This window comes from Vanellus vanellus (assembly GCF_965231255.1).
Source record: "Vanellus vanellus genome assembly, chromosome: Z".
Lineage (NCBI taxonomy): Eukaryota > Metazoa > Chordata > Aves > Charadriiformes > Charadriidae > Vanellus > Vanellus vanellus.
This window is the reverse complement of record NC_138908.1, coordinates 88,653,558-88,724,232: the sequence shown is the minus strand read 5'-3', so window position 1 is coordinate 88,724,232 and position 70,675 is coordinate 88,653,558. Positions and strand designations below refer to the sequence as shown.

The following is a 70,675-nucleotide window of genomic DNA, read 5'->3' as shown; positions in this document are numbered from 1 at the left end:
GTCCTGCTCCCAACAGGAGGTTGGACTGTTGATTACCAGAGGTCTCTTCCAACCTGGACTTTTCTATTATTTTAAAGTCTTCTTATTCCCCGTTAGAGTGGGAAAAGAAAAATACGTTTTTCTGTGGAATTTTTTCACAGAAACTGCTTAGATAGCTTTGTAAATGTTTTTTAGTTCATATTGTCAGATAAGCTAGTTCTGGATTCCTTTAGAAACGTCTGTAATGATACGGGCTTCACCTAATGAGGTGAAATGTTAGTTTTTCTGAATGAGCAGTGTATTCCTCACTCAACCTTTAGTAATCTTAAAAGTGATAACTTACAACATCATGCAAAACGAGTATCTGTTTGTGTTTTGTTCTCTATGGGAGCTTTTAACAGTATCAGTTATTAAATATTGCTTTCAAAGAACCATTACTTCAAACTTAATGATTGCATTAGTAAAAGAGTGATGGTGAGAAGCTTCCCTTACCTAGAGCGAGCAGAGGGAAGGGGGTAAGGTTCCACTGGTGAGGACGAGCAGCCGGTGTAAGGTAGTCACCTGGGTCAGGAATGCTGCGTGTCCGTCCAAGCGCATGGCTTTGCCGGTGCTTCAAAGTAGGAGGTTGGTACCTATGGCGTATTGATTTGCTTAAGTTAATTGTGTTCAGGCTTCCTTCCTGTATCCATGTTTTTAGCAAAATGACCTTTTTATCCTTTCTTCTTAGAGAGACTAACTTGAAATTCAAAATGGCTCTTGAGGTAACACACAGATATCTTCAAGAGGAAAGTGCCATGGCAGACTTTAATGGTGTGTATAGTTATATTCTTACAACTATTCAAACATTGCTCAAACAGTTAACTGTACAAGTAAATAAAACGTGGGTGGGGATGGAAGTGTTGCCTACGGTGCTTGTGATTCTGGAGTTAGTGGCTTCCTGGCTTTTGTCACGAGGCAGCGTGAGCAAGTTGCACAAGGAAATTGTGCTGCTGAGCAAAATCATCTGTCTGAAGATGAGACCTTTGCCACGAATGAGCTATGGCACGCTAAGTAGAGAGGATGGAGCCCTTTATTAGTGTTTGCCTGCCTGTTTTCTTTGGAAAAAAGTCTGTTTGCTGTTGGGATTGGATCTGGAAAGTATCTTCTGTTGTCCTTTTCATATTTATCATTATGATGTAGCTGCTTTCTGTGCGTGTTGTGGAAACTTGAAGGGCAGGAATCCCTTCTCTTACTGAGATCTTACACAGTTTGATCTCAAGCTGAATTTTTTAGCAATCCTAAAACTGCAAATGCTTTAAAAAAAAGAAAAAAGAAAGACTTACAACAGAGTGACATGGAGAAGTAAGCAAGTAGGGACTGCTCCTGGTTTCCCCCAGGATGAGAGCTGAGGAACATGAAGTGAAACGAGCAACTGACAAATTCAAAATAAACAGAAGGGAGACGCTTTTTCACACAATATGTAGTTAAGCTAAAATTCACAGTTGCCAAAGGATGTTGTGGATGAAAAAAGTTTGTGCTTTCAAAGAATGTCTCTTGAGCAAATTTATATGCCCACAAAGACATGGGCATATAATGGGTTCAGGAAGTCTGTTTGCTGCAGTGTGCTGTGAGACTGAAACTGTGCCAGTGGCCTGCGCCTGTAATTTTACTCTTCCTTGCACATTCACCAGTCTTGATGAGAGACAGGGTTCAGGGCTAGAGACAGCAGTGTTTTGGCCTGAAACTGTCATTCTGTGTTCCTCTGTAGCAATCAGCAGTTAAGCTGACATTTACATTTAGTTATTTATTCCTGAAACACAGTTTTGATAATGGTAACTGTGGCATGAACCAAAATTCTAGGATGAGCTCAGTTTTGGGGATGGAAATGCAAATATATAGCATCAAGTGCCAATCACAAAGTAGGCAGTGGGAATAAGGCAAGTCCTAAGAGTCAAAGTGTCACTTTTTCAGCTATAGTATTCAGGTATGTGCACAGCGTAGCAGTACGCAGTGACAATGTGTATCTGTAGCAACGTTGTCTTCCCCTTGTGCGATCATTGCTAGTAAGTCTTTAATGGCAAAATGAACTGAACACGGTGTTCCTGCTAGAGTGTAAGATCGAGAGACATCCACTCTTGGAGGCAGGCCCGTGTTAAAACTTGAGATATATTGAAAGTAAAGGTGAACAAAAAGTGCCTTATTTGGCAATAAATGTTGTGTGTCCTGGTCTTGGTGCAGAAATGAATTCTTTCTGCTATTTCAGTCTGGAAACCAAAATACCACCTTAAGATACCATGTTTAAAATACCAGCAGTACAGCAGTGAATATTTGTACACTCTAAATGTCAAAGAAACTGTTTATTCAGAACACTTGTTTTCTCAAGAACAACCTCATGAAGAAAAATTACTTCTATGGTGGGTACAAATCAATGCATTTTTATTTAACTGTTGTATACTAAACATACTCTCCTCCAAATTTTTAGGTCTGATCGAATGTGAAGAACCTAATAACCGACTGGATAAGTTTGCAGGAACGTTATTCTGGAGAAACACAAGTTATTCACTGGATGCTGATAAGATCTTATTACGTGGATGTAAAATCAGGAATACAGACTTCTGCCATGGAATGGTCGTATTTGCAGGTATTTATGAATTGAACGTGTATAATATTTACCAACTAAAAGCATACCCTATAGAGTGAAATGACATCTTTATCTTATAAACATTGACTGTATTTTATGTCCCAGTTTTGTAAAACAGTAATACTAGCATTTGTTTGTGTATTATCTTTCCTTCTTTTTTTTTTAATTTTTAGGTGCTGATACAAAAATAATGAAAAATAGTGGAAAGGCAAAATTTAAAAGGACAAAAATTGACTCCCTTATGAATTACATGGTTTATACTGTAAGCCTTTTTGTTTAAAATTCAGATGTTCATTTTTAAGTGAATATAGTGAATGCAAAGTTAGGAAACTTTTTTTTTTTCTTCTGGTGTAATAAGTATGTTTCTACTTTGTTTTGACCTGATGAGTTGGGATGAAGTAGGAGGAAATCTAAAAAAGGTGCCTCGCTGTTGGTGGAATCTGCGACCCTAAGCTGCGAGTGTAGGGCAGCCCCGGTGATGCAGAAAAGTGCTTCAAACCCAGTGTTGCGGGTGCTTCTGCTTGTCTGCGCTAAACTGCTGGGCAGACCTGAGGGCCCAGGTCCCGGTCCAGAGGTCCGTTCAGCTGAAAAGTTCAATGCCCGTGGGTTTTGTCCTTGGTCGGCACCCGTGGGGTGTGTGTATGAGGAATGCCTGCTGCCCTACAACCCGCACTCTACTGAGTGTGATTCCCTGGGACGGGGGCGGAGGAGAGAGGGGCTGGCCTGTGGGCTGGCAGACACACTTACCTCAGCATGACTGTGGTTCTGCGCCTGCTCCGAGCACGTTCACGTACCCTATTTGCTGCCTGCTTAAATAAATGTAAAAACACAAAAATGGTGCTTGGGCAGTAGACTAAAATTAGAACGCAGATTATTTGAAGAGATTATGTTGTGGGAAAGGTTTGCTCCCCTTCTTCTTACTTACAAATACATGTAATATTCTATTTTGAACATGGAGATTTGGGATTTAAGTGGAGCAAATGTTTCCGAAGTGTCACGGGCCACTCTGTGTACACTGTAGATTTTTGTCGTCCTCATCCTGCTGTCGGCTGGCCTTGCCATTGGACACACTTACTGGGAGCAGCAGATTGGCAACGCGTCTTGGTACCTCTATGATGCACAAGACTTCAGTCCTCCGTATCGTGGCTTCCTTAACTTTTGGGGATATATCATTGTTCTGAACACCATGGTTCCCATTTCCCTCTATGTGAGGTAGGTAAATACCTTGGCCTTTAATAGCTGAGCTGGTGATAGGCTTGAATCACTTCATTTACAGATTGACGGTGAATGGACTTTATTTCCCATTGGTGGTAACAAATGCAGCTTCACGTTGGATGGGAAAGTATATAAATTCTCTGTCATGCTGCAAAGACATTGGATACACTCACCTTCTTCGCTGAGATTTTACAAGAACGCGATCTGTATTGCTTTAATATAAAGTCAACATTCAAGCTCTTTGACTCAGAATTTAAAAATTTAAACCGAGCTTTTCTTACGGTATTGAGCATATCTGCTCTATACTTCGACTAAGGAAAAATTCTCCCAAGCAACGATCTCTGGCAAAATGGGAGGCTTGATCCTGCTGGTATTTAACCTCACAGTCTAATTCTGCAGTCACAGTGCATGAAGGAAACTACCTGAAAAAAAAAATTAAAATAGAAAAAATCATATTTTCCAGATGTATTCCTCAAAAGAGAGGCCTTACTGCTCCATGAAGTATGAATAAATTTACCTTTGACAAACCTATCTGCAACATATTTGAAGTACTCCAACCTCCTGTCTGCTTTTCTCCAAATTGTAATTCAAACGCTATTCTGTTAGTTATGGGAGCAGCGCCATCGATACTTTTGGCTCGATAGGGCCAGAGGCTTTTCGCCTGTTGCTGCGGTGTTGTTGAAGCTGAGCTGTGTGGTCCGACATCAGTCAGAGAGGCCTGTGTAGGAGTGATGGTGCTCTGTAATGTGCTGGTAAACGTAATTGTTTTGTCTTAAGCTTGTGGCTCTCTGAGCAATTTGAGTCCTGGAAAATAGTCAGAGTCCCCTGGATCTGATAATATGTCATTATTTTGAAATACGAAACGCAGCTTGGAGTGAGAGCATTCATTTTATTTCATTTAGCGTTGAAGTGATTCGTTTGGGCCAAAGCTATTTTATAAACTGGGACCTGCAAATGTATTACCCTGAGAAGGACACGCCTGCGAAGGCCAGAACCACCACGCTGAACGAGCAGCTGGGGCAGATCCACTACGTCTTCTCTGATAAGACGGGAACGCTTACGCAGAACATAATGACGTTTAAAAAATGTTGCATAAACGGCCAGAGATACGGTAAGTGTGTGCCATGCTGCTGCACCCTGTAGTGAAAACCACGGCTAGCACAGGAGCTCTGATTTGTGACAGGAGCACTGAGGGAACACCCCACAAGTCCCTGTGTGGCACAGCTGGAAGCCCCTGAACAATCTGTACAAATGAGTAAGAATTTTAATGCTTGTTTGAAATCAGGTGCACACGAAACTTTTAGTTTGAACCGAACTTCCACAATTTAGCCCTGGTATTGAGTAAAGCCCCACTAAAATTGAATCATTGGGCTTTTCCCACTGTTTTCCCTTTAAAAAGAGGAAACCGATGGACTTGAGTGGAAACTTCCCAGCAGAAAAGTCAGAAGTGAGTAATTTACAGAATGCTTTACTTTTGGTAGAAATGCTCCAGGGACAAAATTAATCTAGAAACAAATAAGAAAATGTAGTAAGAGCAGCAGTTTTTCATGTTAGTGTTAGTTACTTCCATTTTCAATCTTGTCTGGATTTCAGGATTTCGAATATGCTCCAAAACTATTGTTGGGTGGGTTCAAATAGCGCAGACTGCAGTGTGCTAATGCCACGTGCTTTTTAAACATCCTACCTCTGGAGAGAGGTGAAGAATTCCTGACGGTGAAAGCTGTGTTAAGCCGACATGGATGTTTTATGACAATTCCACCGCATGTTTTTTTTCTTTTTTTCTTATATTTGCTTTGGTGTCACCAGTATACAAAAGTACTGCGGCTGTTCATGAATTTGCTTTATTTAAAAATCTGAGCTGTTCTAGTGTGGTAGCTGTTCTATATATTTTTTACTTTGTGAATAAGTTGTAAAAGCTTTGCTGTTCTGTCCTGTGTCTTCTAACTGATGGTGCTTGCGTTGCAGGAGACTGGCGGGATGGAGCAGGGCAGCTTCAGAGCCACCCAGAGGTAGGTCGGTCTGATCTGGCACTGAAGTCCCTACGGTCTGCAGAGCAGGCAACGCTCCCTTGCCAAAGTATGAAGAGATGCAGGTAGGCACAAAGCAATCGCACATGAGAGAACTCAAACTCTCCCTTCTTCTGTTTTCTGATCAGCAAGTGAATTTCAGCTGGAACATGTACGCAGATGGGAAGTTCTCATTCTATGATCACTATCTGATAGAGCAAATAAAATCTGGAAAGGAGCCAGAAATTCAAAAGTTCTTTTTCCTGCTTGCCATTTGTCACACAGTCATGGTTGACAGTTCTGATGGTGAGTATGTTTTTTGGGTGTTGTTTTTTTTTTTTCTTGTGTAAGGGGGAACAGTTATTCAAATCCAGTTGCACAAGGGAGAGGTCCAAAAGTAATGCCGATCCCGTAAGTGAGAAGGCGTGTTAGGTGGCTCTTCTAAATTAAACAAAAGCAAGAGCCGATGCTATTCCCTGTGCTGAATTTATAGAATCATAGAATAGAATTACAGAATGGTTTTGGTTGGAAGGGACCTTGAAGATCATCGAGTTCTCACCCCCCTGCTATAGGCAGGGAAGTCCTGACCCTTTATGGAAGGAGGACTGTCTTTATGATAGTTACAGTTGTGGCAAACGCGCATCTTAAATAACAGCAGAGTGAGGGAAAGGTGAGGGAACAGTTTGTATAGAGGTCTTGTGTTTTCGTGTTACGGGTCTTCTCTCTGTACGTCTTTAAAATCTCAAAAGCCCGAACCTCAAGTAAAATGATAATGACACCAGCGTAGTCTCTGGTTCCACATACATACGTGGAAGCACAAACACATTTGGAGACTTGTTTTCAGTGTAGAAAAACAAGTGTTTTCAGCATGAGGGTTTCCTGCTCTTACTCCTTGACTCACAGTCCCATAGACGTCTACAAATCATGTACGTCTGTCCTAAGAGTATTGGCAGTAAATAAGCAAAAATATTAACAAAAATGTGATGGAAACTAAATTTAGAGGTGAACCGCTATTGAAGAATTCATGAATGTGAAAAATAAGGTTGGAAGATTCAGTTAAAACACCGAAGAGTAATAATTGCTTTACTCTCTGCTTTGAGATCTCTGTGAAACAGGCAGTCTCCTCTCCTTTCTTGCTCTTCCTACTAATGTTTTCAGGGTTGTTTCCACTCCGTTATATTGGTGTCTGTGGCCAAGGATTTGTCTGTTGGAGCTCCCTTTGAAAATGTATTGAGAAATTAAGTTATATTTGTTTTGAGACAGAAGTTACAGTTTTTGCTTTTATACCTGGAGGGAGGAGGGTTCAGTGATGTATCCCATTTGGAAAGTACATGTAATGAAAGGCAGGGGGGTCCCTAGTCCGTCTCCTCTGTGTGCACTGCTCTCGGGTGCTGCAGCAGTGTATTAGACCCTGCTTCAGAAAGGGAGAGGACTTGGCATGCCCAGCTCTCGGTCACTCTAAAGAGTGGGTGTGAATTTTTTAGCTGCAGCGTCCAAGTGCCGCTGTAATGCTCAGGTGTATCCTGGCTTTCTCTTCTGTTCACTCTTTCAATGATACAGGTCAGCTCAATTATCAAGCAGCTTCCCCGGATGAAGGGGCCCTGGTTACAGCCGCCAGAAACTTTGGCTATGTTTTTCTTTCACGAACACAAAATACTATCACTATAAGTGAGATGGGAGTTGAAAGAACTTACGATGTCCTTGCTATCTTGGATTTCAACAGTGATAGAAAGCGGATGTCTGTCATTGGTAAGCTGATTACGAACGACCTGTATAGAAAAGCTCACTTGCATTTCATGGGTGAAAAAGTACATGCAAGGGAAGTTGAAGTCAACAATTATGGCTGTGTACGCACAGTCCTATGATAGATTTTAGTCCTGGTGTTCAGGTGTGTCCTCTGCTGAAGATAATCTTGGGTCCATTTAGTAGAAGCTTGAAGAAGTGCTGCAAAGATGATTTATTCCCCTTTTTCCCCAGAGAACAAACAAGTTGTATGCTCCTTTAGCTATTGGAATGCCAGGTATGCAGGTTGAGGTATATATAAATAGCTCTTCAGTTTTGATTTTAACTATCCTTCAAGTCATCAGTCCTGAATCAGTTAGACATCTGTTGTTTTAAAGGCTGTAATTCTGGTGCATCATATCTCTAGCGTATATGTCTGCCCAGCTCCTGTGGACAAGCGAGATGTTAATACTATATGAACCATTATCAAAAACATAATCCTTGGGAGTTTAAGTATCCTCTCCTGTCGTGAAAGAGAAGAGGAAATGCACTTGTCAACCACGTTACTTAATTGAACAATATTAGAGCTGATAAAGAAGAAACACGGTCTTGTAGTTTTGGTACTTAACAGCAGTAGACTAAAAAATCTAATCTGAAACTATTCCTTTATTTAAATGTACACTAACATTTTGTCTCACCTCTCATATTTTACTCCACAGTAAGAGAATCAGGTGGAAATATCAGGCTATATTGTAAAGGGGCTGATACAGTAATCTATGAACGGTTGCACCCAAGGAATCTAAAGAGAGAAGCTACACAAGAAGCACTAGATGTACGTTTGTATTTTATATGCCATTTTTAAATTAAAAATTGTTTATTTATGACTATAATTTTATTACTTTCCTTTTCTTAAGCTATTAAAACAAATGCAGACCTATAAATGGTTCTATGAGTCATCGCAAATCTGAGAAATAATCGAAGGAATATAAGTTTTCATGCATGTTCTTAAAAATGCATTCATTGTCTTTTCATGAGAAGTGAACTTAAATTTTGTCTACGTGCATTTTTTTCATAGTTATCAGTATTCCAGATCACTACACTCTGTTCTGTTTGTCACCTCTTCAGTCTTTCAGTTGACTGCCTTGTCAGCTATAATGTAGTTTTTGGCATTTCTGCACTACCCAGGACTAATTGCACAGTCAGATTTGTTTTATCAGACTTACTAAATGCTTCTGATCTTAACTCTTATGTTTGGATTGTAAAGCAAGAGTTTTGTTTTGTGGATATGTTTTTTAATTATTTTTCAGATTTTTGCAAGTGAAACTCTTAGGACACTCTGCCTGTGCTATAGAGACATTAGCCATGATGAATTTGAAGCATGGAACAAAAAACTCGTGGAGGCCAGCGTAGCTACAACTAATCGTGATGAAGCTCTGGACAAAGTATATGAGGAAATAGAAAAAAATTTGATTGTAAGTCAAGCTTTAAATTTTTAGTGTACTTTTATTCTTACATAAGAAGAAACAGATTTCTCTGAAAATAAATTATCCTTGTTTATTAGGACATTTTTATTTAGATCTTTTCTGTATTTTATTGGCTTTAGAGCCAAGCCAGATTTTGGAGTTTAATAGAATGAAGTGAAATGTATTTTAGCACATGTATTTCAGTGTGGTCACTTCTGTATGCAAGAGTTTGTCTTCACTGAATTCTTAGCTTGAGCTGTGCCTTGGCTTGGAGACATATCCAGAATAGCTTCATTCTCTACTGAAAATGAATCAGTTTTCTGTACATGTTTATCCTACTGAATACCTATATTTCATATATCTTCCAGCTGCTTGGTGCAACAGCTATTGAAGACAAACTACAGGATGGAGTTCCAGAAACTATTTCCAGACTTTCAAAAGCAAACATTAAAATATGGGTGCTTACTGGCGACAAAAAAGGTGGGTTTACTCACAGCCAAAGAGCTAGTAAAAACAGGATATGGGCTAGAAGATAAACTGGGACAAATGCAGACTAGAAATAAAGCCTATGTTTCTAGAAAAGCTTAGTACGAAAGTCCATTTAAATCAAAACTGGAGGAGTTTCTACAACATGCAGAATTTCATCCCAGCTGTTCCCAGTCCAGAATTACTGGATGGGCTTCTGTGTTACTTCTGTTCCCCCAACAAATCAGCCTACATGACTGATTTTGTGACTGTCTTCTGTAGGGAAATACCCGGCTACTGCTTTTCCCAATGCAAAGCAAATGCAGGACGACCTGCTTTTAACACCAGGCTTGCTTGGCTCTGAGGGCAGGTACCAAAACTTGCCTTTTTACAGTGAAAATTTACTTTTCAAATAAGCACAAGTGCTGCTGACAGAGATGGATTTGCTTTTCTTTTGCTAGTTGCTAGTCTGCAGTCTGGCTACACATTTTGTTAAGTCAGTTCAAAAAAAGACATTAAATTTGTAAGTAAGAATGGCTGTACTACAGCCTGGATGGAGGTGCAGCCACCCCAGCATCTCTCTGATGCTGGCAACAGCCTTGGTTCAGACAATCCAGAGTGGACAGGGCAAGCCAGTGTGGCATACCCTGTGGTGGATTCTTGCAATGCCTTTGGTGTAGTGGCTCTCTGACATGGAGACAGCATCTCCACCGTGAAGTTAACTAGGCCCTGGTAGATCTTTCTTCCGTGAACTGGTAGACTTTTCCAGGCCACTAACAGTTTTTGCATTTGAAACATCTTGTGACAATGCATTTTACCCTAGTAATGTACATTTCATAGGAAGTGTTGCATAGGAAATATAATTCCCTGTTGCTGAATTTAAATCCATCACCCACTGCACCTTCATTGCCATGCAATTGTTGTATGACAAATAATTAACAAGCGTTCCCCCAGCTTCTCTGTGCTATGTATGATTTTTTCTCCCTGTTCATCCACACTGTGGCAATGGAAGGGACCTTCTAATGCTGAAACATAACTTCAAAAATTACTTAAGAGGACTTTGGGTACTTCTGCCTGCTCCCGACAGTTACTCATGACAGAACTTTAGGTAAATACTTCCCTCTCTTATTTTTTTATTGTAGAAACTGCTGAAAATATTGGATTTTCTTGTGAACTGTTAACAGATGAAACAACAATCTGCTACGGAGAAGATATCAGGCAAGTGAAAAGCACAAAGGATTTCTTTTGCGGGAATTAAAAGCACGCCATTTTAAAAATTAACCCAGCAGTAATATTGGTTTATCCCACGGGGACTCTTCAATGACTGGACGGTATTTCTTGGTGGTTGATCAGCTGTACATTGTCTGTTTCTTTGCTTTTTATAGAATTGTAATTTTACGAGGCAACCACTTAATTGTGTATAAAGGTGGTGATACCCTGTTTGCAGGAGGTTATATGTTCTAGGTCAACAACTGTTGACATTAAACTTGTCCTGTAGTTCAGACAAGTCTGGAGCCCACCTGGAGTGGGCTAAGCAGGTCTCTTCCTAGTCCAGATCTTGAGTAGTTGCCAGGTTTTGCTCTCGCTACCTGTCCCTGAACTCCAGCGTTACTCCAGCTGGTCTTTCACCCTATTCCCTGCTCCTGTACATAGTACAGACCTATGCTATAAAAGCACGATGGATGACAAGGTATTCAGCGCTTAATCATAAAGGATTTGTCAAAATGGTTAGACCCAGTGAAAAAAACCATGGGGATGGGAGAAGAACTAGGACCTTGTAACAGTGTCACAACTATTACTGACCTTTTTTTCCAAAACCAGCAAGGATATCAAACTACTGTGATCCTCTTTTCACTGTTGCTCTGGCACTGCTTAGAACATCACCTAATATATGGCAAAAAAAGTCCTTGCAGCATGTATTGCATTTCTTTCTTGCAGATTCTCAATCCGGGACTGATCTAGCTTAAAGTTTATCCTTGACATTTTTGTAATAGCATCCACCTCTCTTTCCAGTGCTCTTCTTCAAACTAGGTTGGAAAACCAGAGGAACAGAGCTGGATCAAGTACACATTCCTCTCTAAGAATGAACGAGCCCTTCTTCCAGGGGAGCAGAGATCGTGCTTTAATAATCACCGGCTCCTGGTTGGTACGTACAAAAGATATTCTCCTGTGTATTTGAGATTTTGGGGGTACCAGCAAGTCACAGTGTCCTTCACTGAGGTCTCTCTTCATATCTCTGCTTTGCTAAACCAAGCAATGAAATTCCTTGGCCATTGTGCTGCCAGTTGAACACATCTGTTTGATATTTATGTTCAGTAGTATTTTTGGTTTTGAAGGTTGAAAACAGTTCTCAATAAAATAAGGTGTTTCTTGGGCCTTTCAAGTCACCCTGGTAGCTGCCATCAAAGTAAAGCCAAGCCCCTGCAAAAGCAGAGTCTGATTTTCAGTGTGTTTATTCTTCATGGGGATTCTGGTCTAATGGAAAAAAAAATGAGAGAGAGACTGCGAGCGCTACAGGATGCATGGCTTCAGTGTAGGCACAGAAATCGTGCTTGAAATGAGAGATGGGAGTGAAAGGGTAGAAACAAAAGACAAGTTTTGTGCTCAGTCCTGCAATATAGGGCTCTCACGGGAGCTTAGAAAGCAGAAAAGAGCTTTTAGCAGAGAGGTGACTAGTGGTAATTCAACGACTATTACCCACCCTGTTGGCGGGCTGCTCTTACAGCCACCTGTAAAGGAGAAAGTCCAGTGAACAGCTAAGGACCCTCTGCCACGTTTCAGTGTGCCAGCCCTAAACCTTTATTTTGAACAAAGAAATGTACATCTGTGTATAAGGCATAGGAAGCAGGCCGGGGATGCCTAAAGGTAATCTAGCAGGAGTATCAGATAAAATTGCAGGTCTCTGCTACCTCTGACTCCAGCTGAACTGCCCCAGAGCTAATCTGGGTATTTATAGGACACTTCCACATGCGTTGGGCATGGTCATGCTTCCTTTAGGAGATGGGGAAATAGGAGAGAGGGAGGTTTAAATAGCAGAATGTTTCAAAAGTGAATTAGTTCCCATCAGAAGAAATATTCCTTTAAACTCTGCAGGAAGTGCTGTGACACTAAACGCAAGCATTTAGCTTTAGTTAAGCCCACCAAGTACATTCTTGTCATTGTTTCCGTAGCTTTTTGTTCACTCCTCTGCATGAGCATTTTATTAAAATGCTGTAAACGGGTGATGGGAACATAATGAAGTTGTGCGTTCTGTGGGCAGGACTTGGAGTGCAATTTGAAATAGTGTGGAAGGGAATATAATATATTTTTGTTACACAGAATGAAATCCTGCTAGAGAAGAAAAAGAAGAAAAAGAAACTCAAACTGAAATTCCCTAGAACAGCAGAAGAGAAAAAAAAGCAAACTGAGAAGAGAAGAAGGGCTGAAGCTTGCAAAGAACAGCAGCAGAAGAACTTTGTTGATTTGGCCTGTGAATGCAGGGCTGTGATCTGCTGTCGCGTGACTCCGAAACAGAAAGCCATGGTGGTCGAGCTTGTGAAGAAGTACAAGAAAGCTATTACTCTGGCAATTGGGGACGGTGCCAATGATGTAAACATGATTAAAAGTAAGGCAGCTGTAGAACTTCTCTTGATAGGAGAGATCTTCTCTGGGTGTTCTTCTGCAGTCTCTTCGCTATTACTCTTTGTTCAGAAGACTCTTTCCTTACCCACGTTAACATCGCTTGAGTTTTGTTAGCTTCTATGCCTGTGCTTTCCGTTTTGAGGGAGCCCGTTATGAAATGGTTAGTGGTTTTTGCTGATATATTTTACCTTTTTCTGTAGACTTTTTCCCTGAGAAGGAACTTGTAATAATAACGACATTGTTATCATGTTGTGGGTTACAAAAGTGTCATGTAAAGAATAAAGCAATAGCGTAGCTGCCCCTTCCTTGGAGGCATTAGCCATCCTGTATTGCAACTGGTGCTCCTTGAACTGCTTCCTGAGAAATCTCTCTGAGAAAGAAACTTCTGGGATGTGGTTTATGTTAGGAGTGTGTTTGTAAACTGCCTGGGTGGTTCCTTCAGGGGTTTGCTTGCTCTGTCTCATCGCTTAGTTCTCCCTTGATCAAATTTCCCAGCATCCATTCTGATGGAACAAGCACTGAGAGAGAATCCACGTGTCAGTGGAGACATGAGCAGTAAATAACAGGGCACAGGAGGGCTTACACACTGTTGCAGCCTTTTGTGCTGTATACAGAAATGAAATGGGGCAGAAGAACCTGAAGCAGAGAATAGGAATTGGTAGAAGATTTGCCCTCGGTCATGTTTTTCCTCTCCCTTTGTTCAACATAGCGTGTGGTGTTTGTTTCCTTAACTTAGCTGCCCACATTGGAGTTGGAATCAGTGGCCAAGAAGGGATGCAAGCCGCCATGTCAAGTGACTACTCTTTTGGGCAATTCCGCTACCTCCAAAGACTGCTGCTGGTGCACGGACGATGGTCTTACATTAGGATGTGCAAATTTTTAAGATATTTTTTCTACAAAAACTTTGCTTTTACACTAGTCCACGTCTGGTATTCATTCTTTAATGGCTTTTCTGCCCAGGTAAGGAGGCATGCTCGTGTGTAATATTAACAAGCAGATCTTCCTTTTTGTCGGTGCAGAATAGTAAAGGCTTAACCTGGGAAGTGATGGGCGCCTGAAGTTATCATCAGTAATATCTGCAGGAGAACAGGTGATAACTACTGAGCTAGTTAGTTACAAGCAGTTGGTTATGATGTCAGAACGCTCAAGTCAGTATCGTGATTGTACAGGGAGGAAGGGAGGAAGAGATTGTTATATATAGCGGTTTGGGAAACCTTTCCCAACCCTGCTACTTAAGATATTCCTATGGTGAAGTTGGACAGTGCATGTATATATCAGTAGGAAACCAAATACGAAAATTTTTATCTTTAACTGCTGGCTAGAATGGCTTCAAATGTGCTTGTTGTAACTGGCGAGGTTTGAAGTTCATTAGTGTTGAAAGGTTATGTCAAAAGGACTTGAAGGTTTGAGATGCATCTCCATGGGCATAACCAAAAGACAGCCAGATGTAGTGCATGGACCAGCGTGGAGGGCCAGGGCCATAGTCACAGACAAGCAGCCCTGCCTGAGGCTAATGCTGTTTGCTGTGAGGGAAACTGGGGATGCCTGGGACAGAGCAAAAGAAGAACATAAAAAGAAGCCAGGGTTCCCAGACCTGGATGTGAGATGCCAGGTGCTCATCGCCGTCACAAGTGCAGCTATAAACCAGACTGACACGTAGCGTGAGGCGCTCGGTTTTGATAGTGTTCCAGGTCAGGCAACGCTGATGGTTTGTAAGGAGTGGGGCAGCTTTATAGAGGTGAAAAATCGTTTCAACAAAGCTTTGAGCTAAGGTGCTGCTTGCCTTTCGGGTAAACACTGAGACAGGTGGTTTAATGCTATAGTAGAGCACATGTGAATTTTCTCAGGAACTGGAAGGAAAAGGTGTAATGAAAAAGGAATCATTAACTGCTGAAATTCCTCCTCTTCTTGCAGGCAGCATATGAAGACTGGTTCATCACGCTGTACAACGTGTTGTATTCTAGTCTCCCGGTTCTGCTGGTTGGCTTATTTGACCAGGTACGCTCCATGTTGTTAACAACAGATGAATCCAAAGGCATCTAACATCACGTCTTTAATCACACTGAAACCAGTTGCTTTGTTTTATGTATGAGGCGTTTTGGGGGGTTTGTTTGGTTTTTTGGTTTTTAAAAATGTATTCCTCTCCCCAGTGTGTGAGGTAACAAGAGAGAATAAGCAGAGAGTTACTGAAATAGCCAAAGTTAATCGGTTCACAGGTCTTCAGTGCTAATAATGTTTGTTAAAATTATTTCTAAGTGGGAAAAGAAGCCTGCCCTTGCCTTTGGGACATTGTGTAGTAGCTTATTACTCTTCAAAGCTCACACTGAGAACAAGAAATTGCAGCAACTTTTTTTTTTCTTTTCCCCCTTTATTAAGGATGTGAGCGACAAATTAAGTCTTCGGTTCCCTGGACTGTATGTTTCAGGACAGAAAGATTTACTTTTTAACTACAAGAAATTCTTTTTAAGTTTGCTTCATGGAGCTATAACTTCATTGATAATCTTCTTCATACCATATGGAGCTTACCTTAAAACTATGGGGCAAGATGGAGAAGCACCTTCAGATTATCAGTCATTTGCTGTCACAGCAGCATCTTCTCTTGTATTTGTCGTCAACTTTCAGGCAAGTAAGCTTAGCTTCCTGACCTCTGGTGCTCTGAAAACACCTTCTGGTCACGTTTCTGAATTTGTCTACTAAAAACATAACAATATAAAGAAGCTTCCCCATTTTGCCTTCTCTCTTCTCTGTTGATGCTCACTCCGTGACTGACATGTAACTGGATGAGAGATGACTTGACCAAAACAATGTCAGTCTTCAGAGTAGTTGACATTATTTTGAATTAATAAAGTCATTTGGAGCTTTTGTTTGCTTTCAGATTGGCTTGGATACATCTTACTGGACTTTTGTTAATGCTTTTTCGGTATTTGGGAGTATTGCACTTTACTTTGGTGTCACATTTGACTTCCACAGTGCTGGAATCCACGTTCTCTTTCCTTCTGGCTTTCAGTTCACAGGTCAGTCCTTGTGTTTTGCGTTTCTTCTTCCTGTCACACAGCAGAACTATGGCCAAAATGTCACAGCATGAACCTGATGCCTGTGAAAGGAAATGATGTAAAATACTAATTCACCTCCCAGGAAGGGTTTTGTTTATGTTTGGGGCTAGGTTGCTTTATTGGAGTATTTCTTTTCTTTCAGTGAAAATGAGCTGGAACTTGGCGTTGCCTAGCGGTAGGAGTCTGCAAATTACAACTAAGTTAAAATTGGTGGGGCAGCTTAAAAGAAAGGGAATGTAATGATCTGGCAGGGTAGGTGTTTGCCAAGTTGCTCTAACTGGCCAGCGGGAGGTAAAACCCCAAAGTAAGACAGAGCCAAATGCTTTAGCAGCTCCTTGGGATTTTGCTGGAAGTCCAGGGAGGTGTAAGTAGCAGCCAGCTGGAAATTTTTTTCTGAGGAAAACCATGCTTCTTGATTTTCCTAATGACAAATCTTTCATATGTTGCCTTGGATCTACATATCCCCCCTCCCCTCCCCCCCGGCAAGTAACAAACCCCCTCAATTTTATGTTCTCATTTTTAAGCTGAACCCAATTGAAAAAAAGTAGTTGTCTCTAATACAATGTTTTTATTTGACCTTCAGTAATGTTTTATACTTCTTTTATAACTTCCTTCTACCTGAATACTTTATGCATTTCAGAAGTTTATAAAGTTATGACTGCTATTTAGTTTGATAGAAAGTTCCATGAGATTGGGTGTTTGGCTACTAAATACCACTTGCCTTCTAGACCACATACATACTGATGATACAGGGAGCAATTTTTCTTGCTTTGTGTGCTCTAAAGCAGGACAAAAGCCATGCATCTCAGCCAAGAGTTTGTCTTGCAGCCTCCCATAACTCTCCAAAGGGCTTTGACGCCAATATGGATATGTTGTAATAGAAGTGCTTTATAAAATTCTTCCCTGTGATGCTCTTTTCCCTGGAGAGTCTCTGTATAGAAGCTTGGTGTTGTGATACACAACAGAACACCTGAACGTTAGGTCCTCGGGAAAGAAGCTGTGGCTTTTAGTATCTTATTTGGGTTTTATAACTAGCTTACTCGATGGTGTCATAAACTAATTTTTGCTCTTTTTATTTCAAGGAACTGCTCCAAATGCTCTGAGACAACCGTACCTCTGGCTGACCATGATTTTGACAATTGCTGTTTGCTTACTTCCTGTAGTGGCACGGCGTTTCTTATCAATGACAATTTGGCCTTCAGAAAGTGATAAAGTGAGTAAAGTCTTATGTTATTTTGGTTCATTTGGCATGTATTTGTTTACAGGAGTCAGTACTGGTGCTAATATTGGAGCCAAATAAGTGACTGTGCCCTAGGAGCACTGCACGTGCCTGGGGCTCAGGCCCTGTGGCCAGGGAGGGTGGCAGCAGGGCTTTTGGAAGGCCAGCCCGAGCCTGCCTTCCAGCTGGGTGGCCACCGGTGCTGTCACGTCTTGCTGTCCAAAGCAGAGTGTCACTGCTGTGTTCTTATTTCCCTGTATCTTCCTTGTGTGCTTCTGTGGCATGCAGAGGTGCGTGTGCAAGCTCAGCACACAGTTCAGTGCGGGCTAATTCCTCCTTTGTCTTGGCTGAGCACATGACTTTGTAAAACCACAGAAACCCACTTTGAAGCTACTCATGGTCTGACTTTTGTTTTCGTTTGGGCTGTGCCAGAGATCCATTGTTATGTGTCAGAGTAGTGGACAGTTTTTGTTTGCTTCCGTTTTGCCTCGAGCTGGCAAATAGCATGTAGGTATGAAAATAGTTAGAATTGCGGTAGTATTGTTTGAAAAGATATTAAAGAAGCGTCAGCATGACAATACAGGAATAGCTTTCAATTACGTATCTGCAGTCCACTTCAATTAAAGACATTTAAAGATAAATTAAAAGAATGAAGTTCAAAATAATACAGTAAGTCTTCCTGAAACAGCGATGTGTTACTGCGTATATTCTTGTTTCTAACAAAGTCAAATCTAAAGAAGAGAACCTTCCTGTTAAGCAGTTTAGGGATGTAAAACAGTATCAGGTTGTTTCCCGGATAGTAAACGCAAACAAGCTGTTTCCCCTTGTAACCCATAAACGAATCTGTCTTTCCATGCATGAAGATTCAGAAGAACCGCAAGAAATACATGGCAGAAGAACAACAGTCGAGGCGAAGGCAGAGTGCTTTCCGCCGAGGGATGTCTGGCCGTCGTTCTGCTTATGCTTTCTCCCATCAGCGGGGATATGCTGACCTTATTGCTTCAGGACGCAGCATACGGAAGAAACGGGCTCCTTTAGATGCAGTCCTGGGCAACAGCGTGATGGAAGGCAGAGATGCCCGTGAAACAAGCTGATTAACTGTGTTTTGGGAGAAGCTTCTTATCCCAATAATTGCACAAAATTTTTTTTTTAAAAAACTCAGGATATTTTTTAACCAAATGGCATAAGGATGTGAAGATTTTTATGGTTTATCGCAGAACTTCTTGGTTTTGGACTACTGGAAACATAGAAAGACCAAGAGTTCTCGACAGAGCTACTAATCCTTGTGCAACTGATTTCTGTGTAATGTGAAAGTGAAGGATATGTGTGCTGGGGAATGAAAACCCAGCATTGGAATTATTTTTTTTTAGTGATGCCTGGAATTGCAAACTTTTTTCACATTTTAATAATACGTTGGTACAAAACTGCAGCTACATTTCATATTTTGTCTTGGGAAGGAAACCGCTGAGTCGCCGTTACCTTGTGTGCGCCATTTCATTAAATTGCACAGTCACAATGGCAAACCAGATGATCAGTCTTTGGAGAGGGCGCCAGATATTCTCATCCGAGCTTGTACAGCCTCAGATTAAGATATATCTGGGGATAAACTTCAGTCAGCGTCAGATTTCATTAGGAATTCTGACATTTATAGGTGTGGTTTCTGTGCCTTTCTCTTTCTTCGGGTTGACTACAGGTTGCTGCACTCAAACCAAGAGTGAGCGTTCTTTGCCCCTTGTTAGCACCAGTGATACGCCGGTAGTGCTTTCATAGCCAGTTCCCCTGGAATAAAGAGATCCATGTCAATAGTTAACAGCGTTTTGTTCTCACTTGCTCTTTGTTTCTCTGCCTGCCTGTCTTTCCAACTCTGGAATCTTTTTGTGCCTACTTATACAGGATATTTATGAACAGATGTATCTGATCTCTGGAAAGCCGCCCTTTGGGCTGGCAAAAGTTTGTTCATTTCACTTTTAGATCCAACAGTCTATGGATAACTAGAGAACAGTCACTTTTAGATGGAACGTATTTCACTTGCTAGTTGAGTCGACTCTTACAAAGTAAAAGTGTTCTTACGAGAGTCTCTTTACATTTGCACATACTTTTACTCTTCAAGGTGAGATGCATGAATATTTCGCTTTTATCTACATCTGACTCCTGGACTAAGGCTGATTACGGAAATGGTTTTATACTAAAAATTGTGATATACAGCTCTTGTTTAAGGGAATGTACATTTCAAAAATTTAATGCAAATAAATATCCTAAAGTTTACAGCTTCTCTTCTAATAAGTATATGGGTAAGAACAGAAGTGTGAGAGGAGCTGAAGTAGGAAATGGAGACAACTAATCTCTCGTTAAAACAGATGGGGTTGGTCTTTAAAAAAAAAAAGAAAAAAACCAAGCGCCACCACACGTTGGACTCTAAAAACGTGTGTAATATTAAAATATTAAATACATAAATTAAGGTGGGTATATTCCTTTTATTTCTAAGGAGACTAAGGACGAACGTTTGTCCTAGATAACGATTGTTTGGCTTTGACTGGTCACGAGAAGCTGAGGTTTGACTGTGAGAAGGGTGACCAAAACGCGAGGAGGCCGTAGCTGCCACGGAGGTGGGCAGGCGGCTGGCCGGGCGCCCGCTCCAGCGCTCTTCCCGCCGGGACCGTGCTCCCGCGCAGGCGGCGATGGCGGAGCTCACGCTGGGCCGCGTGAGGTTGCTTTGGCAACGTGGGTTTACCCCTTGGGCAAAACGACCCCTGCAGGACCACCAACACCGACCCAGCCTGCGCCACGCTTCCCGAAGTCTCGAACTGGGAGAAGCTGAGAGGAAGTAAGTTTCTCGGTAGAAACGTAATTCCTCACAACCGCCGCCTGACTCAGTCCATTCCCGGAGCTGGTGCCGGTGCTCCGCTCCCGGCCCCTGCCCTTTGCCTGCAGGCGCGCCCGCCGCGCTGCGGCAACAGCTGAATCCCCCGGCTGTGCACGGCCGGCAGCCCCCGGCGCTGACCCCCGGCCGGTTCCGGGGGCGCCCGCGGCCCCTCCGCCCAGGGCCGGGCCGGGCCGGGCGGCTGATGCAAGGCGGCGGCGGATTGGCTCATGGCAGCGGAAGCGCGGTGACGGCACTTCCGGCGGGCGGCTGCGGCAGTGCGGGCGGCGGCCATGGCGGGAGAGGTGCTGGGGCGCACGGCGGCGCTGGTCCTGGGTGAGGCCCGGGGGGCAGCGGGCAGCGGCTGGCGCTGCGGGGCGGTTGGGCCGGGCAGAAGATAGCGGCGGCGGCCGCTCTGGGCGGCGGCCGAAGGGGAGCGCCGGCTTTAGGGTGGGGACGAAAGAAGCCGTGGGAGCGATAGGAGGGCTGGGGGTGTGCCTTGGGGGGGCTGCGGGGACGGCCCGGGGCAGCCGGGCGGGGGGCGCCCACGGGGAGGCCGGGGCTCTGCGGGGGCGGGATGGCGTGGCCGTCAGGCGGAGGCTGTAGCCGCGCCGAGCCCCGGGAGCTGGGACCGAGCGCACCCACGGGAGCGGAAGGGTTGGCGTGTCCGTGGGCTGGGAGCGCCTGGGCGGGGAACGGCGGGAGCGCTCTGCGGCTGCGGAGCGCAGGCCCGTGCGCCCGGGCACTCTGTCCAGGCGCTGGGCAAAGGAGGAAGTGTCACTGCTTTTGCTTTTAATTTGCAGTTCATTTCTCGGCTATCAGTGGGCTGAAAGTTGACCTGACCTCTGGCGTTTCTCAATTTCACCCGCTCCCAGCTTGTCTAGAAAGAGTTATTTCTGTAAAAGACTGCTTCCGTTTTGGTTCCTGATATGTAGCCAGTGACTTTCAAGAGTTCCGTACCTTGGGAGTCCTTGAGACTTCAGCATAACATGCTTACTGCATGGATTGATTTTTAGAATGGAAAATATTAAATAACTCTTATTCTCTCTAACCAACTTGTGGGTTTCGAAGGTTTATTGTTGCTGATAACTGTGAAGATTTTATATCCATGTGTGTTTCCAGTTTCTTCTTGAACGTTTCCATGGATGATTTTTTTGAGTAATTGCCTGCATTTGTCATGTATTACAGAGGAGCTGTATGTTTCTGAACGAGAGGGCAATGATTCCACTGGTGATGGGACACAAAAGAAACCATTCAAGACTGTTTTAAAGGTAACTGTGGAAAACTGCTGTTTGTTTTGAAGAGGGAACTGTGCTTTAGGTCAACTGATTGGCCTGTATTTCTAAATACAAATTTTTTACCTGTTTTTGCAACTCTGACCAGCAGGATCAGAAGTAGAATGTCTGCTCAGACTCTTTAAGGATGATTTAGTTTATTTGCAGTGCTGTTGATTCTGTTGTTTTCTCCCCCTTTTTAGGCTTTGATGACAGCAGGAAAGGAACCGTTTCCTACTATTTATGTGGATTCGCAAAAAGAAAACGAGGTGCTGTAACATTAGAGCTTCCTAGTAGAAATTATTTTAGTGCTCCTTTGTGTGAAGGGACACAAATCTAATCTTTTATCTTCTGCTCTCTCCTTGGATTCATTTAGAGATGGGCCATTATTTCAAAGTCGCAGATGAAAAATGTCAAAAAGCTGTGGCACAGGGAACAAATGAAGAACGAAGCTAAGGAGAAGAAGGAGGTAGGTTGCAGATGATGCCAAGTTGGAGGAAGCATACCAGCTTTCTTTTCCAAAAACATGAAGCAGCATTGTTGTCATTCTCACCCCTCCAAAAACGCTTTGGTTTGTTCTGCATCAGTGTAATTGGTTTACACATTTGCGACTTGCCTTTGTTTGGATTAGGACAGGCAAATGGCTGAAACTGAGTGAGTTTTGAATAATTGCAATCTATTGCCTTTAGGCTTTCTGGAAAAAGTGAACGTTGTTTCTCATCCTGGTCTTGCATTAGGGCAGGTTTAGGCCCCAGCAGGATAACGTCAAGACTTTTTGTGAGATCTACGTCTGTAAATGTACACTATAGTCTCCAGTAACTAAAAAGTGCAAATCTTATAAAGCCTGGTTACAGCTATTTGATACATTAATTTTTTTTACACCAGGCAGAAGATCTGTTGAGAAGAGAGAAGAACCTGGAGGAAGCTAAGAAAGTTGTTATCAAGAATGATCCTAGCCTTCCAGAGCCAAAATGTGTAAGATCTAGTGTGCTTGATACATGGCCTGTGTTGTAGTGTCCTGTCTGCACAAGAATGGAGTCTGTCTCTGCCTTGTGTCTCTGGCAGCTGTTGAAGGCCGCTGTCTTTTTGCTGTCCATAAATGTAACTTTGATTTTTCTGGTTATCTGTGTGCTCTAGTATACAGACTCCGGTCGTTCTCATGCACTTGGTGGGTATCTGAACCTTCGTAGTTCACGCATCAGACTTCTCTGTGTCTGCGTTTGTCTGCTGCTAGCGACCATACTTCTGTTTGAGACAGTTCGTTAGTTTTGCTTTGTTTTGCTTTGTTTGATTATTGCAGTGGTGGGAAGAAGCAGTGCTGGTTACAGGACGTAATTTAAGTTATTGAGACGTTCTTATTTGGCTGTTTGTAGAGTGTTGCTGGATTTGGTGGTTTGGTGCAGTCCTTCGCTTAGTAAACAGAGATTGTATGTGCTGCTGCGTGATGGGTTTTTGCACAGACCCTGTGTAGAAGGGCTTTCTGCATACATGTGTGGAAGATGGTTTTGATTGGAGCCCTGCACTCCCATGGCTGCTCTTTGGGAAAGAAATCAGTCTCTTCTACACTGATGCACTGTGGCAGCCTTTAACTGCCAGAGGCAGGATGCATTTTGAAGGCACCTGCTGGGTTAATTGTTCTGACTATGCAGTGTCGGTACCTCAGCTACATGTATAGATACACCGATGTCAGATTCCAGGTCCTCTGCTTCTTTGGCTGCTAACTGAACTCGTCTATTGAATGTCTTCAGAAATTAAACCAGAGTGCATTCAGAGTGCCCAAAAATATTTGAGGCATCCTTTCCAAGGTTTTGGTGGTTTAATGCACCTTGGATTTCCAGTAGTACCTGAGTACTCACGTCTTAAGGTGTGAGCTGTAATGTGTTTTCATGTCTTCTTTCGGTCAAATGCAAAATGAGCTTCTTTAAAAGCTATTAAAGTCCTTAGTTTCTACATGGCAAAGCAAGCCTGCTCAATAGAAAGGACTCTGAAGTCTGGAAATGCTGTCCGAACATACTGCCTGCGATATAACTCGCTAAAGTACTCTTTCCTTACTAAACAGCTGTCCCGTATTGACAGCTGCGCTTGTTCTTGGGTGGAACTTTGCTTCAAGTGCTGCTGGGAGGAGCCGTTTTGGGAGGGAGATGTCATATACACTTGTATTCTAAGTAATTATGTGGAAAACACCATCTAAAGGGTGAGTCATTTCTCTATTTAATTGCTTTTATTCTGTGCTTTACAGGTAAAGATCGATGCTCTGGAAGCTTACAGAGGCCAGAGAGTGAAGATTTTTGGCTGGATTCACAGATTACGGAGGCAAGGTAAACCACAAGCATTTAGAAGTTACTGAACCTGTGCAGAGGGATGGCACAAATTCAGTAGCCTTCCAAATCTGGATGCTTGCAATGAATCAGACAGCACCTATTCTTTAATTTTTAAACCATCAGTTAGATGTCGTCTTTGGTTTATCACAGTGGTCACTGCAACACTGAAAATTCTGCGTGATGTATGAGCATATAGACATTTCATAGTTGAAATCTTCCGGGATTTTCAGTTTGAAAGCCAGACCTGCAGAATTTCTTCAGAAGACTGATTTTGTGTTTTAAACAAATCCTGCAAAGCGAGGAGCTAACTAGCATCTGCTCGTAGTGAAATCAGCAAATTGGAATTGTAAAGTTATCTAAAGTAGCGTGACTCCTTTTAAAGTAAGTTCAGCGAGTAGTACTTGCTATCAAAATCATCGGTATTCTGGTTAGCAAGGCGGCTTCAGCCGGGGCGTGGAAGTGCACGGCAGAGGTGGTTCTGACTCCACAGGTATGACTGAAGGACTTGTCAAAGCAGTTGTGGATCTGGGTATCCTGAGCAGATTCTAGGGAATTATTGTTGTAAGCAGATGCTTTTGTGGAGAGGTGGGTGACCAGGGTGACATGATTTTGTCCATGTTGGCTGTACCCTGGGCCTGTTCATTCCGCGTTTCTGCGCGCAGACTTGTAGTCCCTCAGGACCGGAGGGACATCTGAGGCCATGGCATGGTGGTGCAAGCCCAGCCCTCTTGAGGCTGGAGCAGGCTTTGCTCTTGGTGTCTGTTGAAACTTACTTTGACCTGTTATACAAAATACAGCTCTGTGAAAGGCTTCTGTAACTGTGCTAGTGATTCAGTGTTTACCTAGAGCATCTTTGTTTTTTAAAATGGACAAATGTGATCATGGTCCTTCTCTAATAATCTGCACATCAGTGATTTGTCTGTCTTGGGACATGCTGTCCCCGTGTTGTCTGTTCAAATGGATTGGTGAATAAGGCTGAGGCGCTCTGCGTGTTTTTTTTCTTTTCTTTTTAACTAGGAAAAAATTTGATGTTCATTGTTTTGAGAGATGGCACAGGTTTTCTTCAGTGTGTCCTTTCGGATGAACTGGTAAGTTGTGATGGTTTAATTATGTTCTGTCATTAAATAAGTGAAGTGTTCATACCTCATCCGTTTTCCTTTTATATAGATGGTTGGAAGTTCTCCTAAACCCACTGATTAAGTGTAGTATTGTTAAATTGCATCTCCTACCACTAGACTTTTTTTGTCAGTGTGAGAACTATTTAGAAGTGACTATGAGTTAATCTTGCCTGTTACTCCAAGAGACATCATAGGAGAACTAAAAATAAAAAATTACCGTAACTGTGCCTTTGTTTCTTTTTCTCTCTGTAGTGTCAGTGTTACAACGGGCTCATTCTTTCTACGGAGAGCAGCGTTGCGGTGTATGGTATGCTGAACCTTGTTCCTGAAGGCAAGCAGGTACGGGAGGTAGTATGTTTGGGTTCACCCTCTCTTTAACAGTTCATCGTTTTCCTGATGGAAGGAGAAGCAGAGACAGAAATAATTATTAGATTATTTCAGTGGGAATTTGGTTTAGAGAACAGAACAAACATCCCAAAGCTCCCGTTGTCCCCCACAGTTCAGCGTGTGACAGGTGAACTATGCAACTGTTCTGCTTTTGCCTGAAACAATTTTCCACTGATATGTCCCATAGATATTTCCTAGAACATAATGGTGGAAAACTATGTCAGACATAGCTTTATTTTTCCCCCAACAAGAAGTTTATTAAGTTTTTATTTTGCGAGGCTAAGAATTTGAGATTGACTCGCCTTTTGCTGAGGTGGGTTTGTCGGCTCTTCACCATGTTGGATTTGCCCTCCAGCGCTTGGCAGGTGTATGAACAGGCAGTTTCCTACAGCTTGTGTTGTACAACTTTGTTCATAATGGTGGTCTCAGATTAAGGTCTGGGCAGGTGTGATTTTAGGTCTCAAAATATGATGCTGCTTCTGCCTTGTGCCTTCCTCCTTCCAGTCTAGATCTACAAACTGTTACTGTTTGGAAAATTGTTTGAATCTGGAGTTAGGGCTAATGCCATGTTAAGCAGCTGTGTGTGAAGGATGGCCCATAAAAAAGGTTCAGACTGCAGGCAGGAACTCAGGCGGGAACCTGTGACGGCAACTCAGTGGGACATGCAGGACTGCATCAGGATATTTAGTGAAAATTCTTGTAAGGCTTCTATCTTAGTTATTAAAAGGTGACTGAGAGACAATAGTAAGTTGTGTCTGTGCTGCAAAACTTGACTTGTGATGCAGAAACAGCAAGCAAGCTCAGGCCACATTTGTTCTATTAAATCCTAAGTCATCCTTTTAAGACGTGAGCTCTTGATAGCTGCTTATAGAAATGTCCTTTTTTTTTTGAAGGAGAAAGCAAAGCAGTAATGTTGAAATTCAGAGGACAGATATATGTTTAATCTTGCTAGTCTGTAAGTTTACCTCTTCCTTTAGATACGTATTGAAAATTTTCATCAACTCTTGCAGTGAGAGTTATTCTTTTGTGTGGATTGGTAATCTATAGTCTCTTGAGTAAGTGTACTAACTCTAGTAAGATAACAGGGAGAAGAAACATCTGAAAAAAAAATTCACATTTTAGAGTGTTATATTGCTTCTGTTTCCAAGATATATTAGACAATACCTGAGCAAAGTAGTCCCTCGCTGTGGCTGCCTGTAGTGTAAAATAAGGTTAAAACTTTGTTAACCTTTTGTGGTGCTTTGCAGATAATTCAGTTTGCTCGTAAGTCATGTACTGTTGGCCATTACTGGCATGTTTTGCAAATGAAATTTGGATAAGCTTAATTATTCTGGTTGTCCCTGCCACTCGGGTCTTATCCCCAAGACACCGACCTAAGGTTAGAGAGCCAAGCTCAGTTAAATGTTGTGTTTGCCGATCAGAAGTTAGCAAGATCTCCTTTCCTTCGTAGCTTACGCTACTGGGGCTTTGAAAAATAAATGCAGCCAAACAAGGATCACTTTTTTTAACAACTTTGCAGTTTGGTCATCATAAGTAACTCGTAGTATGTTACTGCTCATAATGTTTCAGATATTGAAAACACATCATGTTTTCATGTCTCACCACAGTGATACAATGCTTTTAGGGAACAAACCCACCAGATTTGTAAAAATCTGTTGATTAGATTTTTAAAATCTGCATTTGTACCCTGAAAATACTGTGAATGAAAAAAATACCATTTTAGGGGCCAGAAGCCCTACTGTGACCCACACGGGGGAGCTGGTGAGACCAGCAATGAAGAGGTCTGGTCTGCAGCCCGGGCAGCTGGGCACGCTGAGCCCTGGCGCGGGTGCTCTGCCTGCTCTGCCGCGGCACACGGCACAGGGCGGCTTCTCGTTATCTGACGGCGGAACTCAATCCCATTCAGGTTAAGTCTGACAGACTCACAGTGGGTTACAAGTGGCACTTCCAAGCGTGGTATGACTGAGTTACAAAGCAGTCCCTTTGAAAATACCGCAATCGGGATCTTCGCATCCTTTGTTTAAACTGGATTAGCACCTCTGCCACGATGCCAGATGGTGACATCCAAGGGGCAAAACGTGGACATCTGAAATGTTTGTTTCTCTTCAAATTGGCAGGCTCCGGGAGGCCACGAGCTGAACTGTGATTACTGGGAGCTTATTGGTCTGGCCCCAGCAGGAGGGGCTGACAATCTACTCAATGAGGATTCGGAGGTTGATGTGCAACTTAACAACAGGCACATGATGATTCGAGGCGAGAATATGTCCAAAATCTTCAAGGTGCGCTCCATGGTAGTACAGGCCTTCAGGGATCATTTCTTTGCCAATGGATATTATGAAGTAAGTGTATTTTCCCTTGTCAGCAAATGACTACTTTAATGTCCTGACTTCAACGCTTTTTCCTGAAAAACTGTGTAGACTTTCTAATTGACTGAAAGGCGCAAAAGGAAAGCTGTTTGTTAGGAAAGTATTATTTGATTGCTTTCATAGACATAGATCTCAAAGGTGTGTAGTCACTCCTGAGGCGTGTAAGCGTTACAGCATGATTCACACCCAGCCTGCGTTCCTCTCTTTAACGTGCTGAAGGATACCAGACTGAAGTACTTGCATGCATGCATGCATACAAGGGCTTTTTAAATGGTGTTCTGGAAGAGCGTGCCTTCCATCACTGCTCTTATGTGTTGTCATCATTGTCCTTAATTCTTCACTCCAGTAATGACAGTCTTGTTCTTTAACAGGTCACACCACCAACCTTAGTCCAAATGCTTCCATCACTGCTCTTATGTGTTGTCATCATTGTCCTTAATTCTTCACTCCAGTAATGACAGTCTTGTTCTTTAACAGGTCACACCACCAACCTTAGTCCAGACGCAGGTGGAAGGAGGCTCTACCCTGTTCAAACTGGATTATTTTGGTGAAGAGGCATACCTAACGCAGTCGTCCCAGCTCTACCTGGAGACCTGCATTCCAGCGTTAGGAGATGTTTTCTGCGTTGCTCAGTCATACAGAGCTGAGCAATCCAGGACCCGCAGACACTTGGCAGAGTATGGAGAGAGTATACTTCTTTGCTCCTTATGTATGAGTGAATTTATAAAGCAGAGGAGTAGCAGGCTGTTAGATGACATAATGTACAGTGAGCAGACAGCATAGCGCTAATGCGGAAGGACTGAGCAAAAGTATATTTGGGGGGGTGTAATACCTTGTCTCCGTGACTGTCCAGCTGGTCATCTTCCATTGACATTTGGTAAAGGAATATCTGGTTGAAAGAGAGCGGATACGTTTTTAGGGAGCTTTGTCTTTTCAGAAAATACAGTTCATGCTGTTGTCTTCCTTGGTTTTTTTATGGCTTTATTTTCTTTACAGTGTAGAAGTGGGAGAAATGAAAAAGGGGACAAAAGTGCGTGTTCTTGTTTTTTTTTTTTCTTGTTAGAATTTTTTTCATAGCTAAAGATTTGTTGCTTGTGTGTGGTTGTGTAAGGGCATGACTTTGTGTTTCAGATACACTCACATTGAAGCTGAATGCCCTTTTATAACTTTTGAGGATTTATTGGACCGTCTGGAGAGCCTGGTTTGTGATGTAGTAGACAGAGTCTTGAAATCGCCTGCATCAAGCTTACTGCATGACCTCAACCCGGTAGGCAGCCAATGTGGAACAGGCATGAATAGCCAAAAAATAGGATCTTTAGCCTTTCCTGATCCGGGGAAAGCAGGGCATGGCAGTGAGCTCTGCTTGCTTGCTATTAGTAATAATAAGAAAAATATTAAATAACATCAAAAGAATGAAAATGCTGCGAGGCTGGTAATGACTCTTCCAGAAGCAAGGGACTGTGGGGGAAGAAGTTCCCTGCTGACAAGTTCCAGGAGCCAGCAATGTGCTGGGATTTATTGCAACGTGTACTGTACCAGTGGAATAAAAACCTCTATCCCAGAGCTCGTAATATTGATCGGCTGGTACTTGCAGATTGAGCACAAGGGAGCAATGAAACAACTGGTGTTTTACCTTCTGCCCTGGAATGTGGAGCTCTGCAAAGCTATTTTCATTTGTCAGAGGCCCTTTGTCTTCAGCTGCCTTTGCAAAGAAGATGGGTTGAAGAGACTGCTAACTTTATCTCCAGCACTAGCTTTTCTCTCAGAGCGCATACAAGCTCAGTCGTCCCTGTGATTTTGACCTGTTTTCCTGCTGAACACTGGGAGGTTCGGTTTTAAATTTGGGCTGAGACAGGGGACAGGAGGTAGGAGATAGCAGAAGCACAAGCCACCTCACAAAGGCAGGTTCTGAAGCCGTTCTGTGTGCAGGGAAGCAAAACCATTCTTCTGTGGGCTTGCGTGTGGAAGCTCTGCTGGTGGCTCAGTTTGAAACACCTGTGTGTGCAGTGAATTTGTACGGAAAGGGAAACAGCTTTGAAACCACTTTTCTCTCGTGACATCTTTTTCAGCATCTCTTCTGTGAGCTTTACTGGGCTTGGAAGATGGTTGTGTTTGGTTCTTGCTTTTCAGTACTGAGCTTGATTTGTTTATTAAGTAATAATTTGTTGGTGTATGAGCTGGAAAGAGTAGTGTGTACACTTCGAGTCTGGAAGTGGACTTGCTGATCAACTAGAAAAGTATTCTTCTTTAAAAATGCTACTTTTCCCACTGTTGTTATGTCTATTCTTATTTACAGGGCTTCAAGCCCCCTAAACGTCCTTTCCGACGAATGAACTATTCTGAAGCCATTGAGTGGTTAAAGGAGCATGATGTGAAGAAGGAGGATGGCACTTATTACGAGTTTGGGGAAGTAAGTCTTTCCGAGGCTCTTTAGGGATTAAACCCAAACAGACTCCCTCTGCCCTGCACTAAGGGTGTGTAAGTCCCTTGAAGAACAGGGTGTTTGGGCCGTGATGCTGTTGGGCGTACTGTTGCAGTGTGAATGTGCTGTGTTTTGTGTGGAATTGTATCGGTAAGGAGTGAAATTCTGGTCCCGTGTAAGTTAAAGGGAGTTTTGCTCTAAACTGCAGCAAGGCCTGATTTTTATCTGGCCTGTGCTGAAAGGTGTGGTGATGTTGCAGTGGGGAATGCAAGCGTGGGCTGGGTTTCCACGTGATGGCTTTGAACATTGGAATTCAAGTGGAATCTGTCCAGCTGTTCCATCTCGTGCTTCTCCAGCATGTAAGACAAAATGATTTGAAGGAGCTCAAGAGGACTTGACGGTGTAGCCATATTCATCAAAGGATTTAAGAGAAGTGAGATTTTTAGGAGGAGATCATCTAATTGGTCTACACAGCATATCCAAGAGAACCTTGGCAGCTCAAAATTGTTTATGTTGGGTTTTTTGCTGTATTTTTTCCCATCTGTATCAAAGATGATAGAGTTAAAGGGAGGAAAAGGCCTTCAAACTGCACTGAATGTAAGGTCCCAGAGGGAAATAAGGGTTCTGACCTCCTCTCCGCCATTGTGGGCTGACACTCGCTTTGGGAGCTGCCCTTGCCCAGGGCCTGTGTTCCTGCCACTTTCCTTGCTGTGCGCGCAGTAGTTGGCTCCTCCTGCCCCGCTTCCGCAGCAGGCAGCGCTGTAATGCAGCGTGCAGTTGGGTTAAAACACGTAATGGGTGCGGGCTGTCTTTTCCCATTACAGAAAAAATCTAATCTTCTGACTTTAATGCAGAATAAGAAAAGTGTGACACCATTGCCAGAATAAAAGTTCAAAGCAAACATTTAGGGGTAGACGAGAGTGGTTTTGACTGAACAAAGTGTGTTCATTTAGCAAGCCATGATCACATCATCACTGATGTTCCCGGTCTGTCTGTGTAACTGTGGTGTCATCCTTCACTTCTTCCCAGTTTTTAAACAATAAATTTGCTGAATTGATCAAAATGAAACTTCTGGTAGGTGTGTCACAGCTTATCAAATTTCAGTCTGAAAACTTCACCTAAATAACCAAATAACCTCATCTATGTAACTGATCAGTTAAGGTTTTTAAAAAGTAGCCCATGTACATAACAAAGAAACACTGAAACTTCTTAGCATTGAGGGCTGTGGAAAATAGTATCGGGGAGGAAGGAGGTAAGGCTCTTCAGCGTTTGCTGGTTGCTTGGAAAGTCTACATTTCAGGTTTGGTTTTTCTCAGATTCCTGTCTGAAAGATTGGGAAGACTTGGATTTTAATTGAACAGATTTTCTTTTCCCCCTACCATGTATGCTTCTAAATATAAATTATTTTCTTACAGGATAAGTTTGTTTTTAAAACATAGATACGTTATGACGAATGTGAGGATGTGTGTGGTCTGAAACTGGCTTTGTGGGACTCAAAGTATTGGAGTGGGTTTGGTTTTAAATATTAATAAAGTCTTCTTTAACCTTAGGATATTCCTGAAGCTCCCGAGAGGTTGATGACAGACACCATTAATGAGCCAATCTTGTTGTGCCGATTTCCTGCAGAGATAAAGTCTTTCTATATGCAGCGCTGTCAGGACGACTCCCGGCTTACCGAATCTGTAAGTTGGTATTTGTGTAGTGTTGCAGGCTTCTAACTAGGGTGGGGAATGTCAGTGGGAGTGAGCATAAAGGGAGTAAGTACTGTAAGTACTACAGGAGGGTCTTGGAGAATTCTTACCGGGTTTAGTTTTGGGTGTCTCTTGGCATGGCTTGTTGATCCTGTAGAAATTAAGAAAGCAGCTCTGAAGTGCTAATAAAATGTCACAGTGAGCATGCTCTTCACCGACCTCAGGTACGTGCCAGTCTGATGACAACGCTTGTGTGACTTCTTGGGGACTGTGCTGTCTGAACGTGAGCTGCCTGGCAGCCAGGGACAGCGGGGCTTGTTAGCAATGCTGCCGTGTTTGTGGTGTGGTTTTCTGGGGGGGTGTTTTTGGTTTTGGGGGGGCTGTTGTTGGTTTTGGGTTGGTTTTTGGTTTTGGGGGTTTGTTTGTTTGTTTGTTTTACAGTCCAATGTGGCCAAGAGCATTAGAGGTTAAGTTAGAGCAGCTAGTCAGTCAGCTTATTCCATCTATAAATTGGGTCTGGAAGGAATTACCTTCCTTCCTGTCACGGAGAATTAAAACTACGTGGTAGAATTTGCTATGGAAATACAATTTTAAGTTTGGGCTACTCTTCCTTCCCCTCCTGCAGGCAGCTTAACTGTAATAGTTTGATCTCATGCTGTGTGTCGTAGGTTGATGTGCTGATGCCTAACGTTGGTGAAATTGTGGGAGGCTCTATGCGTACCTGGGACAGCGAGGAGCTGCTTGAAGGCTATAAGAGAGAGGGCATTGATCCCACACCATACTACTGGTACACCGATCAGGTCTGTAAGACAGAGTACACGTGCTGCTTGTCAGATAGGATATTTGATTTTTTTTTTTTTAAACTGTTAAGGTGATGCAGTCTAAATCGGAAACGTTTTTTGTGGCCTGAAGTAGATAATCATTTAACCTCTGGCAAAACGCAGTGGGTAGCAGTTTCCATTGTTAGGATTGCTGCTGTTTGCTGCGGTGGCGTGCTGCCTGTGCCACATCACCTTCGTTAGACTGGTCTGTGCGGGTGTGTTCCTCTTGTAATGACTTCTGCAGCATTTGTTATCAGATAAACAGAGGTTGGTCTTCACAGACTTGAATAGCTAAGCTCTAGCTAGTGTAAGGGGCGAGGAAAGGAAGCAGCTGAAAAAGAATTGTTAAGATTTTATTTTTCACCTTCCATTTTGCTCTTCCAGTCCTTACACTGCCCCAGGAAACTCAGCACAACTAAACACAGGTATCTTGCCTGAAAAGAGCATAGTCCATTTGCCTCATCGTTCAGAAAATAATCTTGGAAGGGGGTTGCGTGTTTTTTTTTTTTTTTCCTGGTGGTATTACTGCAATTATATTATAAATAACAAGAAAATGTTTAATATCTATTCTCTGATGTTAATTTCACAGAGAAAATATGGTACGTGCCCTCATGGTGGATATGGTTTGGGATTAGAACGGTTCCTAACCTGGATTCTGAACAGACACCATATCCGAGATGTCTGTCTCTATCCACGCTTTGTCCAGCGCTGCAAACCTTAGCCGTCCTTGTGAGAAACTCCTAGAAAACTGAGCCACCGATGCTTGGAAAAGAACGATACGCTCGGCTATACTACAGCCTGTCTGAACAAGACTTACTGCAACCTCTTGCAAATACAAATACTAATTTAGGATGGGAAAAGGAAAATAAACAAACCCCCTTTTTAAAGGAAAATGCTACTAATTAACTGGAAGAAGCCTTAGAAAAAAATTGGTAGGTGTGTTTATGCTCTCAAGTCAACATAAAACAAAGATCCTGATAAGCTGTCATTTAAAAAACAAGATACGCTTCTGCTTGTAATTTCTGTGATTTAAAAGAAAATATGCTGGGCATTTGATTATGATTATTTTTTTCATTTGCTTTAATCTGCTTTCTCTTGTGGTTTCCTGTTGGAGAAATCGGGAGTTCAAGCTCTTTAAATTCCCAAATGCTGACCTCTGAGAATGGTATGAAGAGACATCATCTAAATAGCTCAGCAAAGTATAAAAATGGGAATAATTATATTAAGTGCTGCACTTTTTTAGCTCCTACTGTTTTTAATGGAAGTTCCCTTTGAGTTTATGCAGTAGCATGGTATGTAGTATTGAGCACAAAATTCCGCTGCAAGAGACGTGGGTTCGGGGTGGTTTTTCGCACGTTATTTATTGGTTAGAAATGCCGAGGCTGATGCTGAGGTACGCTTTGCTACTTTTTCCTGACACCTGTGGACAAAGCGCTGTAGTGGGTCGGTCCGTGCACGCCCAACCTGTGCTGAATTACAGTAGGGGGGGACGTGTCCTTAGAGCATCAGCTGTTGGCTCGTGGACACTGGGATGCTTGTGGTGCCTTCCAAATTAAGGTTCTCCCATCTCTTTCAAACCGGAAATGGGTGGTTGAAGATGCAAAGGAACTGGTATCTTTGAAATAGAATTGGATTTGGGCATTGTATGCTGACTTAGTGGTCCTCTCCAGATGAACTGTAGTTCAAGCAGGGCTTTCCCACTGCGTGCTAAAGTAGGTTTTCATAGTGAGCAGTTCCATGTTTCCTAGCTGGCTCCGTGTTCTCTTGTGCTACTGCATCTGAGCAGATTCTCTGGCTGTAATCAAGTTATCAAACAGGTTTAATTAAATATTTAACGTGTTGAGTCATCTGTGTGATTTTTAGTCATAAATAAAGCAATTCCTTTTACTAGAGAGAAAAAAAAATGGGTAGGTGCATCAGTTGCTACCAGCACTGAGAGTTGATCTGGATTTGCCATTCATAGAACTGTTGAGCTGTGCGATATCCATATTTTTGTAATAAATGACTGGTTTTCTTCATCTTGCATGTTACATATATAAACAGGTCTAAATCAGCAACCAATAAATTATGGCAACAGCAGTTGGCGTGCGAGGCAGTAGTTCTTGACCTGTAATGTCTGTTTCTTTCCTTTCCCTTAGCCTTTATAGCTTACTGGCTTAATACAGCCTGTCCTGGCATAGGCAAAAGCACTGGGAAAGTGAATTTTCAGGTGCAGTGAACACATACTCCAAGAAATGGAACTAGCTTTTTTCTTCTTAAATTAAATTCCCATTAATTAACTTAAAGGCATGAATTTGTATAGCCTATAGGTCTATTTGGATAGACCACCTCAGTTACCCAGTTGAAACATCCCAGAGAGAATAAATGAGACATGCAGCGCTGAATAATTGGTTGCCAAGGCAGCGGCTCCGGGGGGAGCGGGCCGTGACTGGGGGCTGCGTGTGGCTGAGGCAGCCCAAAGCACGGCCCGGGTTGTAAGCAGAGCTAATCTTTGCCTCGCCAGCTGATGCAGCTGGAAGAAGTGAGGTTATTTCCAGAGCTCGTAAACACCTGGATGTAATGTCACAGGGTTTGTTGGGGACCGCAGTGGCATTGCTGTGTGACCTGAGGGGTGCCCCTTTGAAGCAGGGGAGGTGAGTAGAGGCTGCATGAGGATGAAGGAAGACGCTCTAAGAAATGCACATTGCTAGAATGGTTTTCTTTCTTATCCGTCTCTTGGAATTCACCCTTTTCACCTATTTTCCCAGTCCTTTTGTAGCCACAATAGAGGAAAATCTAGTACATAAGGCCTCAGCTTGCTCTCAGTCTTGCCCTGCTCCGTTTTTTGTGGGTTGTTCTTTGAGCATGAAACTTAAAAGATTCTTTCAAATACCTGCAAAAGTATAGTCCATTGTAAACTTCCTGTGGTCTGGAGGGTTGTCGCATGTGTGTTAAGTACATAAGCTAGAGGAAGAGGGGAAAAATTAATGAGCTTGACTGCAACAAAATGCTAGCAATTTCTTACTTCTAAATTTAGGTGCTTGACAGCTTACTACCAGCGAGGAAAAGTCACCCAATCCAAAGGTTGCACATGCTACCAAACAGTAATCACACCCCTTGGGGCTTTGTTTTTATGGTATTTATTTTGTTGTTAGTGTTTTTTGGGGGGCAAGGGAGCTTAAGAGGCTGCTGTAATTCAGAATATTTAGGAGTTTATGAGCATATAAAGACTTTTATAAAAGTCTTTATATAAATTCAAGAGCCTGAATTGATGGGAAGGGAGGAGAAAGGTTGGGAAAAGATACTGCTAGAAAAACATCACTTGTTGGCGATCAGTTTTCTGTCCTTAAAACTGGCAGGGCTGAGCTGCTTTGTAAAGGTTAAAAGCCTCTGTATCAGGGGAGCGCGGAGAGGAAGGTCTGAGGACTTAAGAGGTGCTCGTGGGCGAGGCAGATCAGATAAGGAGCTTAAAAGGTGACTGGGATGAAAGATGCTGTTGAGTCAAACTGCACGGAGAGTGCCGCGCAGTTCTGTGATCTGCCGGCAGAGCAGAGGTGGTGCTGGGCAAGCCTCCTGCCTGGGAAAGATCCCTGAATTAAGCAAAAGCCTGTGCAAATCTACCTGTGGGCTAATAAGGAGCAAATTCCTTGGGCAGCCATGGAAACCTAACCAATGTGGAGATGTTTAAATGCCGCTTCCAAAGAAACCTTTGCTATGTTAGAGAGGATTGCTGGAGTTCCTGATTTATCATCAAGGCTCAATGCAGGTCTTTGATCATTAAGAAAAAAAATTACTGTAGAGATTGAAAAATTATAAATGTAGCTTGGTTTTATTTCTGCGTCCCATCACTTGTGGTTTTGTATGGTGTCTTATTTCTTTTTTTATTGTGTTCTTACAAAATTTGCTGAGTTTGATCATGTCTCCAGTGATTTAAAACTGATGATGATCCCCGGGGGTTTCTGGCAGCTCCCAGAAAGCTCGTTTCCGAGCTCGCCGGCAGTAAAGCTTTTTGATTCTAAGTTCTTATTTAGGGCTGATTTAATCACGTTTGCTGCTCTATGTGTTCTTTGGGCTAGCAGTGTTCCCTTGGTCCGTCCAAGTTTGATGTTGAAGTCCTCCTTACTAATACAAGTACTTTGTGTGTGTGGGCCATGCAGGTCAGATCCTGGGGGCAGCGAAGCAGCTGGTTGGTCTCACTGGCTGTGAGGACTCCAGGGACCAGAGGGAGCAGCAGTTTCCTCTGGGCTCCATCATGAATTCCTGCGCAGCTTACACCCCTTGCAAACTGTGCTTGTTAATAATAGCTCTCAGAAAGGCACTGCAGCTGCTTGGAATACAAGAATGGACCGCCCTGCTTCTGCACAGGTCCTGCAATGCTGCTGTCTAAACTTACGACGTGGAAAAGAGGGGCAAGTACAATAGCGTTAGGGCCAGCAATGAGAGCCCCAGAGCCCACGGAGCAAGTCAACAGCAGGGCCAGCAGTACCTCCCTGCCGGACCCCTCCTCCCCACCAAAGCTGCCTTTGATTCCCAGCATCTGCAAACCACGCCGGGCAGTGACCAGGATCGTGCTGGAGAAGCATAACTTGCGCTGCAACGGTATGCAGAGGTGCTGCTGGTCATAAATCCAGGTCTGCGTATGTCTGCCTCCAGCCGAGAAACGCTGTTCCTCCCAGCATGCGAATGAAATCTCATAAATGATGCACCGTAAACACGGTGCATGTGCCTGTGCGTGATGTGCAGCCCTACGGCAAAGCTTTCCCGCTGTGCCCTGGCAGAGGCAGAATTTGAGCTTTGAAAAGCCTATTCTTTCCATCTCTTAGAGAAGATTTCAGCCTGCAGAGCAAAACCATGCCCATCACAGTGATTCAGGTGTTTTCTCCCTTGTGCGCTGGGCTTGAGGCTGACATACCCATTTCACTTGGTAGCAGGGGCAGAGCGCTGGCGCGACCCCCTGTGTGCCATGCCGGCTCCTGCTCAGCCCCCCGGCCCTGCTCAGCCGCTGGCTGCGAGGGGCCATGCTGGTTTTGTCGTTGTCATTTTATCAGCTTTTTCAAACCAAGTACCATGTTCTGGGTAACAACTTCCCCGCGGTCACTGTAAAGGCGTGCCAGTGCGGCAGGAAGCGATGCCGGGGACTGGCGCAGCCAGTGCTGCCGGTGCTGGTTTGAGCGCTCAGGACCAGTTTCTAGCTGGGGCGGCCCCACGGAGCATCCTGCCCTGGCTTCAGCCAGACACAGGCCACCCTCACACGTGTCTTCCAGTAGCGGATGAACGGCCGGAGAGCAGCACTGAGGAGAAGGACTTGGGGCTGTTGGTGGATGAGAAGCTCACCATGAGCCGGCAGTGTGCGCTGGAGCCCAGAAAGCTGCCGGCATCCCGGGCTGCGTCCCCAGCAGGGTGAAGGAGGGGATTCTGCCCCTCTGCTCCGCTCCCCTCCACCTTCCCCCGGATTTAAAAATCTTCTCTTTAAAGGATATTGCGCTTTGCTGTCTGTTTTGTCCGTGGGGTGCGCGAGCTCTCGCCTCCCAGCCCTCGCTCCTGTGGTAACCGCCTCACACAGCGACTCTGGCGGGGGCCCGGGGCAGAGCAGCCTGAGGGATTCCCGGCTCGGCCCCGTCGCCTCCGCCGCCGCCCCCCGGCACCGCCCTCGCTGCCGTACGGCAGCGAGGGCGGTGCCGGGGGGCGGCGGCGGAGGCGACGGGGCCGTCGGCGGCTGAGGGGCGGTGGCGGCGCCGTCTGAGGGAATGCAGGCGGCCGCCGCCAAGATGGCCGCCGCTGGTGCCGCCGCCGCGCGGGCGGCGCGTCAGTGTGAGTCTATGGGCACCGTCCGCCACCGGGCGAGAAGCGGGAGGGCTGCGGCGGGGAGCGGGGAAGGAGCGGAAGGCTGCTGGCCTTGCCGCGGGGGTTTGGGGGGAGGTTGGTGAGGGGCGGCGGGACGGCGTTACACAACCCCCGGGAGGTGCCTTTGCGTAACGCCGCCGGTGGAGCCGGGGCTTCCCGTACCCGCAGCGGGGCCGCCGCTGCTCCGGGGGTCGGGGGGGTCTCGGCGCGGGTAACCGCGCTGGAGAGAGACCTTCGTTAGGTCCGGCTTAATTGTGGCAGCGGGTGTGAAGCGGCGGGCAGGCTGGCGGTGGGTTTGCCTCTGAGGGCTGCGAGGGTCGGGCGTCTCTCTGAGAGAAATTCGGCCTTTGCGGCGGTCGGGCTCCGGTGTTCACTGTTTGTTTTGGTTTTGGTTTTTTTTTTTTCTCCCTCTCAGGAGTTTAATTTTAAATGAGGCACTGCCCTTTTTAGAAAGCGTTTGTGTGATAGCCATGCTTGTGTAACAATTCGCAGGTTGCCTTTTCAGAATAAGGCCAGGCGGGGTGAGAGGGTGTGAATAATAAAGGCAGTTTTAAGTCAGTTTCACAGCCGTCCGAATCACGGGATCGCTTCGGGTCCCTCTTAAAGGGACCTTTAAGATCATCGAGTCCAACCGTTAACGCTGCCGACGTCCCACGTCTGCCCGTCTTTAAATACCCCCAGGGATGGCTACTCCACCACCGCCCCGGGCAGCCTCTGCCAGTGCTCCACAACCCGTTCCGTGAAGATTTTTTTCCTAATATCCATCCTAATCTTGAGGCCATTTCCTTTCGTCCTAATGCTGCAAGTGCGTGTTACCTGTACTCCCTACATATAGGTATGTGTTGGGTTTTTTACAGCGTGCGGTGGGTTTTGCGTGCTCCTGCCGCAGCAGCTCTCGTCCTGGCTCTGTAAATACAAGGTGTTACCCACTGGCAGCCGTGCGGAGGGGCCTGAGACGCGTGGGAGTGCCGGCACGCTCCCGCCACCAGTTTTGTTGGGCCCTGGCCCCAGAGGCTACTACAATAACGCCACTTCTAAAACTTGTAAGAGAACGCTTTTTTTTCAGTCTTGCATCAAGCTGGAATCGTCGTCATTTTACATCCTGTGTGTTCTGCATCATGTGCTTTATGGTGCAGATAGAAATGTGCCCAGACCTCCCCTTAAGTAAAACAAATGCTTTCCAGTACTTATTTATAGCGCAGAAGGATCAATACAGCCATTGAAACTTATCTTTTTATTGTTCTATACAATTAACATATAGTGTCAGTGCTTCAAAAAGGAATAACCTAAGAACTGGAAGAAGAACATAAGTATTTGTAAAGAGTCTTTCAGGTATCAGCGATGCTTGAAGTTTGCAGCCTTTTATGTCACTGCAGACACAGGCATCCACAGCTACACATTCTTAATCCCGAGTAAGAAGATGGATTTGCAAGATGCTTTTCACTGTCATTGATTTCAGCAGGTTTTAAGGGCGTTCAGCATCTGTTCAGGATGTTATTAGGGACCTGTGAACTGTAAGATGCTCTTCTCAGCAGGCGTATTGGCTGCTGAGGAGGTCTGTGCTATTGGGGCTCAATTGCTGCTGGAACCCCTGCAGTCTGACGAGGGAAGTGTCGCACCAAACAATTGCTGCAGAGCTGGGGATGCAGAATTTAACAATTTTTTTCATCTTGAGCAATTCACACTATTGTTGCACTGAAAAATATCATGTAATGACTATGAACTCCTATGGAAAACAAAGCGTCCTTTTGAAAAAGCAGACTGTAGCCAGCATGTGGGAAGTAAAGTATCCTCTTTTTTTGCTGATGCTGAAATCCAAGAATAATAGAAGCTGCATAGCTGGGTAGTGAGAAAGAAGGCTGTCCACATCCCTGGGTAAATGGATTCTAAAATTGCGTCTCAGTGTACCCAGCTCAGGGTCAGGCTAAGGAGCTGTGCGCTTACGGCTTGCAGGTGCTGGCCTGTGTTGCTGAAGTTTGCTGGGGACCCTAAATTAAGAAATGTCTTACATTGTAGAGGTGGCATAGAAATACTTTGCTTTTCTGGAGTTAGCCCAGGTACGTCTGTACCATGAGGAGTTAGCTAGCTTGACATACTTTCTTCTTCAGCGTGTCAGCCCTGCGTAGTTTCTCTTGTGTTGTCACCACTTATTTTGGACTTATGATTGGAGCTTAAAGATTAGTGAGGCTTTTGTTTGGTTTTAGGTTACTGCCTGGTATCTGAAAGGCTGTTAGTATACAGAGTGTTTAAAGAAAGGCAGAAGCTTGCAATTTCATGACTTTCTTTGATTCCAGGACCTGGAGCTTAAGGGAGAAAACGCCAAGCAGCGTGATACTGCCAAGTGTGTTTATGTAGCTGTTGGGGGATTAGTGCCTATCTGGTGAAGAGACCACTCAGCCTGGTGCAAGGTTATCAATGTGCTGTTATCTTTCTTGCAGTTGTAAAAAGCAGCAGTCAGCTGAGGGTCCAGGTACGATGGAGAGGTCAGGCAACTGCAGCTGCAGTGACAGAAAGCACAAAACTTCAAATTCAGCCAGAAGTGCGGTAAGTTTGCGATGAGGTCTGGGTGGGTGTGACCTTCTGTCCTTGCCCTCTGTCTCTCTCTGATACGGTATGCTGCTTTACTTGCACAGCAAAGCTGGTGAGGTAGTAAAATGTGGCAGTTGTGGGCCTTGATCTAGTTTTTTTGTGCATGTATAATCGCTTCCATCTGGCTGGCTCCATTCACCGAGCCTCTTGTTTTCCCACTCCGTGGGGCAAGGACGGCCTGCCTCATTCGCTGCAGAATGCAGCGAGGCAGTGGCCCGCGCTAAGGCCTAAGGCAGTGCAGAAGCAATAGAAGAACAACAGTAGGATACTATTACTATTTGAGGTTCTGCTTCCTGGGTTTTATTCAGCAACCTCCTGATAGATGCTCCAGGAGGAGGGGAATGGAAACCAAGGTCCCGACCCATCAGGGCAGGCCTAGGCTCCTCTTAGTGCCCCTTTGTAAGACTTTGGCTTTAACAAGAGGAGGGCAAAGCTCCCCCTGCGACCTCAGCTCTGCCTGCTCGGGAGGCGAGAGATCGTGGTCACTGGGCTCCCTTGGGCAGGGGGAACGTTTCAGTGGAGAAATCCACCTCTTGGGTGAGAGTTGTGGTCAGCAGCCGTTTCTGTAAAAGCTGATACTGCCAACTGCTCCACTCTGCTGTGCTGGGAGGGATGTTATCCTTTGAACAGTGTGCTGGACCTGCACCACCTGGATAGAAAACCTGTTGTGAAAAAATCCAAACCAAACAACCCAAGCAAAACCAACCCTGTGCTTATTTTATGTGTAGAATGGGTCTTTGCTGCTTTCACTGCTTCGGGAGATGTGATGTGTCTCCAAAGTAGTGAAGACAAAGACCTGTGTGGGCAGCTCATCTGTTTCCTGTGGAAGCTGCTGCTTGTCTGGAATTTTGGGTTGGAATCTTCAGCTGGCATTCAGCTGAGATAGTTCCTTAGACCCTGTTTTATAATCTCCCTTTACAGCCTTCAGCTGCGAGATAATTTTCTCGGTATATTTCCTGTTAAACTCTGTTGCAAAGTGATTACTTTTTTTAAAAAAAAAGTAAAGATCATGTAAATACTTGTTCTCTGGCTATTCATGCTTGTAGTTTATATTTTTACATAAGCAGGATGAGCATCTAAATAGGATGCTGCTTTTGCAGAATGATGCAGAAGGATAAGCTGATTGTTTTGTAATAATAATAACAAAAAAAGCAGTAGGTCACTAGGATTTGAAATATCTCTTGCTTCCATAGGAAACCTAAAACAGGAATCTTGATGTTAAACATGGGAGGTCCAGAACGGCTGGATGATGTGCACGATTTCTTACTTCGTCTCTTCCTGGACAGAGATTTAATGACGCTTCCAGCTCAAAAGTGAGAAACACTTTGAACTCCTGCGTTACAGTCAGTGTCGCGTGTTGCTGTCTTAGCTGTAGGTTCAAACATTTAACTTCTGTTCATATAAGCATTTCTTAAGACTGTTTCATCTTGGGACCAGTCACTGCAAGAAGTGGTATAATTCTCTGGAAATAGGTGTGCCAAAATCGTTCTCTTCTAATTGCAAATTGTGATTTCCTGTCACCTAGTAAGTTTGGGAAGGGTGATGCAATAGAACATTAAACAAGCCATGCTATGCTGGTTTGCTGTAATTTGGGGAGATTGCCACGGAAAACCCACTACAGTGGAGAGATTTGGGCAAGGGGATGGTGATTTGGGTTATGATGTTAATATGCGTACCTTTTGAATGCTTTAGTAAATTAGCACCGTTCATTGCCAAACGCCGCACACCGAAAATCCAGGAGCAGTACAGCAGGATTGGAGGTGGATCACCGATCAAGAAGTGGACGGCGGTGCAGGGAGAAGGCATGGTGAAACTGCTGGACAGCATGTCTCCTCGCACCGGTACTTCTTTACTCTTGTGCTTGTTAAAAGTTTCTTTTGCTTCATGTGTTGAAAGTATATGCTTGTAAAGCGGCTTTTGCTTCTCCATTGCTATAGTGAGTGTGAACAGTGTTCTCAGTCCTGCTAGGAAATAATGACAAAGCTATTGCAGAAGTTCTTACTTGTTAAAAACTAGGCATATGAAAAAGCATGGGGTTCCCACACATGCAAGTATATTTTTGTGCTGTGGTCACTTCTGTGGCTGCATTGGAGAATGGCTGTGATTTTGGAGAGTACTGTCGGTACTCATTCAGTCTGCAGTAACACAGTGTAGCATCAAGAGCCAACAACCAAATATTTACCTACCTTCTCAGACCAGATCCAGTATGTGCTGTGGTCCAGCTGCCACCTCTGTCTGTGCCCAAGGTAATTAGCTTGAAAGCTGCCTGGGGTAAGTCCACCCTTAGATGCTGTTGGCATGTTTCATCTTGCATAACTTCAGCCTTCAGGAAATAGGGTATATGGCCTAAGCTGGTGATCTCTGCTCTCTCTTTCACAGAGAGAGAGTAGGGCTTGGAGAGAAAGTGATTCAGTTCATCCTAAGGTCATTATCAAAGATGGGGGGGTCACCCTCTAAAGGTACACTTACCTCTCTCCTTTCATTATGGGAAGAAGTCTAGGTGACTGTGATGAACAAAGTATCTTATTTTTAGATGGTCAAAGCATCTTATTTTTAGATGGTTAAAGCCAGGTGCCAGGAGTCTCTGTTGGTGTGTACAACTGCGAGGTGTCACACCTTGCCCTGTAAGCCCTGCTTGAGCTTGAAGAAGTCTACACTGAAGACAAGTGGTTGAGCCTTAGATGATAGGAAAGGGGAATGCATTTCATGTGAACAAATAAGGCAGGCATGGGAGAAGAGTGTTCAGAGGTGGAGATTTGTGACCCTTGGCAGTGGCAGTACAATCTCATGTAATTCTGCTGTCTTTTATAAAGTAGTAGAGGGGGGAATGGTGATCCTCTTAGGCTGCGCATGTGTGTGCACACAGAATAGAAAACGGCTGTCGAGCTAGGGTTTCCTGGCTGTTCATGTTCTGCACACTGGTGCTATTGAGTTTCACAGGGGGGTGGCATCTCCTGCTGTAAAATGCACGGGCACCTTCTCATGGCTGCTCCTTGTAGCTAACTGCAGGATGGTGTCATTTGGCTGCCGCACACTCGCAGCAGCCAGCAGTTAGGGCTCAGAGGAGGGTGCAGCGTTCCCTGATCCTGCTGCTCCCTCCAAGCGCCCTTCCCTGTTCCGGGCCACCTTGGCCAGGGTGCTGTGCAGGGACTGTCTTGATACAGAACAGCTCTGAGGCCAGAACGTAACGCTGTAAAACTTACTGTATTTGCCTTTGTTATGCCAGCCTGAGCCTAAAGAATAGGTGAATGCATGGGAGCCCGACTGTTCTCCAAAGCCGCAGGTGTCTTTCGTTCCTCTGAAATGTCCTTCTGCAGTTATTGCTTGGATGGAATCGGAGCTTTTGGAACTTTGAATGTGTAACTGTTTATAACTGATAAAAGAACTAACACCAATTCGGCCTGATTTCAGGACTGAAGAGGAGGTCAGTTGGAAGAAAAGACAAGGTTTTGTAGCTGAACGTTGCAGGGCTTGGTTAAGTGATAGCAGTGAGCCCCACCGGAGGACATGAGCAGGAGATAAGGCCTGACAGTTTGCCTTGGGTGGAAGTAGATACTGTCTTTGCCAGTTCTTCCTTGACGATAAGAAAACTTGAAAGGTGCATACAGCCTCCCTCCCCTCTCTCCAGATCCCAGAATCTCTCTGAACCTAGCTCCCTCACAGCAAGCTGTGACTTGTATGGCTTACCCTGTGCCAAGCTACCTGGTAGCACTAGTGTGATGGGAAATGGTGCAGATGCTTCTGTGAATGTCCTTTTACTAAGGGCTTCAGCTGACACGTTTTACCGTGCAACTGTGTTGGGGTAGGTGTGCAAACACAGACAACTGCGGTCATTCGCATAGGGTTAATTTGCTGTGATTCAGCCATGTTCAATCTCTCTCCTAAAACCTCCAACCAAATTGATACTTGAGTCATTTTTCACCCAGGTTGAATGTATTCATGGTGGAATTTGCATCAGTTTAACTAAACTGCTTTCAAATTGGTTGTTAGTTGAATTTGACTTCTGCTTGTATTGTTGCTCACTTAGCAGCTGTGATAACTAGAAGTCCATTTCTCCTCTGCTGCTTAGTGAAGGTAAGGTCATTTGCTTACAGTACCTTTTATGCTACAGTTTCTTGCTATGTGACATTAAAACCACAGCGTTAATAAACGTGAGTGGCAGCACTAGAAATTAAACTTCCACATTCATGTAGCAGCTCAACGGTGATGGCCTTCTTCCATGTCTTGCCTCTTGTGGGACTGACAAAAAAGACAGTGAATCACCACTGATTTCACAAAAGCCAGGAGAAGCAGTGGCATGATGGCTGGTCTGTCTGAAATGACCTATCTGGGGGTCACCTTTGTTCCAATAAGGTATTTCTCTGCATTATGCTTTTGGTTCTTGAAGCAGCAGACTACTTTTGCGAGTAGAAGGAATTAACGAGATCACTAAGCTGCCTGCTGAATTCCTCACTGATGTGTTGGCTACAGATAATACTTCTTGTCCTGCCACTCCAATAGGAACACTCAACATTTTCAGTAGAAAAACTACTGGAGTAAGAGAAGCCAAAGAAGATAGCTCTCCATTCTCTTCAGCTCAGCAGCTTTACAACGTATGCTGCTGCAGACCTCCTTCTGCATTCAGTTTCCATGACCTTTGCTGATGTGGTGCTGGTGTGTCAGGGAATCCCTCTCCATGTTTGACAACGCATGTTATTTGATCCTAGCTATTTTGTAATTCTTTGTGGCACCTGCTTCAGACTTTGGTAGAAAAGGCCTAGAGGTAGAAGATTGGTAAAAGGCTCTGGAAGGTGAGAAGTAATGCTCTTGGAAGGCTAGAACCAAATTTATTTCTTTCATGCATTGTGGAACATGTTGCTGATCCTTTCATTTGGGTGATGTTTGGTCCTTTTTTCCACAGATGCTACTCTAGCTTAATTCCATTTGTGGTCCCTGCAGGTATAGTCAAAGCCTGAAGCCAAAACTGCACCAGGCTGCAGCATCCAAGGCGGTAATGGTTTTTAGCAGCAGTAGCCCTTGAAGGGTCAGGCTTGCAACAGGTTCTGAAGATAAGCTTAGAAATTTTATCTGCTTTTCTCAGTGCACCACTCCCTCTTGCTTTTGTCTGGTGACCACTTTTTGTGAAGTCACGCCCTCCTCTGTGCAGTTCTTACACCTGATAAGTCATTTAGAGACCTCCTTTTTTACCTAACGGTAGCTGTAGTTTTAAAAATTGAACGTGCTAACCATTGCTGACAATTGGATCGAGCGCTAACCATTTCCGTAAGCATTTTGAGCAACCTCGCAGTGATACCGAGTACTGTGTTGCTTCAGAATAGCTGGAAACAGTTGGATGTGCTTCCAGGCTGAGCTACACGCTTGGGAATATTGTGTGTTCACAGGTAGCACTTTGGGAGCTCTAAGCCCTGTTAATGAGTAACTCGCAGGTTGTGGTGGTAAGACTTCAGATACATGGCAGAGAAGAAATACTTTGCATAGTTGTTCTACCTCGATCCAGACTTTTGAGGCCTAGAGTTATAGTTGCTGTGTATTTGCAGTTGGTGAAGAGCTCATATTAGACAGTATCAGTTACCACCTGTGAAATTTCCTCCTGCATAAATTAATCAATCTACTGTTTTGCTGACATATAGTATACATTTGACATGTTACACTTCAACAATGGGACTAATACAAAGTAGTAAATAAAGAGCCTCACCCATGTCATCTGGGATCAATATAATTTTTAAATGAAGCTTTATTGTTACGGGCAGCTGTCTGAAAATGAACAAGAGTTCTTCCTTGTGAATGAGTGGGGTTGAGTAGGCTTAGTAGTCTGTAAGAATAAATCACCCAAACATGGTGATAGGAAAATCCATTTCTATTTTTTTTTTTTTTTTAGTGCTGGCATCAAATAGGCTAATGTCTTGCAATGGTGATTATACTTTAAGAAGGCACATCTTGCTTTTTTATTGTTTTTAATTGTAATGGTTCTTAGTATTTCTTACAAGCTCTATTTTAGCTGAGATTCCCTTGACAGCAGAATGAAAGCTCACAGGATGAGGGGGCCACGTCGTTTCTTTAGATTGGCAGCTCTTCTTGGAAGGAGATGTCACTCTCTTTCCAGCAGTTCTGACTCTTAACTGTGACAAGGAAGTGAATATGTATACAGACGTGAAAATCTCTCCTTTGCTGCCTGTGATGCAGGACAAAAACATAATACTGCGAGAGTATTGCAAGAAGTTTCCAAGCTGGCCATGTTTTTTCCTAGTGTGTCCTTTCCCAGGTTAAACTCCTACTGTCTTTGCTCTGGTTAGTCAGACTTTTGTTTTTAATGCCATTTTAAAATGTTAATGAGGTTACTGGCTCCTGGGGCTCCTGAAGTTGGGTCATTATTTGCTACTGCTCCCAGCTGGGAGCTCTCTTGCCTCCTGCAGAGAACTGGGGCTGACTGAACCTGTTTTCTGAATCCTGTATAAATGTACGGAGTGGAGACCGAGGACAGGACATCTGCTTCCTTCAGAAACCTGTTAAATGCTATTTCAGAGCTAGTGACCCGGAAACCCTGAAAAAGAAACTTTGCTTTTGTTCTTCTAAGAACCTCTGTCCTCTACTTAAAAAAAAAAAAAAAACAAAACAAAAAAAAAACCCAACCAAAAAACCACAAAGTAAAACCAACACAAGAAACCTGCCCTCCCTGCCTGCCCCTGACCAAACCATACTCCCCAAACCTTGAAGCCAACGTCCAGAAGATTAAAGTTGAAAAATGGAAAAACCTAAATGGTTGTCCTCGGAGACAATAGTATTGCCTCCAAAATAAAGTGTTTAAAGGCATGAAGATTTCTATGATAAACACCCAGAAACCAGAATGAAAGAGCACGTGACCCTTATGCAGTACCACTGATCTCCTGCCCCAAACAACAGTCCCGGTCCTCGGGGGTTTATGTGCAAACGGAGCAGGCTCAGCAGGGTGGGGGAAGGCATCTTCTCTTGTGAGGATGGTGAACCAGAGCACTAGCATCAAACAACGGTTTCACCTTGGTTTGGTTTTAGCTTTGTTTTTTAATGTGATTAACTGGAGGCAAGGAAGTGGAAAGAAGTGAAGTAGAATTACATCTGTATAAAACGGTGAAGGAAAAGGTGAAGGAAATGTCAGGGAGCCAGGCCTTTGCTGAAGCTGAAATAGGAGTTAGAGGGCAGGGAAGGGAGGACGTGTGGAGCAGACGGTCGGTACTGGGAATTCTGCCTGAATGCCCCTGCAGTGCTGGGACTGAGGGCCTGATCCAGCAAAGGCATACGAATCCTCCATGCAGTGAAGGCATCCTGTTTGGATGACTTCTCTGTTGGTACCTGGAGCATGAAAGGGATAAAATTATCTGATTTTCTTGAAATGCCTTATAGGCAGGTCATGTCTGTAAGGTGCAGGGCCTTTTCCGGTTTGAAGAGGATCCCTGTAGAGCAGAATATCTCAGTGCAGGCACACAAAATTGCGACCCAATTATATTGAAAGTTTAGGTAAATAAAATTACCTGGAATGTGCAAACTGCTTAAACAATGTGTTTCCTTTTGTATGGCAGAATGAAGAAAGCCTTGTCTTTCCTGAGGTTTTGGCATTTTAGTTACACTGGTGTATTTAAAACATCTGATTTCAGTGGGTTGAGCTGTGCTGTTAGGAAGCCCGTAGCACGTCTGTAGCTGTGATCTGTGTTAGGGCGTAGTAGTGTTCATTTAGCACCTCATAGTGACATCTTTTTACCAATACATCCTTTAAATCGGAACTTGCTCAGCGAAATGTCAGAGCTCTGTACAGTCTGGAAGCCACGCCTCAGCTAAACTGAGTAAAAGCAGAGGAGTGATGCTTCCTGCAGAAGCAAGCAATAGTATACATCACTTTTAAATTCTAATAGCAGCAAAGAGAGTTACCAGAAAAATACTTGGCCAAAGAAAGCTGTGTTTGTATGACAGTGGTTTAGAAAAGTAGCCAGAAAATTATCGACAAGTTAGTTTATTTCGGCAGTTTCAGTCAGTCTGATTCTGTACTTTGTACTTATTAATGATGTGTTACTGAGTTCTTGTTTGTTTTTTCTGCAATTTCTTTTCCTGTGCTTTGGCTGGCAGCGCCTCACAAATACTACATTGGCTTCCGGTACGTCCATCCTCTGACAGAAGAAGCAATTGAAGAGATGGAGAAAGATGGCATTGAAAGGGCTATCGCTTTCACACAGTACCCTCAGTACAGTTGTTCTACCACAGGTGAGTGCCTGCGCAGGAGCAGAGCACAGACAGAGGCGAACATAGGCACACGTCTGCAAGCCTCGAGGGAGCATGTGGAGTGTCAGTGCAAGCTCTCCTGTCTTCCTCAAAGTGCCCATTCCATTGGCTTCGTTGCCAACTCAAGATCCACTGTATTTACTATAATTCCAAATTTTAGGTAGAAACTTTTTAACTAAGGGTAGCTTTATGTTACCATTGTTATTGTGAGATAACGTAAACTGAAGGCTCAGAAACACAACTGACTGAGCTTTCTTTGTGGAAACTACAGCAATTGTTCTTCAGTTAAAGAATGGTTTACCAAATTGTTCTTGGCTTGTACGTTGCATGAACTTTGATATAATTGGTACATTGTATGAACTTTGATGTAATTGTTCCCATTTGAGGCTCTCAGTTCTGATTTATGGTTGCATTTTAAATATGTAGCATTTTAAAATATTATAATACCTTGCTACAAAACCATTCTTACCTGACAAGTTGTTAATGACTTGGCTGAACTTATGTTCTTAATTCTCTGCATTTCAGGAAGCAGTTTAAATGCCATTTATCGCTACTATAATAAAAAGGGGGAGAAGCCAAAGATGAAGTGGAGTATAATTGACCGATGGCCCACACATCCCCTTCTTATTCAGGTATGGATTTGTATAAGAGTCTTTGAAGTTAGCGGTCAGAATGAGAGGTGTGGACTGAGCAGGTCTGATATCTCATCAAATTGGCATTCCCTGGGGTTTTCTTAGATTGGTTGATGTGGGAGAAACTTGGTATCTTTGCATTGCCAGCTGACTTTAAAACAACAAAGAACTAAGTAAATACAGATATTTACTGATTTTCCTTTTTATAAATATTTGTTACCAGTAAAAATACAGTATAATGTTAAGCAACAGAAACATTCTGAGGAAACACTTCGCTTAGATCAAGTCTTAGCTTCTAACAAAGCTTACAAGGTATTTAGCTATAGAATGTACTGAAAGAAGATGAGCCTATTTGCTGATTTAGGCTGTTTATATATTTTCTTAAAAAAAAAAAAAAAAAACAAAACCGAGAAGAATAAAAAGGAATGCTTCAAGTTGAGGGTACTTTTTAGTTATGGTAATGAAATGTGTCTTGTCTACTGGGTATGAAATTACAGGAGAAGGATGGTTATCTGTCACAATAGTGTGTGAAAGTGACCACCATGCATATCTTGTTTTAAAAGCATAGTCATATTATCATAACTGTTTGCTGGAAGGGACCTCTAGAGGTCATTAGTCCAGATTCCTGCTCAGAGCAGGTCTGTGGTCAACACACACGTGGATCATGTCGGTTTGTCAGATTCTCATCCAGCAGCAGAGAGGTAATTCCAGGCGCAGCACCGGCTGTGGCAGGAGCAATTAAGGGAAACTTTACTGCTCCTTCCTTTTCAGAGAAAATGGCATTTTTGTCTTTGTTGGGGAGCTTCTCCTCTAGTTTGGGTTTTGCAATTTTTGTGGTGTGCTGAACAGATGATAAAAACAACTGAAGGAAGGCAAGGTAGAACTGCCCACAGTGTGCTGTTCCCCTAACGAGCTGCCTGAGCGTGATGCTGTCCTGGGACGTGCCGTTGTTACTATGCCCTCTGCATGCCTTCAGTATGTATTCTCCTTGCCTTCAGTGAAATGTTTCAGCAGAGTTCAGGAACCTTTCATGTCTTCAGGGAACCTGCAAAATGGTTTCCATTAGACAGAGCATATACAACCTGGGTTTTGGTTGGTTGGTTTGTTGTTTTTTGTTTTTTAATAAGCTCACCAATGTACATTTCCTTAAGCCTGGGGAGGCTGTAATTGAAAGGGTTGGCTCAGCCTCTGAGTATAAAGTTGAAATGGAAATTAAAATTCTTAACACTTCTGATCTGTTTTTCACTGTGAAATATCTAAGAGAGAGAACCATCCGGGACAGAGTTGTTTCATGCTCCTGCAGCACCACGTGCCAGCAGCGATGGCAGCTGCTTTTCTCTCTGGGCACTGCCTCAGTCTAGCTCTGCGTATGCAGTGTTACAGCTCAGCTCAGATGCTGGCGGTGAGAGTGAAGGGTCAGTGCTATTTCCCTGCATTCTTGTGTAGTACTAACAACATTTCAGGTGTTGATGGACAGAGATGTCCATCTCTCCTGTCAGCTGAGCTCAAGGTGGAGATTTCTGAGTACATTTGAATAGAGTTGTCTCAAACTTGCCTCAACGGTCCATTAGGGGACACCTTTCGCAGAGGTGTGTTCTCCGATGCCACCTGTATATACTCTAATTTAGTCTAAGTGTGAAAGGGCTGCTAAGAGAGGATGGTTGTGCTCTGTGCATTCACCTTTTCCCTCTCCCTCTTCCCTAGCAGCTGCACACAAGTGCCCTCCGAAGCCAGGGAACCGCTCTTCAGAGGTGGTAGAGGAGAGTTGGGTTGAATTGGTTATGTTCTTTAAGTTTGTTACCAGCGTCTTAAAACCATTGGGATCATCAAAAGTTCACTGGAGCCTTTGGTGTATTGGGACTAGGTACTGTGTGATTAATGTATGCTTGAGAGTATGTCATACGTGCCGTCTCTCGCTATTGCCGCACCCATACTGCAAGGGGAATTTTGAAGTTCTTAAGGCAACCTGGAACATTGAAGCTGCCTGTCTTGGGTCATTTGAGAGCATATAATGCCTCTCAGTGTTTCTGATTCAGGGTTTGCTACTTTTTTTCTCTAAACAGTGCTTCACCGATCACATACAGAAGGAACTGAACCTGTTTCCACCTGACAAAAGGAAAGATGTCGTCATCCTCTTCTCGGCTCACTCGCTGCCCATGTCTGTGAGTTGCGTCAGGCCGTTTCTGTCATTGTTAGACCAGAGTCCCGCTGGCCGGGCTGAATGGAAGGGCATGCGGCTCTCCCACCTGCGGGGTAGGGCCACAGCTGTGGAAGTGCCAGGCAAATATGAAAGAGAAATATGAAGGCGAGTTAGTGAGTTGCAGGTGGCAGCCTGACATGGAGCTGAAGGTGAGGCACGCGAGCTGCGGTTACTCTCCTGCGCGCTTACTCGCATCTGTGCTGTTGGACACCATTGAAGATGGGGCGCTGGGCTCGGTCAGGCTCGGTATGGGTGCTTTCGTGGCCTCACGAACTTGCCAGCTCAAACCCAGATGGTAATGGAAGGGAAAACTTGGTTATTTTCTCACCTCTAGAAAGCAGTAATAATGCTTTCCCTGAAGGAATGAAAGCAAAATCTTTTCAAGGTGGCAATAAATGACTTGATCCTCTGTCAGCCTCCCAGCAACTGCAGTGAAGCGGCTCTTGGAGCATGTTTAAAAAATGCAGTGCTGTTACCGAAATGTAACTGTATCTATATACGATGATATAATAATTTATCTTTTATCATGGGAAGAAGGAGGAGTAGGTGCTCTGGTAAAGCAGCTTCATCGTGAATTTTGCTGGGCAAGAATGCAGTTTTTCTTCCCTGTTTTGGATGAGCCCAGCACTTGATATAGCTCATCCTGGGCACAGCCGTATCGCGCACAGCATGCTCGCCCTTCCCAGTCTTTAGGTAGTCTTTGCCTAAACACATTCACTGAAAGAAAAAGGTCTGGTGTTTCTGTGTTGTAGGTAGTGAACCGTGGTGATCCGTATCCTCAAGAAGTGGGAGCTACTGTCCAGAGAGTCATGGAGAAGCTGAACTACTCCAACCCTTACAGGCTTGTGTGGCAGTCCAAGGTATGTGCTCAGGGAAGCTGCAAAGCCGCCTGCCACCGTAAAGCTCTTCAGGTGATGGGGTTTATGATCTTCCAGCTTAAGAAGATCACAACCTCCGTGCCTTTTTTCCATTTCCACCAAGTGTTTCTGCTAGAACAGGATCCCCATCTTTTACTCAAATTCAGTCTTTCCAGATACTCTATCCACAGTTTCTCTGAGCAATTTTTCCAAAGTCATTAATGTGATACAGGCATTCTTTATAATAATATGAGCCTAATCCAAACAGGTTTCATCATTCTTGACCAGGACTGCTTGCATTTCTTTGTACCACTTATCTTCCTTGCTATTTGCAGTAGTAATAAGTTTTACCAGAATTACGTAGTACAAAGTAACCTTATGTTTCAAGGGCATTACACCTATTATGCCATTCTTACCTTGTTCTTAAAGTTGCGTATCATAGTACATCAGCACTGAATACTTCATGGATAGTAAAAGGGGTAAGGACAGTTTGCTACAGAATGGTAACTTTAAAAGGCAAGTAAACCCTGTGCAGTAGTGGTCAGGGTTTTATTGAACTGAGAACAGTAGACCTTTATTTACCTGTTCACTTATTTTAATGAGATTCTCATTTAGGCCAGCTCAGGTTCTGTTTCATTGGGATTTAAATGATGGGACAGTATGTCTTCATGAAAAAATAGAGAAAGTGAGAGGTGCTATCAAAAGCAGACAGATACAAATAACTGGCTCCATCTTAAACATAATCTGGCCTGTGTGGTCCTGCTTAAGTGTTCTTCGTAAGAATTATTTAATGAGGGTGTTTTTCTTTATTTCCCTCCCCCTTTTCTTACAGGTTGGACCAATGCCTTGGCTTGGGCCACAGACAGATGAGACCATTAAAGGACTGTGCCAAAGAGGAAAGAAGAACATGTTGCTGGTCCCCATAGCATTTACAAGTGACCACATTGAAACACTTTATGAACTGGATATTGAGTATGCCCAAGTTTTAGCGAATGAGGTGAGTGTTTTATAGTTTCTGTGACTGTTTAGATAGTGGTCCTCTGAAATGACTTTTTCTGTTTTGAAACTTGCTTTGTAGTTGCTTTTTGCAATATGCAAATTTTATTTTTCTGTAAATTGAAAATTACTCTGAACTGGCTTAGCTCCAATTAATTTTTAGCAACACAAAGCAGGTGGGATTTTGTCTTTTTAGGTTTAACTCTTTAAGCCGCTACTATCCTTACTAAAAAGAATCTTTGAATTTTTGGCAGCAAAGTGAAATTTTGCATCATAGTTATTTTTCCTGTTTTGAAAAGAAACCAAGATATTGCATTTAATTCCATCATTTTGGGGTAACTTCTGCATGAAGTAGAAAGGAATATTTTGAAGGCTAACTAGTGAAGAACGTAGCAGCTTTAACTTCTTTTCTCCTTATTTTCGATTCAGTGTGGAGTTGAAAATATCAGAAGAGCAGAATCTCTTAATGGAAATCCACTGTTCTCCAAGGTATCTTCTTTGTTGCAATAGTTGTAAAAGTTTGCATTTGTGTGTTCCCTACTAGATTATAGATGTCGTCTTGTAGTTCTAAAGTATTTTGAGTTTAAGAGCAAAAATGGAAACCCTTGTACTTAATCTGTATATGCCGAGGTGTTTTCTTTCACTGGTTTGTGGTGGTTGTTTTTAAAAAAAAAAATTTCAAAAGTTTGGTTTGACAAAAAAAGAAAAACCATTTTGTATTTATTTGTAGTAATCTTTTAATTAAGTATTTTTCTTAAGGTGCTGTGCCAATGCAAGTTTCAAGCAGGATTTTTCCCCTGAAGTAAAGGGGGATGGTGCTTAAAAAGTGTGGTCTGATGGATACACAGCTTGGCAATCTCAGCAGTCAGCGTGACACATGTTAAAGCATTTTTTTTTATTTTATGTAGATAGGTTTGCTCACTTCTGTTTTTTAATTAACTGTCTTTCAGGCTCTGGCAGACTTGGTCTGTTCACATATCCAGTCGAATGAAATCTGCTCTAGGCAGTTAACTCTCTGCTGTCCGCTCTGTGTAAATCCCGTCTGCAGGGAGACAAAAGCCTTCTTCACCAACCAACAGCTGTGATGGGAGCTCCAGGAGACCACCGCTGGATTGTAGAGGAAAAGCGCCCTGTTGAAGCAGTGCACAGGAGAAAAACCGCTTGACCAAATTCTACGCTGTTACATACTTACAGGCTGGTGGTCTGTGATGTTAACCTCATGTTAGTGAGGAGAAGTTGACTTTTTTGGTTTATTTTTTCTTATGTTTTCTTTGTTTGAGAAGAGTTTGTAGAAAGAAGGAAAATAAGGGGTTTATCATGTGAGATGTGAAAAGATCTCATTTAATCTGATTCTGATTGGACTTAGCATAAGCTCATAAGTATGCACTGAAAAACTTTAAAAAAACATTCTACAAATTAGCTTCTATTTCCTATGCAGGGATTTATTTGTATGTAGTTTTGTCATGAGTGCATTAATTTCAACTTTCCAGGTCAATTATTTGTTTTGCCTATGCTTAAGATAGACTATAACCAGCGTAGTCACCGATTGTCTCTTCTGAGAGTGATTTTTCAGTTGGGTTTGAAGATCAAGTAGCTTCTAATTCTTTTTAAATACTGTGTGTATTTTTTCAGAACATAAAGATAAGGCTTTGTTTTGGTTTGGTTTTTTTTCTCCTGCCAGAAACTTCCGGTGAAAGCTTAGCTGGGATAGTAGAACGCACAAGATTTGTTTACATTTTCCAGAAAAAACACTCTCATTATCTGCAGGAAAGCCTCTGCATTTGCCAAGCATAAAATGAAAGGAATAAACCTGCTTGGGTGATGCGGAAGAACACGCTCGGTTGAAACAAACTGTGTATGTTTCAAATCTAGCAGCTATCAGCAGCATCTCTGGAAACATGTTGGTTTATCTTTTAAGCAGAATGGCTTTTTAAAATTATTATTAAAAAGGGCTTTCTCTGTTTGGTTAAGTAAATTTAGGAAGTCGGGGTTGCTCTCCAGAGGTTTATAGATCTGCTCTGTGCTTTCTACTGTGCCACAGTGCTGTGGTTTTTGTGGGATACCTATGGAGTTCCGTAGGTACAATTGATCTGGCTTAATTGATGTTGTTATTTAAAGCTGAGATGATAAGTCAGGAGTCATTTACATAGCTGATGCCCGAGAGCAGGCAGCCCCGCGGGCTGACAGCTGTGTACTTACACATTCCTTTGTCAACAGCCGAATTTTGTCTGTTAGATTTTTGGCACTGAGCGTGGGCGGGGAGTATGCGCTCATAACCCAGCTAAACCTTGTGCTTGTTTTGGCAGGCGTTTGGGTGCATCAGGACTGATGAATCCGCTCCTAAATAGTGGTAGCTTTGTAGAGTGAAAAAACCTTTTTAGGGTAGTATTCCCTCGCCATCAGCACCAGGACCGGTGTCCGGGTTAGTCTTGGGATAGGAGGGGCCTTTTCTGAAAGGCTGGTCGCCACACAGCACTCCTGGGCTTGGCACTTGAAGTAGTTCAGGGCAGAAGTACTGCAGCACCTCAATCAGTGGTCCTCTCGCACAGGGCCCTCTCCTCCTGGGTGGGACAAAGGAGGAGCAAAGCTGTGACAGTGTTCTGTGGGACTGAGCCATATGTGTATTAGTCTAGCTGTCGACTTCATGGGTATAAATGTTTACTTCACGTAATTAGCACTGAAATGCCAGTACTTTGGCAATGCAGGTTGTTTTCTGTAAATTGGCGATTCAGCTAATCGTGATGTTTGAGAAGCAGATGCTGTGCTGCTCAGACAGTTTTATTTGCTGATGTAATTACGAGGCATGAACAGTTTGAACCTCTGATCTTTCAAGGACGGGGTTGTTTAAAAAGAAAACAGACCTCTCTTGCTATAGCAGGGGTTTATCTTGTTCTATTTTATGTTGAAAGAATTGAACATGGGATACTGAAGAAATGAATGGATGCTGTGTCGATCAGCCAGTGGGCCGAGTACTGCCATGGAGCGATGTCAATCCTACTGTACAGCCTCGCCTGGGCCTGTGGCCTAATACGTCTTGGGAGTTGATTGACGTGTCTCCACTGCCATACTGCAGCTTCCGAGTGTGATTATGGTGGGCCAGACTTAAACTCCTTCAGTGCCAGAACCTCCTACGTTACTGCTGTCCCTCGTTGCTTTAGCAGAAAGAAGTCTTCCTTGACCCTTCGTGCTGGTGCCTGCTTCAGTGGCAGGGAGCCAGCAGCCGGGACTTCTCTTCTCCCTGTCTTGCTCTGTTCTTGGTCTCTGATCGCCGATTCTGCTGCAAAGCTGATTCCTGCCCTTGCTCAGGTGGAGCAGGTGGTTATCACGTGTATGGAAGGGTGGCATTTTCATGGAAAAGCTTTGAATCAATGTTAAATGAGTAAAAATGTCTGCAGTGTGTGTGGGAAGGGAACACTGGCCTCATCTCTCGTTGGACAAAGAACTTCCTTTCTCTGTCCCTGTTTCTCTGTTTGACACTTAGGGGTCAGTGGAAAACAGCCTGTTTTGTAGAATCTTCCTACTTAGACCTCTCTCCTACCAGCTGAAGGGTATATTGACCTGCAAATCCAGGTTGTGACCGGCACGTTTAGAAGTGTGGCTGAAGCTGGCACCTGAAGGTTAACTTTACATGAACATTGTGATGCTATAAATACAGATTGGCTTTTTATTTCCGTACTGGAGAGAGTACTGAATATATCAGCCGGCACTAATTATGAGGCATTACGTTTGTCCCCAGTTGTAAAAGGTATTTAAAATTCACTTTTTAGTATGCTAACCACAAGTGAGATAATTACTAAGCCTATTGCTGCTATTAGACCATAATGTAGAAATCACTTAATTTTCTAGCTTTTAGCAGATGGATCTCGTCTCATAGAGCTGGGCGGGTTCTTCATATTGCTGAACAGATCATGTAATGCTATTTAACACACATAATTTTGTCTTAGTGCAGCATCGAGAGCCTTTTGAAAAACTATCTGAGCAAGTTAGCTAGCAGCTCTGCCTAATATTTTTAATAGAAATCAAGATAACTGAGACTGGTAATAGTGGCGATTCTGCTGCCACTGAAATCTTCTAACTTTGGGGTTTTTGTCTGGGAGTGTTTCTGACTATGCTGACTAACAGTGGAATTCATCTGACCTTACTTTAGATGCTTCCGATCTGGATGTAAACATCTGAGCTGGTTTCCTGGGTACTATTTATGGCCAAAAGATTGTTTTAATGCATGAATCTGAGAAATTATTCATCTCTCAAAGCAGATTTCCACAACGGGCTGGATGAGTTTCAATCTGTTGCTGCCTCTGACCGTGAAGGGAGCGTGGTGGACTAACTTGGAGGTAGTTAGCTATGTTGCACATGCCTAACATGGAGATGAATCCCACCCATTTATGTGCCTTCTTCTTTAGCACTCTGGCAGTGGCACGTAGCCACTGCGTTTGGGAGATTGCAGTCTTAACCCCACAGTTATGCATTCAGTTTGCCCCTCTGGCAGATTTTAACTGTTTTGGTGCTACGAAGTCAGGACCCAGTCTCGTCAGATCCTGAGCACTTTCTGCTTGGGTTGAATTGATTTGAGCATATGGAAGTGTCAGTATCTGGGAGACTCTAGTCCTCAGACAATAATCTAGTTTGATTTTTTCATTATCAGTTACACTCCTTTTGCGGTACTTCATTTCATTTGCAAGTGTTTATCGTTTACACATGCCCTGACAAAAAGCACTCCGTTGGAAGTGAGCTGAAGTGATGTGCTGAGGCAGCGGTGTATCCCAAGATTTTGTTGGCAAGAGCCGAGTCCTCAGGCTGGACGTGAGCAGTGGGGGGCTCCGGGGACGGTGCGGTGCCCAGGCTGCTCAGTCTTCCCCCTGCCGATTGCAGGGCAGGCTGGCAAACACCTGCACGACCGTGACTGCGCCTCACAGTAGGGATGAGAGCTGGGGAGTGAAATGTGCACGCCAGCAGGCCCAGCGCTGTGCAGCTCTGGCCTGAGGATATTGATTAAAAAATAGAGGAGTTCAGAAACGGAGCCCTTGGTGTCCCAAGGAAAGTCAAGTGGGAAGTAAAGGTGTTTGCAAGTGGAATGTTTTGAAGAATTTGCTCACGATTAGGCCATTCTCCTGATTTAAATCTTTGCAACTTTGCTTTTTTCTTTTTTTGTTCAGTTGAAGTTTTTCTCTTTTGGAGTTCATAAAATCTCTCTTATTTCTGGCTGCATTTTAGAAAATGCGATAGCTTCCAAAAGCGGTGCTGTAACGTTAGTAGGTGTGTGGGTAGTGTCTGTGAGCCAGCCTCCTGCTGCCCCTGGAGATGTTACAGCTGAGCTCAGTGGGGCTGGGATTTTCCTAGGAATATCTAAAAGCTCACTCCATTCGCCCTTTGTACCACACCCAGAGAGCTGGAAATCAATATGAAGTGTAAGATGCAAGAGAGAGAGGTTCCTTTTATTTTTTAATGCCAGATGTGTACAAATACTTGCTTTTAGTCCAACACGTGTATTTCGGATTGAACAAGGACTTCCATTTAATGTAACACAAAAAATTTGTATAATCTTACTGTGTATCATTTGCCGTAAAGCTGGAATTTCAATTAAATTTTTTTGGAAGAAATAACTGGGCTGCGTGTCTTTAGTAAGAGCCCTTCACGATAGTATTTGATGTCGTCTCTGTTCCTTTCCTTTTCTCTGCGCCAGAAGGCAAAAGCGTTTGGGCATGCGCTGGGCAGCGTTTGGGTTTGGGTGAGCAGGGAGCTGTGAAGCGACGATTCCCCCTCACAAAGCGCTGATGCGCTTTATGTGTGAGGGGCTCAGGCTCCGAGTGCCTCTGGGGGAACTCTCCAGATGTGCACCAAACACCCCCACCGCGCGCGGGTATCAGCTTGGGCCAAGGAACCAGACTGGTGTTACCTGGAGTAGGGGCTCAGCACCCACGGAGACATACCGCTCTGGTCCTGGTGTGCGAAATTCCTTGCTGAAGTAGCCAAGCCGTGGGGGGTCAGTCCCTTCAGTGTTCCGGGGAAATAACGGCACTTCAGCCCTCCGGGCTCGCAGCCCTTCAGGGTCAGGTCTACACGCGCGAGGGCAGAGTTCACTAATGAGGTTCTGTGAGCAGCAGCTTTATCTGGGCATTTGTGCGTGGTTTTGGAAACGGATGTCCCCAGGAGTCAAAGCTGCTCATTCTGCTCGCGCAGGAGTGTCTCTATGCGGAACCTTTCAGCAGGTAGCACGGTGTTGGGCTGATAGCTTCATGCTGCCCTCACCTCTGTGACTTCCCACCTGGGGTAACGAACTCCAGGATCAGTTAAACTGCGCCCTGGTGGAGGTGACAATTGCGCAGTGAGGCTTTCACACGGGAGCGGCCCTACCTCTGGCTCGGAGAGTCGTGCCTGCCTTTGTAGTTTGCTGTCAAAGGGGCCAAATTCAGCCTGAGCCTTTGTTTCGAAGGTGCAGTCTGTTCCCCTGCAGGTGAGCATGTTCGGGCTGGGGTGAGTTGCACGTCGCCCTGCCTCTTCGGCTCAGCCTGCCACCACCTCGCTAGGTGTCCGGGACAATGCCGAGTGACGCTCCAGGATGTGGAAGGGGGTGTAAAATACACAGATGTGCGTGGTGCGCTTTCCTCACACCGAGGTGCAGCCACATGAGTGCTGAGTATGGAGTTGAGCGTGTCAGTCTGCTTTCTGTGGAAACAGAGGTTTTGGCTTTCTGGAGAAACAGGCTCAAGAAGATGGTGAATAAAAGATTTGAATCCCACCTGTGACTTACTCATTCTGTTATCTATTAACAGTCTCTAGGCAGCTTATTTCTTACGTTAAAAATTAAGTGCTTGATTGATTATTTTCTAGAACAGTGATGAGAGTTGTACGCTTAAGCTGATCCATTAGCGAGATCTCATTACTAGACTGCGATGGGGGAGACGAATGGATGGAAGATGGGAAGAATGAAGGAGAGCAGTGATTTTGCTTCCTTTCTTTCCTCTGGTATTTCAGCCAGTAGCTTTGCTGTTTTGCATTTGAACGGAGATGTGGCTGGCTAAGCATGGCAGAACTTCAGCAGTGTCACGTTTATTTGAATCTCTCTAACGTGAAAGTGTTTGTTCACTCTCTCTTTAGAAAGCTGTAGTAGGGTAAAAAATTGCCAAGCATCAGTTTGTCTGTGGCCATCGCCTACCTGCTGGCTTTTACCTTCTCATCTCCCAGATGTGGGAGTGAAGAGAGCAGCTCCTCCGTATTCAGCAGCAGCGATGGTCCCTCTGCCACAGTTGCAGCAGAGAAACTGATTTTGGCCACTTCTCGCTCAGTGGTAAGTCAGTTTGTTGCTGGTTTCTGCTGAGATTTGTGTGGGGAATCGTGACCTTGGGGAAGCCACTCGCCCCTCTGTGGCTGTGGGCGGGCTCCGTGCACCTCGGTGCTGGGGGCAATGGTGTCCACGGGACGTGGCTGAGCGACGGGCGATGCTGTGGGCTCCCAGCGGCTGCACGGTACGTATTTTCCCTGAACTAATCCTGGGAAGTTATGGGATTGTCTTGGCAACGCGGTCACTTTGTATTGGACGGATGGGGGTTTAGGTTGCAGGAGGAGGAATATTCACGTCCTGTTCACAGCAGGCAGCTCGACTCCCTGCAGCGGCCCCAGCGTACCCGCTGCAACTGTGTTTTCAGCGTCCGAGGAAACGGTCCGTCTGTCGGTAACTGCAGAGGTAATGTGTCCACCTGCTTTCCCGTTTTGCTGCTTTCCTCCCGGCGGGCTGGCAGAGCCCGGAACTGTGGCTGCCAGCGGGGCCCTCGCGCCTCTGCTCAGCTCGGGCTGGTCGAAGGCTTTGATGGATCTGTACCTCCGGGCTGGGTGAGGCCCCCTCGGGGCCAGCCGAGCGCACACAGGCTGCGCTGTGTCTTTCCTCCTCGGTGAAAAGTACTCATCTTGTAGCGCTGCCACCCGTGGTGCACTGGGCAAGTGATATATTTATAATTCATAACTTTCAAGCCCTCACAGGTGAGTCCTGCTCTTGCGTGTGGAGCACAGGGATTCGTAAATTTGGACCAGGTCTAAAATCTGCCTTTTGTATTCCTGCTAAATTCGCGTTCATCAGTAAGTGCCAGGAGAAGGTTATTTAATTTGCCTCCATTGGCCTGGCTGAGCGGCGTCCTTTACGTGACTGCACGGAGATGGATCGTCTCTGGGACGCGTGGCCTTTTATCCCCCCGGGCTCAGAGGTTGTGTCGGGAGCGGCTGCCCGCTGACATCTCGACCCCAAAGGCCAAGAGATCACGAGGCCATAACGTGGGGAGAAAGCGCTAAAGGTGTCGCTGCTGCTGTCCTTGGAGGAGGCGATCACATCACTCACAGGGCAGGGAGAAGGGCCAGATGTCACAGGGATGGGGATGGGGATGCCCCGCTGCATTTTGCGACACACGGCGGAGCTGATGCCGGGCGGTGACGGGTGTTTCTCAGCGGTGACGGGTGTTTCTCGGCGGCCACAAGGACGGCTGCGAGGGCTCTTCCCTCCCAGGACCAGACCCACCGCGAAGGATGTGGAGTTCGAAGTCAAACCTCTGTCTCATTACCTTGACGTCAAAATACATTATCCACAAAGTACTAAAGAGCGACATTACCTCCTGCTGATTTACGGCAAGGTTTCCCGGGTCTCTCAGAAATGCATGGGAAGGCACATTTACACTCCCTAGTGGCGAGGAAAACCTGACACAGCGGCCGACAGCAGAAATACTCCGGCGGAGCTGAAAGCATAACCGCTGCACCTGTGCTGCAGAGCCTGGAAAAAGCCATTATAAATAGCAACCTGTCCCCAAACGGCGCTCCCGGGGCGAGGTGCTGGGGCACCTAATGCAGTGCCAGGAAGGCTTCGGAAGGGCTGGAACCGCAGAGCCGATGGATGCAGCTCGGAGGGAGAGGGGGGGTCGGAATGCCGTCCTGCGAGCAGCGGCGTGGGGTGCTAGCGGGTGCAGGAAGTACCACAACGGCAGTTGGCGCTTTAAATCTCTTTAAAACGTCTGCCTATGTGCGAGGGTGTCTGGGGTCCCAGCTGAGCTTCGCCTGGCTGCATGTGTGCGTGGGGAGTCGGAGGTTTGGGCCCACAGTTTGTACTCCTGGAAGCTTTCGGCACGAGCCGGCCCCGTTCCTTCAGCGCGGCCGCCCTGGCAGGGCTGGCTCATCCCGGCGGCCCAAGGACCAGCGGCGCACCCGTCCCTGTCCCTCGCCACCGGTGCCATCAGCCTGGGCCACCCTGGGGGGGACGGGGCAGATGCGCTGCCACAGGCCGGGCTCTCTCCCGGGACGATGGAGAGGGAGCTGTCACGCGGAACCCAGAGCCTTGGTCATTCTTTTCCTGTCATTTTTAAGGATGATCCATAATGTGTGAACATCACCCGCAATCGAGGCCTAATTACGTTTCTCAAGTGAGCGCGCTGCATTTTCAAGGAAGTCTTAAACGAGCACTTAAGCTGTAATGCTCCTGAGTGCAGCGCTGCGGGTTCCGGGGAGGCTGCGCGTCCTGCGGCTGCGCTGGGCTCCGCGCAGCCAACTCCCACAAGTACTGTTATCACAGAGTTATTAGGCCATTATGGTCTACGATTGTCTTTTACTGCCTTTGATTTCTCCTGTTGTCAGGCGTGAGGAAAGTGATGTGTAATATGATCCAAAGTGTTCTTGTTTGTTTTAATCTACTGTTTTAATATATTATGGCTTCCTGCCATTATGCCTTTCTGAGATGGACCCTGGAGTCACTCGCAGGGGTTTTATATGTGCAGAGGCTGAAAGGCATTTTTCCAGCGGGTACTTCTTATGGTGGGCAGAGCTAATCTTAGGTTTTTCTCCTCTGTGTGCGTGTGCATTGATGCTGGTCGTTTCCACCTGAACATCGACGTTTGCTGCCGTGTCCTGCCACGCTGCCTGTCACGAAGGTTTTTTTTCCTCCTGGTTGTTCTGCTGAAGCACCTCCATGCCGCGTGTGCTAAAAATATGTATCAGTGGCGTTGCAAAAGCTTCTGCTGTTTTCCCCCAAAAGAAAGCCAGTTTCCTCAGAACACTAACGGGGTGCAGCTTTCCCGGCACGCCGGCTCCCCGGCTTTTCCCCTAGGGAATCCCTGCCAGGCTCCAAACTGTGCTCAGCGTTTGGATCAGAGAAGATGGCAATGCTGGAAGTTGAAAACCCCATCGCCAGCACTTCATCTGCAGTCAGGAGGGACCTGTGCCACAGTCACCGCGGGGTCCAACACAGTGGATCGTTACTGTCAAGTCCAGCCTGACGGATGCACTGCCGTCCCCGGCACTACTGCGCGCCAGCCTGCCCGAGGAGGAGGAGGAGGAGGAGGAGGAGGAGGAGAGCGTGGCGCCCGCTCCTTTGGTCCAGGCTGCTCTGCCCTGCTGCAAGTAGGGGTGAAGGTTTCGGGGAGCACCCTGGGCTCCACACCACGCTCCGGGGAGCCCCGCCGGGGAGCCGCCCCGGCCGCCCCTGTGTCCCCATGGTGTAAGTGCCATCTCTTGTGATTTTGGTTTTATTTTAATATTGGTGACAAAAATGAGGGGTTTTGAGGCATTTTAACCTGGAATGATCATGTGAGCCCCAGTAGGGTTAAGAAACAGCAAATCGAGGTGAATTCACAGGTTTAGGCTGCTCCGACAGGGAAGCTGATCCCCACACCACGGGGTGGGAATCTGCCCTGGACCCGGCACTGGGAAAAGCCACCAAAGCAGAGAGCGGCCATTCTTGTCTCGGGAGGTTTGCAGCTGCCTGCTGGCCAGCGAGGGGAAGGGGAGACAGGAGCAGCTCTGCCCTGGGGACACCACTCCATCCCAACGCAGCCGCTGCGCTGCCTGCGTGCCCGCGGGGTGTCGGAGGACTCGGAGGAGGGCGGGCAAAGGAACACCATGGCTGTTCAACGCCCTTTGGGCTCATTCTGGTGTGTTTTTCAGGCCCACATTTGACTCAAGCGTACGCCAATAAACTGAGGTGGGCAAAAAGTCTCACGTAGGTGATGTGGGTCTCCTGGTGCCGCACAGGACACGGCCAGTGCCAGGGATGCTGCTGTGCGCAGCCAGGAGCCTTCCACCAGGACAATGGGAGGACCTGGAGCATTGAATCCTCCTGGGGTTCCTTGGCTGAGCGCCACCACTTCTCCGTCCCCTGGAAGTGCCCACTGTGGGACACAGAGGGTGCCCGGCCGCGGCCGCTCGTGGCTGTGCGTTTGCTGAAGCTGAACAGACAGAGCGTTGCAGCCCAGCTGAAATCCTGCCACACGCGCGGGTCATCCCTCAGCCTTTTGTCAGCTTAATGAAATGGTCCCGTTTCCTTCTTCCAGATGTGCCCCCTGCTAAGTGCCTGGAAAATGCATTCCCGGGGGGAATGATCCTGCAAGTGGAATGGAAATGACCTACCGTGGGCTGCATTAGTCTCAGTGTCATCGCTTCTATTTTTTTTCTGCTGTTAAAGTGTTTTTACCCTTCCAGCGGTCAGCTCCTGTCCTGGCCCTTCCCTGGGACCGGCAGCCATCCCGGCAGCACTCGGTCCCGTGCTCCTCGCCTCCGCCGGGGTGGTTTGCGACGCGCGGCAGGAGCCCGGAGCTCTGCGGGGGGAGCGGGGCAGGAAGGTCCATCCAACCCAACCTGTTCCCTCCCGCTCCCACCGCAGAGCCCCTGCGCACCGCAGCCTGGTTTGCGTCACAGCCAAATTCACACAGGTGGGTTCCTGTCCCCGGGGTGTGCGGGGACAGCGGCTTTGGGGTGAGCCTGTGTTGCCGCTTCTGTGGCCCGGTGGGCTGTGGCTGTGAGGGGAGCGTAGGGCAGGGCGCTCGCAGAGATGCTCAGCCCCCCCGTGCTCAAGGGAGTCCCTTCCCTCCTCCTCCTCCTCCTCGGGACCCGCTGCACCCCAGCCGGGGGGCGAAGGTGGAAAGGAGACTGGAACGGCAGCGATCTGGGCTCTTTGACGCAAACTGCTGAAGAGGCAGGTCTGCTTTTATTTGCGCCGGTAGCCACTCAGCAAAGTTAAATGAAGCAGCGTAAATTTAATTAACAGCAGAATCTGGCTCTGTGTCGAGAGAGGGTTATGAAGAGAATGAGCATGGAAACGAATTCTTCTTGTGATTTCATTAACCCCAAGGTTAAAAATCAGTGCTAAGGTTAGATTCAAGATAATAAACCCCACAGTGGCTTTTTACCAGCGCCGGTGCTGCAGCCCCCCGGCTGCCCTTGCGCGCAGCCCACAGCGCTCACCCGGGGACAGGACACAGTGGTTTTGGGGGGCGCAGGTCCCTCCCGGCGCTGCCCTCCCGCCCGCGTGCACCCTTCCTCGCCGACCCTGCCGCTGGCTGCGGGGGGGGCAGAGGCAGGAATGGCATCTGGAGCGACTCTTCCAATGCTGCCGAAAGCTTAAGGAAGGAAAGGGCCGTTTTTACGGGATCTTTTTCTTTATTTTAAGAGATAAACATAGGAAAGTGCTTTTCCTTGTTCATTTAGCTTTGTATTTGGTCTACTTATGACGAGATTACTCAAGGATAAAAGACAAAAAAGACTTGTCCATAGCTGGAGTAAAATGAATGAATAGATGCAAACCTGCTACGTCCCCCTTGCCGTGAGATTTTGGCTGGAGGAACCTCCTGCCTCCTCCGGTAGAGCTGCTTCAGGGAATGAAAGTGTGAAAATTCACTTAATTTTATGGTAATTACATTGCATCATGTAATTCCATGATTTAGATAAATCTAAAGTGATTTCTTCTTTAACAAACATCATCACTGCTGTAACGTAGACAGTGAGTTACCACCGACTGAACTGATTTTTGGAATTTTCTTGAGAAAACCGGAGGCCATTGGAAAAGGCAAAGGCTAAAGAAGGTGAGGCTGATGACCTCTGTCTTCGCCGGTCCCTCCCTGGCTGGATTTGCCCTGGGCCCCCTCTGGGCGCGATGTCAGTGACTTGCTGAAGGGTGGATTTCAGAGGAATTCCCATCTCCGAGCAGGACCTGATGTGTCCTGGCCAGGCTGAGAAAGGATTTTGCACACAATTAACCAAGCTCTGCTTACAAATACTCCTGCCTGTCCGCCCTGCGAGACCTAAACCCAACGTCCCCCCCCCAAACCACTGCTGAGATGAAAATGCCTGTGGAGAACGGTGGGAGCATGTGGGTCCTGCACCCGGGGACTGGCACAGGGGAGGGAAGACGGGCCGTGTTCCCGTCACTCCCCCTCTGAAGCGCTGCGGGTGCTGTCACCCCCTGCCCCGGGGGGCCGGGACACTTTCGGGGGGATGAAGGATGCTGAGCAGGCAGCAGCGCTTAGCCCATTTTCTCCTCTTGCTCTCAGCCTCTCGAGCAAAGCCGTATCAGCACCCTCTGCTCAGGAGCTACGGCATTACCAGATGTGAACGCAGTGCTCCGTTTCATTTGCAGTCAGCCTGCGTAATTATAGGATTTGCCTGCATAATTATAGGATTTTTCTTTACAGAAGACCTTAAATACTCACATGCCGGAGCCCCGAGTCCCTGTCTTGCAAAGCCCCCCGAGCAGTGGCAGCGAAGCCAATGCGTGCGCAGCACACCGCGCGTGATAAGCAGGAGGAGGAAAGGTTAATGCACTGGCGAGACCGGGCGAGGGGAGACCGGGCGAGGAGGTCTGCAAAACGCTCCACTTGAGAAAACCTCTGCGGGATAACGAAGCTGCGCTTCTGTCCCTGCTCTGATCTGTCCCTCTTCCATGGCAATCCGTATCTGGCACCAGCGATGCGAGCTGTGGTCACAGAAGAACGTGCCGGGTCTTTTTTCAAGTGCTTTTTGCTCATACCTGGCCAGATCCTACATGCGCTGTGGTGCGTTGGGGATGTGGCCCCGCGTTAGTGTGACGGGGCTGGGCTGGGCTGTACCCCGAGAGCGGTCCCGGGCCGGGCCCCGGGCGGCACAGCTCCGCTCCGTGGAGCGGGATGCGGCTGCGGGGGGCAGCTCAACACTTGGAAGGCACCCGGAAAAAAACAGGAACTCTTCATCGCACAAGGAAGCAAAAGCATTGGTTTTCCTCCTTTATTGAACTTTGGCAAATAATATGTGTGTGTGGGTTTTACATCAATAGCTATAAATAAAACTTTGAAAGCAATGTAATACTTGTCATTAAGATAAAGGACATCTATTGGCACAAATCATTGAGTAAAAACCCTTTAATGATAAAATAACATTCACTCTTTAGCTACTTTATTTGTCTGAAAAACTCAGCTTACACTCAGTTCAACATATCACCTTCCACAAAGTTAAAAAATGACATAAAATGACATAATAAAATATACCTTAAATTTCATAATACAAGTACCTTGGCAAATTTTAGCAAGCTGGACCACCTACTGTTGGCCACAGTAGCGAACGTCATTGCCATCGTCTCACATACCCCTTGTTGCTTTGGACTGAAAAATGCAGGTGAGCTCCGCGTGTAGGTATTACAACAACTGCGTGTCATCTGAGTAGTGTTGGGATCTGCTAGCATGAGTGGAGTCTGCCGAAACAAATATCGAGTCTGCTTATTGCGGAAGAACATATAAAGCTTTCTGGAAGATTAAACACTATTACAATCATTAACTGTCTTACAAAAAAACCTGTTTAAAATTCTTGTATCCATTACCGTCTTTGGCAGATAAATAAGAAAAAAAAATAAACAGACTATATTACAAAGCTTTCATTATCACAATCTACTGTATAAGGCCAAATAAAAATATGCTTCTTTGCACTAATGAAAGCACATCTCTAATATATCCTTAATGACAGACAATATAAACACTCTACCGACGTTACTTCAGATGCCTCGTTAGAAGACTGCGACTTTTGTACTCCTGTTCCCCAAGTGGCACTCTTCTACGCAGAGTAAAGTGTATTTAGTAGTTGATTTGGCTTTATGTCCAGCACGACCAGTGAGTCAGGGTGACGTTAACAGTCTGAAGCTGGACCCGGACATAAAAGACAACCGATTTCCCAGTCCGCGAGCGGTACTGTAAAACCGGGGCTCTTGAGTGTGAAACCCGTTTGTGACACGAGGGGTAACTCAAAGGGGGTATAGAACATTTTAATCAACCTGAGCCCAGAGCCGAGGGTGCCGGAGCGCGGCAGCGGGGGTCCGGCCGGGCTGCGCAGGCAGGAGCGACGCCAGGGGTCTGGCTGCGCCGCCCGGGCTGACACCCCGCGACAGGCTTGTCCATCGCGACAGGCGACGTGACCGGGTGAGCGTCACCGACCCCGAACTCGCCCGTGTCCTGCCGAGCGCCCGCCTCGCCACAACACGCGGGACGGGCAGCCGGGGCAGGAGCCACCGGCGAGGCGAGGGGTGCCCCGGCGCGCCCCGAGCGCACCCAGCGCGGCCGGACCCTGTGCCGTGCCCGCGGGTCTGCCATAAAGCCAAAGGAACTCCTGATCCTGGGAAAAAATGCACAGTTGGCTCTGTTTTGAGCAAGACCTGTATGTTCCAGTGACTGACTGACGCATCCAATTGGCTGGGGCCAGCTGGCCAAGCGGTTCCTCACAGAAAAATGGAATTTAACTGGAATTCAATTTGAGTCTGTGCTTAAAACACCACGGACAGATCAGAACTGATCTAAACATCAGCTCTTGTCGGTTCTTAATGGTATGAGGCAAAACTGTGCATGTTTTCACAGCTTAAACGTATACACAACTGCGCCACAACCGCTAACTGACAACAGGCTCCATGCATAAATAAATACCATCAAAGCAAAAGGCCTATTTTCAAATTCAAAAAAAGAAGTTGCCATTAAGAACCACGATGCATCACACGGCTAAGGTTTTGCCTCATGCATAAAAATGGCAGCGCTGATTGGCAGTTGCTAATTATAATACTACACCGTCACACAGAACAATTAGCTGTTCAGACCAAGTAGCACACATGTAGAAAATAATCTTTTTTTTTCCTTTTTTTTTTTAACAGAGCAAATTAACACAGATTGTTTCTTCAGCAAAATATGAAACTGTAAACTTTGGGCTCATTCTGCAACTTTTCCCCAATCTGTAATAAACAAACAAAAAAAAACCCAACGGGAAGAAAGACTGACGAACATTTTTAAGCGCACCTTTTCCGTCTATTACAAAAGCACAACCTAAAACGTATAAAGCTTTTTCTTTTTTAAATCACAGTTACCAAAAAGAAACAGTGAATAATTTATTACATACGCTATAATAACATTACTCTAAACAACTATTCTCTATGAGGTATATCTGAGAAAATTCGGTAAGGGATTGCACGGTCTGCGTTGCCAACATGCCCAGTTTTATATTAAAGCTTTGGAACCATGAAGAAATAGAGGAGGAGGAGAAGAGAGGGAGGGGAGGAGGAGGAGGAGGAGGAGGAGGAGGAGGAGGAGGAGGAGGAGGAGGAGGAGGAGGAGGAGGAGGAGGAGGAGAAGGAGAAGGAGAAGGAGAAGGAGAAGGAGAAGGAGAAGGAGAAGGAGAAGGAGAAGGAGAAGGAGGAGGAGGAGGAGGAAGAGGAGGAGAAGGAGGAGGAGGAGGAGGAGGAGGAGGAGGAGGAGGAGGAGGAGGAGGAGGAGGAGAGAGGAGCCTTTGGTATTATTAGGAGTTTGTTCTTTGCAGGGCTGCATTGCAAAGCACCACAGTACAAAAAGCCCACCAGGTACGATTCGGCGGCCCAGTTGAAGCTGAGGTATTCACAGGAAGAATAAAAAAAAGCACAGAGAGGTCTAGACTGGCAAAATCGTTGCTTTGGTTCAAGCAAGGC

The 70,675-nt window shown here is 45.2% G+C and overlaps 2 protein-coding genes across 2 annotated transcripts; both read left to right on the top strand.

The window, feature by feature from the left end:
* Positions 1-20,493: 20,493 nt before the first annotated feature.
* Positions 20,494-34,466, top strand: NARS1 (asparaginyl-tRNA synthetase 1). The gene is made up of 15 exons (XM_082497159.1): positions 20,494-20,559; positions 21,412-21,494; positions 21,701-21,766; positions 21,874-21,966; positions 22,383-22,472; positions 23,737-23,815; positions 24,836-24,906; positions 25,189-25,275; positions 27,441-27,662; positions 28,167-28,366; positions 28,821-28,956; positions 29,986-30,099; positions 31,662-31,793; positions 32,471-32,602; positions 33,213-34,466. Exons 1-15 carry the CDS (start codon positions 20,517-20,519, stop codon positions 33,342-33,344), a joined length of 1,680 nt encoding a protein of 559 aa, XP_082353285.1. The 5' UTR covers positions 20,494-20,516; the 3' UTR covers positions 33,345-34,466.
* Positions 34,467-38,349: 3,883 nt separating this feature from the next.
* FECH (ferrochelatase) lies at positions 38,350-55,621 on the top strand (the record flags this gene model as incomplete). The annotated part of the gene is made up of 11 exons (XM_082497830.1): positions 38,350-38,413; positions 40,885-40,990; positions 42,229-42,348; positions 42,728-42,876; positions 49,130-49,264; positions 49,808-49,914; positions 51,978-52,076; positions 52,867-52,974; positions 53,804-53,968; positions 54,397-54,456; positions 54,918-55,621. The coding sequence occupies 11 exons, from the start codon at positions 38,350-38,352 to the stop codon at positions 55,050-55,052; spliced, it is 1,248 nt and encodes a 415-aa protein (XP_082353956.1). The 3' UTR covers positions 55,053-55,621.
* Between the last annotated feature and the right edge of the window lie 15,054 nt (positions 55,622-70,675).

Coding starts and splice junctions, on each gene's coding strand:
- NARS1 (XM_082497159.1), top strand. CDS start 20,517: ATGGCGGGAGAGGTGCTGGGGCGCACGGCGGCGCTGGTCCTGG. Junction 24,907..25,188: donor GTGTCCTTTCGGATGAACTG/GTAAGTTGTGAT, acceptor TTCTCTCTGTAG/TGTCAGTGTTACAACGGGCT. Junction 28,367..28,820: donor ACCCGCAGACACTTGGCAGA/GTATGGAGAGAG, acceptor TTTGTGTTTCAG/ATACACTCACATTGAAGCTG.